The sequence below is a fragment of the Rhinolophus hipposideros genome, assembly GCF_964194185.1.
Source record: "Rhinolophus hipposideros genome assembly, chromosome: 20".
Taxonomy (NCBI): domain Eukaryota; kingdom Metazoa; phylum Chordata; class Mammalia; order Chiroptera; family Rhinolophidae; genus Rhinolophus; species Rhinolophus hipposideros.
In genome coordinates this window covers 17,543,270-17,599,170 of record NC_138066.1, presented here as the reverse complement: position 1 = coordinate 17,599,170, position 55,901 = coordinate 17,543,270, and the positions used below count along the sequence as shown (strand labels likewise).

At 49.1% G+C, this 55,901-nt stretch overlaps 4 protein-coding genes across 6 annotated transcripts; 1 reads left to right on the top strand and 3 right to left on the bottom strand.

The window, feature by feature from the left end:
• Positions 1-1,167: 1,167 nt before the first annotated feature.
• SEBOX (SEBOX homeobox) lies at positions 1,168-1,852 on the bottom strand (the record flags this gene model as incomplete). The annotated part of the gene is given in 3 exon segments (XM_081030176.1): positions 1,168-1,534; positions 1,682-1,699; positions 1,701-1,852. Coding segments are annotated over 3 exon segments (537 nt in total), but the record flags the coding sequence as incomplete, so codon positions are not given.
• Positions 1,853-3,345: 1,493 nt separating this feature from the next.
• Positions 3,346-7,905, bottom strand: VTN (vitronectin; the record flags this gene model as incomplete). Its single annotated transcript, XM_081030175.1, is given in 10 exon segments — positions 3,346-3,362; positions 3,365-3,457; positions 3,690-4,040; positions 4,419-4,571; positions 4,740-4,896; positions 5,146-5,285; positions 5,365-5,673; positions 5,750-5,869; positions 5,963-6,079; positions 7,821-7,905. Coding segments are annotated over 10 exon segments (1,542 nt in total).
• Positions 6,418-28,319, top strand: SARM1 (sterile alpha and TIR motif containing 1). 2 transcript variants are annotated; one of them, XM_081027414.1, is made up of 9 exons: positions 6,418-8,402; positions 14,793-15,411; positions 17,390-17,602; positions 17,884-17,975; positions 18,084-18,319; positions 20,457-20,559; positions 20,635-20,824; positions 25,310-25,431; positions 25,510-28,319. In XM_081027414.1, the coding sequence occupies exons 1-9, from the start codon at positions 7,978-7,980 to the stop codon at positions 25,637-25,639; spliced, it is 2,130 nt and encodes a 709-aa protein (XP_080883540.1). In that variant the 5' UTR covers positions 6,418-7,977; the 3' UTR covers positions 25,640-28,319. The 2 variants fall into 2 exon arrangements, with proteins under 2 accessions (XP_080883540.1, XP_080883541.1); XM_081027415.1 differs by lacking the exon at positions 6,418-8,402 and adding an exon at positions 13,067-13,147.
• A 366-nt stretch (positions 28,320-28,685) lies between these two features.
• On the bottom strand, positions 28,686-35,970 carry SLC46A1 (solute carrier family 46 member 1). 2 transcript variants are annotated; one of them, XM_081027412.1, is made up of 5 exons: positions 35,658-35,970; positions 34,424-35,276; positions 32,429-32,512; positions 30,873-31,029; positions 28,686-30,320 (listed from the first exon to the last, which is right to left on the bottom strand). In XM_081027412.1, exons 1-5 carry the CDS (start codon positions 35,880-35,882, stop codon positions 30,281-30,283), a joined length of 1,359 nt encoding a protein of 452 aa, XP_080883538.1. In that variant the 5' UTR covers positions 35,883-35,970; the 3' UTR covers positions 28,686-30,280. The 2 variants fall into 2 exon arrangements, with proteins under 2 accessions (XP_080883538.1, XP_080883539.1); XM_081027413.1 differs by lacking the exon at positions 32,429-32,512 and having other exon boundaries at positions 28,689-30,320; positions 35,658-35,928.
• Positions 35,971-55,901: the final 19,931 nt, after the last annotated feature.

The following is a 55,901-nucleotide window of genomic DNA, read 5'->3' as shown; positions in this document are numbered from 1 at the left end:
ACGTACATTATGGCTCTCATTCCCAAAACAGAGGAGACAAGTATCATGCCCATTTTAAGGCTCACAGACTTTGAGAGTTGCAAGGTTACATAGCAAAGCCAAGATTTGAATCTGATTGCAAACTCCATGTTTTTCTCTCTGAAGCAGAGCAGCTCCAGAAGTAGAGGCAGCTGGAGTGTCCTAGAACCAGTGAGACCAGGAGTAGGGGTTGCCAGCAAAGGTTTTCATCTCCCCAGGTTCTGTCAGCCATTATCCCTCTTACCTAAGCCCAGCAGAAGCTGGATAATACCTCCCACCCAGAATCTGGGACTTGGCCCATTTAGGGATTAGGTGATGGAGATAAATTTCAAAAGCAAACGGCCCTCATCCCCATTCATTTGCTCCAAACAATAATCCGGATTAAGGTACAAAGCTTGGGTTTTATTTGGATATTAGTTGGTATTACAGATGACGCCGCTACCAAAACCCAGTGCTGCCACGAGCATACTCCCACTGCATCCGTAATCTGTCAGGTTGTCTCCTGCATGAGAGGCAGCCAATCTGATCTTTATGAAAATTAAATCAATGTAAGCTCCAGCTCCTATTTCTACTTTATTACTTTAACAATCACTTCCTCTTCAGAGCCATGGTTCTGATTAATTTGATGAATTTGTTTAGGTTGTGGGAGGTTGGTCAGGAGAGGAGACCCTGCACTGTTAAAGGGTTGGTCCCCAGCAGTCTAGAATTAGGATCAGCACTCTCATCTCCTAGCTCACTTAGCAGTCAGTTAGCTACTGGCCTGAAAGTGAGGGGCAGCTGCCCGGGAAGAGGTGTCGTCAACTGGGGTGAGAAGAATTGGGGACCAGGCCTGGCAAGAGAGGTAGAAAACATAGCTCCCACCTCATCCCTCTGAAGGTACCTCCTGCCAAGGCAATGGGCATATGCCCCAGGAGACTCAGAGTGCTGGGAAGCAGGAGCCAGGTCCCAGTCACTCTACGGGACCCACACCTAGGCTGGCCTGGAGGACGGTGGGAGGGAGGGAACCCTGAGCTAAACTTCCTTTCCGTAAGAACACCCTTGTGTAAAAGGAGACATGGATCCAGTCTCATGTATTCACTTCTCATGTGTCCTAAGGGGCAGGTGGGCAATTGGAGCCAGAGGCAGAGGCTTGCAAGTTCTGGACCTAGATTAGGAGTGGTCCAGGTTGGTGACAATGGCTGAGGCATAGGTAAGGTCAGACAAGCTGCCTAGTGAAGTCTGGGGAGTAGCACTCTCTGAAGAAAGGTGAACCCCTGAAGCCTCAGCTGATCCCCATGGGGCTACTGCTTTAGCCCCCACCCAGCCCTGGACCCAAGCAGGAGCCAGACCGGAGGCGTGTCGACACTCTGAGGTGTGCTGTTGGTGGGTGGAAGCTGGCTCGGTGTGTGGGGATCCTGGGATTGCTGGAGGGTATCTGGGGAGCTCAGGCCTGCGGCTTAGGTCTCCTTGCTTCCTGTTCTTGATTCTCTTGGTCCGCCAGTTCTGGAACCACACCTGGTAAGGGAAGGAGTCCTCTCTAGCACCCCTTCCCCCTTCCCCCCACGTACCGGGAAAGCAGAACCTGGAGGCAGGATACCCAGAAAGAAGGAGCTGTGTGTCAAACCCAGAAGCTGGCTGTGTGAGTGTACCCCTACCCTGAGGGGCGGTCACAGCTTACCTGTACTTGGCCTCAGGAAGACGGTATCTGGGCCAGGTGCTCATGGGTGCCAATGTCAGGGTAGGGCCGTGCCGCAAACACCCACTCCAACACTAGCAGCTGCCCTCTGCTGAAGGTTGTCCGTTTTCTCCGGTGAGGGCCCAACCCACCGGCATGGCCTGCAGGCCGAGGTGGAAGTCAAGCTAGGACTCACTTCAAGAGCCTCTACCCCAACCCTGTAGCCCCTATTCTCTGCCCAGATTTCCCCCACCAGATCACCTGTTGGATATGCAAACACAGGGCAAACCATAGAGCTAGCAGAGTAAGGAGCCAGAGGCCAAGCCAATGGAGGTTTTATCCTGCTCAGGGCTGGCCCCGCCTCCAGGAGGGGAGAGGTTTAGTGCCCAGGTCCAGTGAGGTGGAGAAGTGGGAGGAAAGGCGGGTGGCCAGAGGCAGTGTTGGGGCTAGGTGGGGAACGGGTAGAGCAAAAGTTTTGAGGCCTCTGCTCCCCCTGGGCCTCAGAAAGGAAGCTGGTCCCAGGCCATCTCCTTGAAATGCAAACTGGCAGTCAGCGTCAGAAATCCTGTGCTTCATGAGAATCCTCTCAGGACTCCATCCAGGAAGTCAAGAGTTCCCCCCTCCAGTGCTCTCAGCGCTCCAGCTGCCCCTTCTGGAGCACTCAACACTAGTTCGGGCTGCCTGCAGGGGAGAGTGGGTGGAGTCCTGTCCCACAACTGAGGACTGGGCTGTTGAGGCTGGAAAGGAGGAGGAAGATGGGAGACAGCAGGTGAGCGGGAGCCACCCGCCCTCAGCAGGGCTGGGGAGCAGCTGTCACCACCAGATCTCCCTCAGGTCTGCTTTAGAGCCTTGCCTGCATCTAACCCTTTCTCCCTGGCCCCAAGAGCCCAGGGGGGCTTCCTAGAGTCCAGGAACCTGGAACCAGAGGACGTTCCGCAGGTACAATTGAAGGGTTTTAAGAAAGATGTTTGTTTTTATAGTGTACTCGTGCTTGGAAGTCTTCTGGGCCACTACGTGAAGTAAGTGCATTTAAATTAATCCTTTGAGTTTCTGCTCTTCCCTAGCTCTCCTAACTTCAATGACCTGCATCCCAGACCCAAGACAGACCTCAAAAAAGGCTCGTCCTAGGGGTGGGTTTGGGGGAGCACAGTGACCAGTTTCCCTAGGGACTCAAGTGTCTGAGCTCACAACATTTCAGGCTCAAGATGGGCAGAAAAGCTAAAGCAGAGCCTATCCCCGCTGCCCCTTCATTCTCCACGGCTAGTCAACTCCAAGAGGCAAAGCAAACCCAGGGCTGGGAGGAAAAGCTCGGTGACTCCTGTCATCATCAGAGGCGTTCAAGCCCCTGTTTAGCAGCTGGCGGTTTGTTGAGAGCTGCTTAGCTCAGGAGGAGCTCAGGAGGCTTTCCCTGCCCACAGCTTTTACCGTTCACAGAAAGGGCCTGAGCTCAGCATGGGCCAGACTCAGGGAGGCTCTTCTCTGTCCCCTCCCCAAGCCATCATGACAGCCCCGCTTCTCCTGCTGTACCCAGGCAGATCCTTGCCTCCTGCCTATCCACCCCAGTCAGGACGGTAGTCTAAAACTCAGGGCCAACGCATCTTTATTGAGCTGGGAGGAGGAGGTTGGAGGAGGGAGCAGCAGAGGGCCCAGCTGTGTGGGCTCAAACTCCTCTCTTACTGGTGACCAGGGCTGGGCAGCCCAACCAGTACTGGGCGATGTCACGTGGGTAGGGAGGGCTCACACTGTCCACTCGCCGTGTGCGAAGGTTAACGCGGTAGTAGTTGTCTGGAAGAGAGGTTGGGAGAGAGTGTGAGACCCAGCCTGGCCTTGCACACTCCTGCCCGAGAAAGAAGACCAGGTGTCTCCTGGAAGGGCAACTGAACATCGCAGTGCAGCCAAGCAGTCCTGGCCTGGCTTTCTGGAGTCACTGTCCAAGGGCTGTGTTTAGCTCATGGGAACCAGTGACCACAGGGAGGACCCCCGCTAGACCAGCTACAGAGGTGGCAGGGGCTCCCACCTCCTGAGAAGAAGTAGACACTCTGGATGGGCTCGCAGGTGGCAGGCACAAGCCAGTCGGTATCGTAGTTATTATCATACTGGTAGTCTCCCAGGCCACTCTCATCGCTGGAGAACAAGGACAGCCAGAGTGAACGTGATCTCCGCTGGCTGTTCTGGCTGCGGCTCCCGCCACGCCCACGCCGTGAGCTGTAGCGTTTCCGGCTGCTGCGGCGCCTTGACTTCACGTTCTTGGCCCAGGAGGACCGGGGAGCGTAGCCTGAGATGTAGATCCGGCCAGCCATGGCTGCGTCCACCTGATCGGGCACGCCAGGCCAGTCCTGACTGATGAGCTGGGGCTGCCCGGCACCCCCTGTGGCAGGGAAGGGGTTAATGGGGAGCCGTGAGGCCTGGGCCTTCAGAGTTCATCAGGTGCCCAAGGCTGCGCAGCAAGCTGGTGGCAGAGCGCAGCGCCCGGCCTCCCTCCACCACGTCCCTCCCCATTTGCCTCAGCACAGCCCCTCCTGCTGGCTGTGCCTTTGGCTGTGCTAGGCAAAGTCCAAGGTGTGGGGTCCAGGTGGAGATAAGCTCCCTCCAAGAGTCAACAGAAGCAAAGTCTGGCCTGAGCAAACAGCTTTTGATGGATAGCTGTACCACCGCAAACCCCTCTGGCCAGCCCAGCCCTCCCCCTGCCCCCGGGACCCCAGCCCTCTTGAGCGGGAAACAAGACGGCACTGCCCTCCCTCCATACCAGAGGATCTGCCCCAAAACAGAAGCTCAAAGATGTCTTCCCAGCTGTTCCGCTGCAGCAGGGCAAAGTGTTCAAACACAGCTGACAGGGAACTGCCTTCACACTCCTCCTGACTGGGCTGCTGCTGGAACTCGTATTCCCAGTATTGTTTCCCTGGGGAGGGGTGGACGTGAGCAAGGCTGGAAAGCCCAAAGGCTGTTGAAGTTAGGAGCTTCTGGCACAGGGGTGGGCATCATTGGAGGCCTGTCCCCAGTGCAGTGTGGAAGAACACAGACTGCTCCACTGCCTGCTCATTCTCCCCACTGCCCCACCCCTGAGTACCCTTGAAGAAGTAGACCCGCTCCCGGCCACTGTAGCTGTGAGCTGGGAGGGCCACGGCTGCGTCCACATTGTCAGGAATGCCCGTGAAGCCATCAGAGATGTCGCGAGGGTAATCGGGCTCCAGGACACCATCCTCAAAGCGCCAGTACTGACTACCCTAAGGGTAGGGAAGGAGAGAGTTGAGGAGATGGCTGGCTGGGCAGAGGCAGAGTCCCCCTTCCACCACCACCTCCCCCGCCCCCCGGCAGCAGTCCCAGTTCCAGGCTCGTCACCCTGGAACCTTGGGCTTCCCTGTCCTCACAGAGCTCCAGCTAGGGACCACAGGCCGAGATCCAGCCTTCTTGCCCACCCTGGTCCTGGGCACAACAGCCCTCAACCCCTTTGACCCTGACCCACAGCCTGGCACCTTGAAGAGGTAGGTCTTCCCCTGACAGTTGATGCGGGTGAAAGCAGCATCAATGGGCCCCTCGATGCCCCAAACGTCTCGGATGAGCTTGGGGTACCCAGGCTTCACTGCCTTTTCATCCAGCTCATAGCAGTACTGTCCTAGAGTGGAGGAGGCGGTGTGAGGGAGGGAATGCTTCTGGGGAAGAACCCCAGCCCCAAGAACTGCCCCTGGAGTCACCTCGGAAGGCAAAAAGGGAACCGTTCTTGAGGTCAGTGAAGGCATCAAAGGGCTTCCCACTGCACAGCTCCTCTGCTGAGAACTCGGAGGTCCCGTGAGCAGAGCTCGCAGGCCCCACTGCAGGCTCTGAGGGCCCCTGCCCTTTTTCTGGGTTCAGAACAGCTGCCTGCTCAGGAGTCCTTTCAGTCTGAGCCTGCAGGTCAGACCTGAGGGTAGAGCTCTCTGGTTGTGCATAGACACTGGTCTCCTCATGGTAGTCGAAGACCCCATATTCATCTTCTGGATGAGTGAACACATCCCCGCGAGTCACTGCAAGCAAAGTGGGTGGTGGTGAGTCTCCAGCTGCAGAGGGGATCCCAGGCCCACCCAGCCATTCTGAACGCACCTTGGGGCTTGCACTCAGCCATGTAGTCGGCACAACAGCTCTGGTAGTAAGAGCAGAGCTCATCACACTGACACTTCCTGTCGGCGTTGAAACCCTCAGTGCAGCGGTCCTTGCATGATTCTGTGGGGAGGGGTTGTCAGTCGGCACAGCCAAGCCCAGGCCAACCTTACCCACCCTACATTGGCCCCGATGGCCACCAACACCCTCCTGCACCTTGGTCGGCCAGAACAACCCATGCCAGCAGGGCCAGCATCAGAAGGGGCCTTGGAGATGACATGGCAGGGCCTCTAACGATGAGCCTGGCGAACTGGGTTCTATGCTCTCTGATGCCTGAGGAAGGGAGGGAGAGGTGGGGACAGGGAGACAGGGAACCAGAGAAGAGGAGCTGCCTTTTCTGCTTCTCTGTTTGTTCAGCCTCCAGGCCAGCCCCCAGTGCCCTGACCCCAGAGGCTGCTGTAGCAAAGGGTCATATTCCTGGAACTCGGCCTGGGAAAGCTGCGAACAGGATCCTTGCCAAGCTCAGGGTCATCTCTGGACGGCAGAAAGAAGCTCTACTCTGTCACTTACGAGCTGTGTGATCTTGGGCAAACCGCTTTACCTTCCTTTGTTTTCTTTTTGATAAAATGAGACTAATAACACTTGCCTCCTGGGGTGTTGGGAGATTATATGATCGAAGGCAGACAAAATGCCCAGTGCCTGGAGTAGCCCCAACTTCATTCTCCATAAATGTATTGATCCATGATCTGTTTGATCAGGCACTTCCCTAGCTGAGTGGTTCACCCACGCATTGTATATTTAGGGCAGTGAAAAAGGGGTAGGAGGAATGCTGGTAAGCACTCTGGGGAAATCTTTGTTATGAACAAAGTTTTGTTTCTGGATTCATCTCTTGGGTGCATTGATTTCCCCAAGCTGGTCTTCACAACACAGTAAATTGGGTGTATGTTAACCCTTTGAACTAGATTTGATTCCTAAGTCTTCCATTAATTCACTGCTCTTGAGCAGGCCTCTGCTTGTCCCCATCCTCAATCTTCCCATCGGTAAAGAGTGGTCTAGTTCCCCACACTTTTAGACTCTCGCGAGAAGTAGGATCCCTCTACCCAGAAAATGCCCACTAGCACAGAACGCCTGTTTTTGTGCCCACTTTCAGGGGTCCGCAGACCTCCTGAAGTCCTGCCACCATCTGGACTAAGTGATTTTCAGAACTTCCAGCTGACTTTTTCTGTTCTATAATCAGAGGGAACTGTGACTTTGACCAATCTCTTCTCCGTGGGCCTCAGTCGGTTCGGCTGTTAAATGGGAACACTAATTCCTACCTCATAGGCAGGTTGTAGGCTTAATTGAGAAATAGGCATAAAGGGCCTCGAGAGTTGTACAGAATCGTTATTGTGTTTACCCGGAAATAAGACCTAGCTGGACCATCAGCTCTAATGTGTCTTTTGGAGCAAAACTTAATATAAGACCCAGTCTTATAAGATTTTTGCTCCAAAAGACGCATTAGGGCTTCTGTTCAGGGGATGTCAGCCTGAAAAATCATGCTAGGGCTTATTTTCCTGTTAGGTCTTATTTTCGGGGAAACACGGTAGTAGGGGGAGGGAGTACACCCAACAGCGTTGCCCTCACATACCAGTGTTAAGGGGGAAACCCAGGCAACTCTGACTCTCCGCGGGGCTACAGGGGCATCCGGCGGAGGGGGCGGAGGAGGCGCCTTGCGGGAGAGGCCTGGCCAGGGAATGGGCGTGGCTGGGGACGACTTTGGGGTGGGGCTACGCAGGCGGGGAGGGAGGAGACCCGCGAGAACAAGAGGCTGGGCGTGAAGGGCGGGGCTGCTGCAGAGCATCTCCGCGAGCCACGCAGGAGCTGGAGCCCCGCTTTGTTCTGGTTGCTGCCTCCTAGACCCTCCGGCGACTGGGTCCATTGTTTGCCTCCCCGCTCTCTCCTCCTGCCCATCCCCTCTGTCTGGGCCTGCGTCCCTTTCCCCAGCCACTTCGTCCCAGATCCTGCCCTCGCCCCACCTCCAAAATTCTGGCCAGCGCCCTTGCCTGGTAACCTTAGCTCCGTCCCTCCCTCCTACCTCTTCCCCCTGGTCCCCTCTCGGTTGCCCCTTTTCCCAAGGTCCGGGTTGCTCCGCCCGGCGCCATCCGCTCCAGTCCAGGCATGTTCTCGGCAGCCCCGCGCCCTTGGCCCTAACGCTGTTCCTCTTTGCCTACGAGCTGTGCCGCTTCTTCTCCATGTTGGGCCCACGGCCAGAAGCCGAGCGGCTAGCGGTGCCGGGGCCGGGGCCGGACATGGAGGGCGGCGCGAGCTTATGGTGGACCACGGGCGGCCACAAGGCCTACCAGGTGTCGCCTGGGGCGAGCACCGAGGTGCGGAGTGCCCTGGACAGCGCCCTGCCCGAGCTGCAGCAGGCGCTGTCGGGGCTGAAGCAGGCCGGCAGCGCGCGGGCCGTGGGCACCTGCCTGGATGAGATCTTCCAGCTGGTAGAGGACGCCTGGCTGTTGCCGACCGTGGGCCGCGAGGTAGCCCAGGATCTGTGCGACGCCATCCGCCTGGACGGCGGCCTCGACCTGCTGCTGCGGCTGCTGCAGGAGACGGAGCTGGAGACGCGAGTGCAGGCCGCGCGTCTGATGGAGCAGGTCCTGGTGGCTGAAAACCGGTGAGGGTGCTGGGCGGGAGGGGGCGAGCGCCTCGCGGTAAGGGGCAGCAAGGGCTGTCGGTGCCTGGGTGTCCCGTGTGCCTCTGTACTGTCTTTCCTGCCTCACCTCACCAAATCCCTGCACTACACCTCTGGGGGAGATCAGCCCACTTTTCAAATGAGGAATCTGATGCTTAGGAAAGTTTAGTGACTTGCCCAACATCACACAGTGAACTAATGGTACAGCCAGGATTCATTCCCAGGGCTAGTGGGGTGGGGAATGAGACCGGGAGAGGGGGAATGGCATAGGAATCTCCCCCGGTTCTGAGGATGGAGATGGGATCCTATTGTCAATGGCCCCCTAAACACACATCCCTCCTTCCCCCAGGCGTGGAGGCCTTTCTCTTGTACCTTGTCTCTCCTATATTATCTCCCTCCCACTGAGAGAGGGAGAGAACACAATGCTCAGAAAATGGGGAGGGGGTGCTTCCCTTTCCTCTCTCCCCAGGCTGAAATGAGCTGACCTAAGTGTTACTTGCCCCCCTCATGCCATCCCAAGTCCACCTCCCACCTCCTCCTTCTTCATTTTGGTCCATGTGACAGGCCAGACATGATCTCATTCTGCAGGTGCTGATGGGGAACAGAAAGTTTTCTACTGGGATGAGTTGGTGAGGGGAGAGGAAAGTGAGTTGCAGAGATAGGCAGGGCCAGGCAGAGTATGTACTCTTCACCCCTTCCCCACATAGTGTCAAGATACAATAGGTGGGTCCCACTGAGGCCTGACCATCACTCTTTCGCCTGCCTCTTGGGATCTCCCCTAGAATATGAAGCCCCCTGGGCATTCACTTTCTCTCTCCTCTGATGCCAAAGCAAATGAGGCTACACATCTCACGCTGAATTCTCAGGTTTAGAAAGGTTTTGGAAGGGTCACTTACAGTGCATGCAGCTTTCACGAGAGTGATGGTCATAGGTTAGGGATGCTTTCCTTGCCATTTTCAAAAAGTAAAAATAACTTTGTGGATAGTGAAATGATACAACTCTCAAAAGTGCATGCATGCAGCAGTTTGAATTGTGAGACTAAGTTAGGGTTCTGCTTGTTCAGCACATCATTCATCTCCCATCTAACAGATGCCCTGATGGGAATGAGTCATAAATTTGGAAGGCTAGCAAACGGAGTGGGTGCTCACTGGATGTGTGAGCCCATGTTGGCGGGTGTACCCTGTAGGCCTGGTATATGGGATGGGGCAGCTATAACTAGAACTACTAGGGAGCAGGTGCAGCCAACCCTCTAGGAAAAAGAGGGCTTCAAGATGCAAATAGCGCTGATATTTTTCAAGACTGGAAGTAATTCTCACGCGGTTCAGAATTACTGAGGGAGGTGTCACACTAACCAGTGTCCCTGGTCCTAAGAAACAACGTACTGGTTCCGGCATCGTTTCAGGACCAAGGACAGAGCCCAGCGGGCGTGGTCGCGATAGAAATCCTTTCAAAGAAAGGCTGAATCCCTTCTCCTCTGAGACTGCACTGGGAGAAGGCTTAGAAGGGAAAGAGGAAGGATCACACAGAGAATTTGTGTTTATGAGATCATTTCCTTCCTCCACCAACCAACCTCCTTTTAAAGAAGGTTCTTGCATCAGTGTGTCCACTTTTGCCATTCACTTTCCTGCAGTCTCTCTTCCTAGGGTGTTGCCACACTCACTGCCTAGGAGCCTATGTGACAGTTTCCATCACCCCCCGAAATACCAGAAGAACCCCTACAAGATGTTTGAGCTTGGTCTCACACCCCCAGTGAGGGCCCTATATGACTGACAGCCCTGTAAATTCACAGCCCAGCCCATTAGGGGACTGTAATGAGGGTAAATGGTTTAACTCAGAGAGGCTAAATGGCTTTCCCAAGATACACAGTGAATAAGTGGAGGAGACAGTTAAAAAAACAACAGACACACACACACAAAAAGAAAACACCCAGAAAACTATTGCCCATAAATTCAAAAAGTGCACAGGTACAAAACAGACACTTAAAAATTCTTCTTTCCACCTAGACACCCCACCCTTGAAATGAACTAGTGACACAAGTTTCTTATACATCCTTCCGAAGAGAGTCTATGCAATTACAAGTATTTGCATATACGAGTTCTGACTATTAAGTTCATGGACTTACCACCATGTGCTTACATTGGCAGCACTGTACAAACAGCTCGGTAAGGTTTCATAACCTTGGTATATCAGTGTCTCACAGCTGTGTTCATGTCGATGTGTGGTGGTGTCTTGCTTAGTGGCGTTCATTATAGTTTTTGTGTGCCTTTGATAGAGTGTCTGAGCTTGAATTAGAGCAATGAACAAACATTAAATTTCTGTTAAACTTGGCAAGAGTGTAAGTGAAATCAGGGACATGTTATTCCAAGTTTATGGGGATAATGCCATGAAGAAAATGGCAGTGTACAAATGGATTAAACGTTTTTCTGAGGGGAGAGAACTTGTCACTGATGAAGAGAGGTCAGGGCCACCAGTAACGAGCAGAACTGAAGAAAACATTGCAAAAAATCATCGAATTGTGCATCAAAATTGTTGGCTGACTACGAGAAGCATAGCAGACCAAGTAAACATCGATAAACAAGAAAATCTTGGCATGAGAAAGGTCTGTGCAAAGATGGTCTTGAAGGAGCTCTTGCACCAGCTCACACAGCACTGTCTGTGAGGGAGTTTTTAGCCAGTAAACAAATCACTGTATTGGAACACTCTTTCTACCCACCTGATCTGGCCCCCAATTACCTCTTTCCTTATCCAAAAATAAAGAAAATATTGAAAGGAAGACATTTGGATGACATTCAGGACATCAAGGGTAATATGATGACAGCTCTGATGGCCATTCCAGAAAGAGTTCCAAAATTGCTTTGAAGGGTGGACTAGGCGCTGGCATCGGTGCATACCTTCCCAAGGGGAGTACTTTGAAGGTGACTGTAGTGATATTCAGCAGTGAGGTATGTAGCACTTTTTCTAGGATGAGTTCGCGAACTTAATTGTCAGACTGTGTATATGTACTCGTATATATACTTGTTTGTATATGTACAATTTTCCCCACCTTTGGAGCTGGCATTTGAACCCAGATGCACAGCTTCACAGACTGCAGAAAAATTGGGAGCTGAGGGAATAGTTCTCACAACAAACACACAGTTCACGTTCTACAAAGGTGCCAGGCACATAGGGACAGGCGAGGACTGGGGATCAAGAGACTCAGAATAAAGTCCCCTCTGCACTGATGTTGCTGAGCCAGGTTTTCCCTTCACTCGTTCTCAGGAAGTGAGGGTGTTGGGTTAGATGATTGATTAAGCACATCCTAGTTCTAATACTCTCAGAGTTTATATATAGTCAGATTGTTCTGGAAGCACAAAGTACAGATGAAGGATCTTGAGCTCTGAAGACAGACAGATGTGAGTTCAAATCCCAGCTATGCCTCTCACCAGTGTGTAATCCTGGGCATGTCGTGTAAGCGCTCTGAGCTTTGACTTTCTCATTGGGAAAAGGAACAACCGCAGTGCTGGCTGCCTGAGTGGATGACTAGGACCGCAGGGAAGCTCAGTCACCATCTCAGCAAAGCTGTGCTGGCCTTATGCCATGTTCTGGGCTCAGCTGGGCCCTGCAGTGGACACAACATTATAAGCACTGTGGTCATTGCGGTGCCTCAGGGACAAGGACTCCATGGCTGGCTGGGTCTCTAAGTCTTTGGGGGCAGCATCACCTTTGGAAGACATCATTTGTGGAGGTCCCCTCTGCCTGGAGCGTGGCAACTCTCTGGCCTGCTCTCTTGGCCTCCAGGCTTTCCGTCTTGGAGCTGTCCTGCCCACACAGCCGGAGTGAGTTTCCTAAGGTCCATGTGTGACCAGATCACTCCCCTTCCTTAAGTTTTTCAATGACTCCCTGTAGCTATGAAGATGAAGTACGAATGCCTTGAGATGGTTCCAAAGGCTTCCAGGACTCTCCTCAGTCTCTCCTTGAACTCCCCACCTCAGCCGCTTGAGGTTGCTTCACTTCACTGTGACTGAGGTGAAGGCAGGTCCCCAACTACCTCAGCTCTCATATGCACCTCTACGTCTTTTCGTACATCTGTTTCTAAAAAGCAGTCTCCCCTTCTCTTGACTAATGTCCCCACCAGCTTTCTGACTTAATTCCCTAGGCAATCATTCAATATATTTAATATGTACCTTTCTGTCTGTGTTCTGGTAAACTCTTTGTTCTTGTTTTGTGTGGATGTATGTGTTTTTTGTTTTGTTTTTTTAAGATTTTATTGGGAAAGGGAAACAGGACTTTATTGGGGAACAGTGTGTACTTCCAGGCCTTTTTTCCAAGTCAAGTTGTTGTCCTTTCAATCTCTTAGTTGTGGAGGGTGCTGTTCAGCTTCAAGTTGTTTTCCTTTCAGTCTTAGTTGTGGAGGGCGCAGCTCAGCTCCAGGTCCAGTTGCCGTTGCTAGTTGCAGGGGGTGCGGCCCACCATCCCTTGTGGGAGTCACCGGCAACTTTCTGGTTGAGAGGACGAGCTCCAACCAACTGAGCCATCCGGGAGCTCAGGGGCAGCTCAGCTCAAGTTGCCATGTTCAATTTTAGTTGCAGGGGGCACTGCCCACCATCCCTTGTGGGAGTCGAGGAATCGAACTGGCAACCTTGTGGTTGAGAGCCCACTGGCCCATGTGGGAATCGAACCGGCAGTCTTCGGAGTTAGGAGCATGGAGTTCCAATCGCCTGAGCCACCGGGCCGGCCCTTGTGTGCATGTACGTTTAATTTGCACAAACGGTGCTGTGTTATATAATACATTCTAGTTTTTAGTTTTCCTCACTCAGTGTTGTGTTGAGATCTTTCATGTTGCTGTTTTATCGTCTGCTCGATCACTTGTAACTGCTCCATAGTCCTCCAGAGTGGGCGTGTGCCCATGTTACCTCTCCACTCTCCCAGGCTTGACACAGGGACTCCTCCCAACACCCTCCATCACAAATCACATTGCAGTGAATGGCTTTGGCCATGTCCTCTTGTGGATCTCTGTGACATATCTCTCTTTGGGATATAAACCCAAGAGCCCTAATGTCTGTCTCCTAGGATGTGTGTCACCTTCATTTCATCCACTCATGCCAGCCTGCTCTCCAAATTGACTATCCCAGGCTGCACCCACAGAGCCCCCACCCCCAAGAGCCTCACACCTCACCAACCCTTAGTGCTGCCCAGCTTCTGCTTTTTGCCTATGAAATAGGTGGAAAGTCATCGCTGTTTCAATTTTCACTTGTCTGATTGCCAGCGAGTTAGAGCCCCTCTTTGTTTGTTAGCATTTTGGATTTCCTCCCTTATAAATTGCCTGCTTATGTCCTTTACGCATTCTCTGTTGGATTCACTGCCTTTTTCTTGTGGATTTGAATATTTATTTATATATTCTATATATGAATCTCTTATTGTTTTTAGACATTGTAAATATCTCTGGTCTTCTTTCTATTCCTCAAACATGCCAAGCTCATCAGCCCTCAGGGCTTTGTCTTTGCTGTTCTCTCTGCCTGTTATACTCTTTTTCCAAATACTTGCAGGCAGGGCTCTCTGGACATTTAATTTTCAGATGTCACTTCCTTAGACATATGCCTGCATTCAGGCACTCTCTATTACATCACCTGATTTTTTTTGTCATTATGGCCATACCACTGTTACCCTGTTCAGTCATTGTATGCTTGCTTACTACTTGTCTCTGTATTAACTGACTCGAAGTTTCCGTCACTCTTAGCAACTGTTTAACTTCAGCCCCTAGCGCAGTGCCTGGCACACAGTAGATTTTCAATCAACGTCTGTTGAATGAATAAATAAATATACTTCGGTCACACAGCATGGAGTGAAGAGAAGTTTCAAGGCAAGGCTGTGGTGTGCTTCAAGTGACATTTCAAATGATAAGAAGTTAACATTTATTGAATCTTTTCTATGTGCTAGGCACTGTGGCAAGCACTTTACATGAATTATCACATTAGTTCTCCTAGTAACTCTATGGAGTACGTATTCTTTTTATCTTATTTATGAGATGAGGAAACTAAGGTAGGTCTCCAAGGTCCCACAGCTAGAAAATGGGAAAGAATTTGAAACCAGGACCTAGGAGATGTGCTCCAGAGCTTAGGGTTTTTAACCACCACACATACTGCTTCTCTAGGGAAGGGTGTAGGGGAGGAAATGGATGTGACCAGGATGGAGCACGGTTATAATCAGAGAAATCTAGTCTTCCCAGGCAAGAGGCAAGGGGGAAAGCAGGGAGGATAATGCTCTCCCTCGCGTCTTATATGACACTAGTGAGACCCAGAAAGTATAAGTGACCAGGCCATGGTCCCCACGGGGCAAGCCAAGCACCCCAGGCCAGGGCAACTCTACCGTCCCCCTCCCACTTTCTCTGGGCAGGGACCGGGTGGCGCGCATCGGACTGGGCGTCATCTTGAACCTGGCAAAGGAGCGTGAGCCGGTGGAGCTGGCGCGAAGCGTAGCCGGCATCTTGGAGCACATGTTCAAGCACTCGGAGGAGACGTGCCAGCGCCTGGTGGCAGAGGGCGGACTGGACGCGGTGCTGTACTGGTGCCGCCTCACGGACCGGGTGCTGCTCCGTCACTGTGCGCTGGCGCTGGCCAACTGCGCGCTGCACGGGGGCCAGGCGGCGCAGCGGCGCATGGTGGAGAAGCGCGCTGCCGAGTGGCTCTTCCCGCTCGCCTTCTCCAAAGAGGACGAGCTGCTGCGGCTGCACGCCTGCCTCGCCGTGGCGGTGCTGGCCACCAACAAGGAGGTGGAGCGGGAGGTGGAGCGCTCCGGCACGCTGGCGCTCGTGGAGCCGCTCGTGGCCTCGCTGGACCCCGGTCACTTCGCCCGCTGCCTGGTGGACGCCAGCGACACCAGCCAGGGCCGCGGTCCAGATGACCTACAGCGCCTCGTGCCGCTGCTCGACTCGTCGCGCTTGGAGGCGCAGTGCATCGGGGCTTTCTATCTGTGTGCTGAAGTTGCCATCAAGAGCCTGCAGGGCAAGACCAAGGTGGGTGCCGGTGTGGAGTAGGGTGGAGGTGAGGGGTTAGAGAGCATCTGGGAAGGTTTCCCAGAGGAAGTGACGTTCAGGGGGATTTGAAGTACACTTAAGAGTTAGGTGATGCCAGTCATTCTAATCTTGAAAGCATGACCAAGGTTTTTAAGCAGGGACACTTGTGTTTTATAAAGATTACCCTCGTGCTGAGTGGAGATGGGATTGGCAAGGATGAAGCTGGAGACAAGGCGGACAGATGGGAGGCCTTGACTGGGGAGTGGTGGGGGGAGGAGGGCAGTTGGGATGGTGGAGGTTGGGACTAGGGCATAGAGAGGCAGAGAGAAGTAGACAAGATTGCAGAGTTGCTGAAGAGCTAGAATTCGGACTTGGTAGGTGGCTGGGTGAAGGAGACGGAGGAGCTGAGGAGGACTCCTGACTGACCGGACATCAGCAACCCAGGAGATGCCTATGATACCGAAATAAGGTGAACTGGGCGTGAGATAGGTTGGCGGGGTGGGTATGAGGGGAAGAAAGGGAGTTCACTGGGACAGCTTGACTTTGAGGTACACGAGAGATGATCAGTTGGGGAACGCCAGTGGGCCACTTTGTCATTTGGGTCTGGAGTCCAGGAACGAGATGGAGTGTAGACAAAGGCTTGGAGCAGGATATCAGCGTGTCAGCCAGATCATTCCCACCTGAGTCCCCAGAGATCCCCGTGCCTAGGGACTGATCTGAAGCCTTCGTCCTCTGCTTTAACTTGCTGTATGACCTCGGGGATCTGAATTTCCCTTTTTGGGCCTCTATATGCCTCATTTTAATCCTCTGGAATTTTGAAGGAGTGGACCACAGCAGCAATTTTTACCCTGGATATGGGGCTAGTAATAGTTAAATTATCAAAAGTTTGCATTTTTTGTTTTTAAATATTAGAGAATCAAGATTATCCCTATAATGTCACCCTCCCTACTTTGCATTCCTCTGGGAGTTGGTGACAGGTATGCACAGGGAGTGGTGCACCACGTGGGCCACAGCTGTCATCTGGGGCTGCTCAGAGGAGTGTGTCTCACAAATGATTGTCACCCATCGAGTGTGTCCTCACAGATCAAGAAGAGACTGCGGTGCTAGGGGGTCTCTAAAGCCTCTTCCAGGGTCCAATGTTCTACGAGTTTCTTATTCTCCTCTCTATGCCCCAGAGTTGGGCTATGGGAGGACTGGCTTTATAAAACAGCTCTCTGCTTTTGGAGAAGGGACTTAAGAGGAAGTAGGGAAGTAATGGGTCTGGCAGCAGCCATGACCACCAGCTCTAGTGCACATTTCCCAGCAAGGCCAAGTGAGTGCAGCTCAGGAAAGACATAGTGAGCCCCCACTCTTTGCCTTGCAGTGTATGGGACTTCCGGGGTGGCTAAGACATGACTTCAGCTTATCCAGTGGAAGCTGCATTATCAACTAAGGGCAGTGGCATTCAGAGTGTGGTACAAGGTCTAATTGGAGGTGGGGGCCAAGCTGTGGGGGAATCAAAGCAGGGCCATGGAGTAGGTGCTAATCGATTTGGATTCCATTGGATGGATAGGATTCCCCAAAACGGGCTGGAAGAACTAAGGGTCTGGGAACACCATGGGACGAAGCCCAGAGGTGGGAGAGCCTTCGTGGGTGGGTGTCAGACAAGAGTGGCTTGGTGAAATGGGAGGTGAACTGGGAGTGGTGGGCAGGGTCTACACTGTCCCGGGCCAGGCGGCCATACTGAGAACTCAGACTTTATCCCAGGAAGGTGGAAACTGTAGAGGAGAGCCATGAGGAGGACCTTCCTGGTCAGGAGCTTTGAGAGAGCTTCAGGAGAGGGAATCCAGAAGACTCGGTGATTTACTGGACGAAGGCAGGGCTAGGGCAGATGGTGGGACTTTCAGCCGTGAGAAGAGGCGAGGGGAGGAAGTGGCACATTTGGGGGCGGCTGGCGAGCTGATGGATCCAAGACACCTTCTCCCCACTCCTATCCTAGGTGTTCAGCGACATCGGTGCCGTCCAGAGCTTGAAACGCCTGGTTTCCTACTCCACCAATGGCACCACGTCGTCGCTGGCCAAGCACACGTTGCGCCTGCTGCGCGAGGATGTGCCGCGGCGCATCTTGCCCTGCGTGCCCAGCTGGAAGGAGGCCGAGGTCCAAATGTGGCTGCAGCAGATTGGCTTCTCTCAGTACTGCAGGCGTTTCTGTGTAAGACGCGCAGAGCAGCCTCCCTGGGTCGGGAGCCCGCCCATCCCCGACGGCGCACTGCCGCTAGGGGCGCCCTGCACAGAGGCGGCTGTGATCGGTCCCGCACAGCGCGCCCGCGGCGCCAGGGTGGGCTTTTGGGCGTGGAGTGCCTGTCCTCAGCCACTTTTGTGGTCACTCAGCTCTAACCTGGGCCGCATCCGCCTCCCCCACTGCCGGCTCCAGGTCCCTCCCCTTGCATCTTGTGCTTGGAGTCCAGGGCTGACCTTTTACCCCTCCCCCAGGAGCGGCAGGTAGATGGCGACCTGCTTCTGCGGCTCACGGACGAGGAACTGCAGACCGACCTAGGCATGAAATCGGGCATCACCCGCAAGAGGTACGGAGCCTCCTGCCCGCCCGCACCACGCCGGGTCTGACTAAACCCCCTCGGCCACTAGCCAGTCCCAAATCAGGACCTCAGCGTCCTCTCCTCCCTGCGATGCAGATTCTTTAGGGAGCTCACGGAGCTCAAGACTTTCGCCAACTACGCGACGTGCGACCGCAGCAACCTGGCTGACTGGCTGGGCAGCCTGGACCCGCGCTTCCGCCAGTACACGTATGGCCTGGTCAGCTGCGGCCTGGACCGCTCGCTGCTGCACCGCGTGTCAGAGCAGCAGCTCCTGGAGGACTGCGGCGTCCGCCTGGGCGTGCATCGCACCCGCATCCTTACTGCCGCCAGAGGTCAGCCTCCACGTGGGCCCCTGCCCCGGCCCCAGGCCCAGCTCCGGAAGGGCTAGGGGACACACCTTGTGGTGGGGCCTCAGAGCCTCACTGCAGATTGATGGAGCACGCGCTGTGCCAGACTAGGCTCTGAGGAGGCAAAGATGAGTATGTTGCATTTTGCCCTCAAGAAGCTCCCATTCTGAGGGGGGTAGGAGGGTGGGAGTAAGACAGGTATGTGAACAGGCCGGCGATCACAGCAGGAGGCATGGCCAGGACTCCGTGGGGAGCTCAGAGGAAGCACTCCCTACCCTGTCTTGCCAGGTCTAGGGTTTGGAAAGGAGACGATGCTTATTCAGGTCTTGAAAGATGTATGGGGCGGGGGGAGAAGGAGGGGATAGGGGCTGGTGGCAGCAGGAAGAGCAGCCAGGGAGAGGGAGCAACATACGCAAGTATGGAGGTGAGACAAAGGATGGATTGTTCATACAGGGGCTGTGTGGGTGGGAAGGCAAGGGGCTTATTTAACAGCTTACAAAGTATGGCTTCTAGAGGTGCTTTAGGGAGGTCACAAAGACAAAGTGGATTCTAGGGCTCTAGCAACACTTTTTATTTATTAATTTATTTTAATTTACTATTTAGCTAATATGTATGGTCAATTACTATATGGCAGGTCCTATATTAAGTTTTTGACAGATATCGGTGGCCGGTTAGCTCAGTTCCTTAGAGCGTGGTGCTGATAACACTAATGTTGTCAGTTCAATCCCCATATGGGCCACTGTGAGTTGCACCCTCAAAAAAGAAAAAAAAAGTGTTTGACAGATATTATCTCACTAATCTCTACATTCATTTGATGCAGTGGGCGTTAGCTTTTTTAAATCATCTCAAAGGGCGGCCGGTTCAGTGGTTAGAGCACAGTGTTCATAACACCAAGGTAAAACTTCTTAAAGAATGTAAAAGAGGTATAGTTTAACTTTTAAAGTGCCGTTTGAAGAGTTTGGAAAAATGCTTACCCCTGTGTAACTACCACCATAATCAAAGATAAAGAACATTTCCATCAAGGGTGTTCATTTTAAAGATGCTGAAACTAAGATTTAAAGCATTTAAATACATTTCCGAGGGTTATAAAAGCCATTAAATAACAGAACTGGAGTTTGAACCTGTCTTTCTGCTTGATCAACAGACAGTTGTTGTCTGTGAGTGTTCAATCTGAATGTTCTGCGAGGATAGACTCTTTTGACTCCTCCATTCATTCAGCCAGCATATACTAAGCTCCTGTCAGGGACAAGGGCCTGGGATTTGGCACCATGCTTTTGTTTCCACCGCATCGGGTCAGCTTTTTATCATTTTTACATTGCAGGTCCCAAGAAAAGCCCAAGATTTCATTTTTTAAAAACAGGAGGGTCCTATGGCAAAAATCGCTTAACAAATCCCTTTGACAGAAAATAGGGAGCAATACATGATTTTAAGTAGGGACAATGACATGCTCTGACTTGAATTTTAGAAAGATCCCTCTGGCAGCTGTGCGCACAGATTAGACTGGGCAAGTGTGGATTTGGGGAGACCACTGGGGAAGCTGGGGTTGAGGACCTGGACATAGGGCATCCCTGGGGCTGGAGTCTAGGTGTTTAGTAGGAGGACTGTACAGAGCATGTTGTCTGGTGCTGAGCAGTGAACATCAGCTCCAGGAGGGCAGGGTTTGCTTATGCTCACTGTTGTATCCCCAGCACTAAGAATCGTGCCTGGCACCCAGTACGAGCTTAGTTAATACTGTTGAATGAATGAATGGGGCAGTTGAGGCTGACACGCAGGTTTCTGGCTTCGGTGGGAAACTAGGAAGAAGGGGGCCAGGGGAGGATTTGGCACGTGTTGGAGGGCCTGCAGGCTTCCGGCCATGCAACTCGGGGTCTCCGGGAGTGGGCGGGGCCAGAGGTGCATTTCACTGTCACTGAAACGCAATGCCTGCCTCCAGAGAGAGACTCACCAAGAGTTAGCAGCCTTCCTTCCTGTAGGCCCCATCTCTCTACCTCAGTGACCCTTTTTGGAGCAAGCCGCCCTGCCCGGGCTGGGCTGAGAAGGCTGGGCCGGCAAGGGATGATGTACTTCATGGTGATTGATGGGGAGGGGCCAGCATCACCAAGCTGTCTCTTGTCCCCCTCAGAAATGCTACACTCCCCGCTGCCTTGCACTGGCAGCAAGCCGAGTGGGGACATTCCGGATGTCTTCATCAGTTACCGAAGGAACTCGGGCTCCCAGCTGGCCAGGTGAGGAGGAGCGGGCAGGCCGGCAGCCTGGGGCCTTGCAGCGAGGCCAGGGCAGTGACACAGACCTCTTCACAGCCTCCTGAAGGTGCATCTGCAGTTGCATGGCTTCAGTGTCTTCATTGATGTGGAGAAGCTGGAAGCGGGCAAGTTTGAGGACAAGCTCATCCAAAGTGTCATGGCTGCCCGAAACTTTGTGCTGGTGCTGTCAGCCGGGGCACTGGACAAATGCATGCAAGACCACGAATGCAAGGATTGGGTGCACAAGGTAGGGCTGGCCTCTGGTCCCACTTTGGCCTATGGCACAAGGGACAGGGTTTCCTCCTATTCCTTCTCATCTGCACACCCCAGCAATCTCCATGGCCCAGCTGGGAGTCAGGAGTCACAGCTCTGACTGTAGCAGGAGTTGAACAAGTCACTTAGGCTCTCAGAGCCAGTTTTCTCATCTATAAAATAAGGATAGTTTGCCTGTCCTATTCACCTTGTAGGATTGTTGTGAGGGTCAGAGAGTAGGAAAATGCTTTGACAAATAACCTCTGTGAGGGAAGAGGGGCAGGAGAGCAGTGTGACACACACAATGGAATCATTACGAGAACGCAGCTATGAATATGAAGCCTGGCTCTGGTCTTGGGCAAGTTACTTCATCCGAATGAGCTTCATATTTATTACTGTAAAGTGGGATAATTATAGTACCAAACTCTTTTGTATATTGTTATTCAGGATTAAAAGAGCGAAAATTTGTGAAGTGCTTAACAGAATGCCCAGCTCTACAGTAATTGTTCTATAACGGTAGCAATTACTATTATTAATATACATAACTATTATGAGTACTACCACTGTTGAACTCACCATTGTATCTTCAGTGCCTGACATATTGTAGAAAGTTACTGAATACTTGTAGAATGGATCAATGGATGGAGAGTATCACATTCACAGGTTATTCATCATTAATCAGTGAGTAGGAATTGGGGCCGGGGCTGAGGAATGCAGTAGTTATCTGAGATGGGGCCCTATCCTAAAGCAGCTAAGGAGACAAGAACATGCCCAGAGTGATTAGATAGTCGGTGTCAGTGCTAAGCTGGGCAGGTGAACCTCTTATTTGCCATAGGAGTATGGAGAAGGGGGAAAAAAATTAAGGACTGGAACAATCAGGGAAGGCTTCATGGAGGAGGCAGAACTTGATAAGAGTCTTAAGAATTTAGGTAAATGGAAGAGAAGGCATCCCAGGCAGTGGAACGGCGTGAGCAAAGAACAAAAGTAGGGATGAGAAAGATGCCAAAAACCTACATGCATCACTGGTATTGCCTTCTCCATCTCAGATCAAAAAACTGAGGCCCAAAGTAGAATAATTTTTCCCATGGCCACACTGGTGTGGAAATCAGAAAAGCTGGGCTTTGAACTCCATCTCTCTGACTCCAAAACCCATGCTCTTTCCCGGGATCTGTGTTCCATGGCGCAGATCTGAGGGGGGGTAGGGGAGATGATGGGGTAGGGCTGGAGTCAGCTGACACCAAAGTGATGGTCTGCATCTCTTCCCGGGTCCATGTTTAGTGATGTCACGTTGGTAGCCTGAAGTCAGCCACGGTAGAAGTATTTACACTAAGGAAATCGGTAAACACTACAAACCAGAGTTTTATTTGGTTGTTTTTTTCCCCCTGGAGAGCTAGTTAAACATTGACTACTGGCTGGGTAAGAACTATGGAAGCAGCTTGTGGAGTGTGTAAAGGGAGAGAAAAGACCTGTGCTTAAAGCAATGGGAAAAGGGATCCCATGAGGGCAGTGATGCCATGCCAGTGGGTTTTACGAGGAAGGCTCTGACACGAGAGTGCAGTCCAGATTGACAGTGGGGAAGAAGGTCAGCCCCAGAGGCTGTGTTCTAGGGGCTGAGTGCTGGCCTTGGTTTGGGGACGGCGGCCAGGCCAAATAGACACCCTGGAGAATCATGGCTGAAGGCCTAGAGCAGGTGGCTGGTGGCCTTGGGAAAGAAAAAAAGAAGTGTCTGTGAGCTCCATGAGAGCTCAGTCCTTGCCTTATTTACATGGTATCCCTGATGTTTAAAACCATGTATGGTATAAAGTAGGCTCTTGAAGAGCGTATAGAATTATTGAATCAATCATGAAACAGATGAGTGAGTCTGATGAAGCTGAGTTGACTGGGAAAACCATGTTTCCACTAGGTTTACCAGGTCAAAAGATTGGACTCTAATCAAGTTTTCATTCTTCACCAGCTGGGTGATCTAATAAGCCATTTTCCTCTCTTGGCCAGCCTCTGAGTCTGTGCAGTGAGCAGTGTGTTGTCTTTGATTCTGTGTAATTCTGGATGAAGCAAAAGACTAAAGGTTCCCCAATAAATTGCTGCAGGGTCACAATTCATCCAGATTCTCAGCAGCAAGGCAGAGGGCTTGGTTGAAACGACCCTGGACTTAGAATCTGAAGGTTTGCGTGAAGGCCCGGCCCCTTCTCAGCTGGGCATGTGTGTGACTACGGAGCAAGTCTCTTTCCCTCTTTGGCCTCCTTCTTCTCATGAGAGGTTCCCCAGAAGCCAATCAAGATAGCAGTTATGCAGGTTCTTTCCTCAGGAGGGCTCTTCTCTACAAGGGTCTTGGCACCCATCATTACCTTTGCCTTGGACCAGTCCCAAAGGTTCCATCATCCCTTCTTGGTTGGTTTTAGTGCTTAATTGCCTCTGGTTTCAAAACTCCTTTCCCCAAAGCCGCATTTAGTGTGTAGTCAATATGGAAAACCACAAGTGAACTGCACTCAACAAAAATCCAATCCCTGTGGTTCCCCCTCAAAAGGAAAGAACATTCAATAAGCACTTTCCGGAGCACCCATTTATAGTTGGTATCCTCAGAACAACCTTGTGAGGTAGGTTTATGATCTCCACTTTACAGAAGGAAGCACTAACACCTATTATTAACTAAGCATGCATTACATGCTAGGGACTGTTCTAACCACTTGTCATGAGATATCACTGTTATTCCTCCCAACAATCCTACAAGATAGGAACTATCACTAACCCTATTTTACATATGAGAAAACAGGCTTTGAGAGACTTGGTTTTGCCTCAGGTCACAAAGCCTCTGTCAGAGATTTGATGTGAACCCAGATCTGATGACTCCAGAGTCAGTCCCTAACTGTTACGCTGTGTTGTCCCATTCATTCATCCATCCGTCAAGTATTTAGCAAGGGCTGCCTATGGGCATGGCTTTGTGAAAGATACTGAAATACAAGATGAGTGAAAAACCAGACATGATCCCTGCGCTTATGTCTGGTGGGGAAGACAGATAATAAGTTACTTAATAATTCATTTAAATTTGCAACTGCAGCATGGACTGCAAAGTCCATAAGGGCCTACAATAGGGGATCTGACCTGGTCAGGGAAGAGGGGGAAGACTTCCTGGGGAAAGTGTTGATTGGGTACAAATCAGAAAAATAAATAGGTATTAGCTAGGTGAAGCGTCAGGGAAGGGGCAGAGACAGAGGAAACAGCATGTGCAAAAGCCTTGTGCAGCAGAAGAGGATGGTAAACCTAAGGGGCTGCAAGGTCTTTGTGGCTGAGAGGACAGTGCAAGCATGGAGTTTGAGACGTGAGTTGTGGCCAATCACTTAGGACCTTCAGAATCAAGTTCAAACTCCTTAACATGGTTAAGAGCCATGTAAATTCTTGAAGAGATTTAAGTAGAGGGGTGGCAGGATCAGATTTGCATTTTACAAACAGTAGCTGGACGAAGGGGGCAAGAGTGGATGAGAAGAGACCTGGTGGGGGATGAAAATAAGGGGGGCTGGAACAGGGAGGTGGTGGGGTGGAGGTAGAGAAAAATGGGTGGATCTTAGAAAAAGTAAGGAGTACACTTGGCAGGGCTCATAATGGATCAATTTAGATGCAGGGGGTGTGATATTTTTCTTCTGACACCAAATGGTGTGGGTTTTTTTTCCCACACCAACAACCAATTTACCACCACCAACTGGGTGTCCTGCAGTTCAATTCTGCTCCAACTACCCAGAGCAAGTGTCAGACTCCACGGGTTGAAAGGCTCGGCACCACAAGTCTGCCCTCACTTCAGATGCCAGTTGAAAGTTCTGGGTTCCCAGGCTAGCCACACCTCTGTCTGACTTGGCTACAAATCCAGGAGTTCCCAGGATCCCTCTCCTCAGGTTCAATAATTTGCTCAAATGATGTGCAGAACTCAGGAAAGCATTTTAACTACTCCTGGTTTATTATAAAGGATACAACTCAGGAACATCCAAACGTAAGAGATGCCCAGGGCAAGGTTTGGGGTGTGGGGGTGCAGACAGGAGGGCACAGAGCTCCCATGCCCTCTCCAGGCCACTCTCCCAGCACCTAGCTGGGTTCACTAATGCTCCCCCTCCTTAGGCATTGGTCATGGCTGACTGCCCTCAGTCTCCAGCCCCTTGCCCCTCCCTGGGTGTGTGTGGGGGACAGGGAGCTCAAAGTTCCAACCTTCTAATCCTAGCTTGGTCTTTTTGGCAAGCAGCCTCCATCCCCAAGCTATCTAGGCATCCCTATCCCCAGTCCTCTGCGGATTCCAAGGGTGTTAAGAGCTCGTACCAAGAACCTAGGATAAAGACCAAATATTTATTTTTCATTACACCACAAGGGGTGAGGGAGAAGTCAAGGTGGATTTCAGGACAAGCACCCACCCTGGGCTCAGCCTCAGGCTGTGACTGGCCCTCCCCTGTCCCTGGATGGGGCCCCGGGTCTCTTCCTCCTCCCTCCCTTCTTTCTCCAGGAGATTGTGACTGCTTTGAGCTGCGGCAAGAACATTGTACCTGTCATTGATGGCTTCAAGTGGCCGGAGCCCCAGGCCCTGCCCGAGGACATGCAGGCTGTGCTCACCTTCAATGGCATCAAGTGAGGAGGAGGGCTGGGCACCCCCGCCAGCAGCTCCCTCTGCCCTGCGCTCTGACCCACCAGCCTCTGTACCCACAGGTGGTCCCACGAGTACCAGGAGGCCACCATTGAGAAGATCCTCCGCTTCCTGCAGGGATGCCCCTCGCGGGACTCATCTGCGAGCTCTGACACCAGTTTGGAGGGTGCTGCACCCATGGGTCCTACTTAACCAGTGCCGAGTTCCCAAGCTCTGCTGTGAGCCCCATTTCCATCGTCTCCCCCTGTAACGGTGACCCTATGTCTTCTAGTTTGACATTTAAACCTCTGGTGTAATTTGATTTGACAGTGTTTTCGCTTGGGACTTGTTCAAAGTTTTTCTTTGCTTTCCTCCCCTCCCACCAAACTTTAATGACTGTTTGCCAGGCATTTACTATGTAGACCAATTTCAATGGTTCTATTTACTTCAGGCCCACTGTGTGCCCGGTGACTAGGGAGAGATTTCCACAATCTGTATGGGATCCAATCCTGTCCCTTCGCAGACAGCCTGGGAAGCGTTTTTTTCCTGGAGTAGCCTGGCCGACTTCTCCTTCCCTTTGTTCTGCCTTTCCTTGCGTGCCTATGAAACCTTTGGCGGTATTAAGAACAGGAAGGCAGTCTTTGTGCCAAGGAGTCCACTGTCTTCCCTTAATGCTGGCATTTTGGAGTAAACCTGCTTTTCTTTCCACCAACCTCACCTCTCGAGCAAGAAGCTGGACCTTTTGCAAGGTAACACCCTGAAGGAGCAGCTCCTCACACTGGTTTCCCAGGGCTGAGATAGCCTGGGTCCTTCTCAGGAAATGGCTCTCCCTCTCCCACACCCTCATGGGCCCCTCAAACCCAGCTTCCTCAGTATCCGGAAAGGGAAGGGAAGCCAGGTATTGCAGGTGGGAAGGGTTAGACTGCCCCCAAGCCCTGCCACCAGGTTCTCTGTCTTAGCTGTGGGAGATTCACTGCTCCATTCTAGAGATAACTGAAGATCTAGGGTTTATTGCACACTACCCTTTCTCTTGCCCTGACATTAGCCAGCTTGACGAGGGGACAGGCAGGCAGCCTCTAAGAGGGATTAGGGCAATGCCCCGCCTCTCAGCCAAGCAAGGGCCTGGACCAGCCAGGGTTGAGAGTCCAGTGGTGACTCTCTACCTAAACTGTGCCTGGCCCCTGAGCTCACCACTTCCTGCCACCCTGTGGCCTTGCCCTGTAACCACTCAGTGCCCTTAGCCAGCCTGGCCTGGTCCCAAGTGCCCTCCCAGCCTTCTGAGGCACAGCTTATTTTGCCACATCTGAGGTCAGGGTTAGGCTAAGCCGGCTCTCATTCTGGCTGGTTTGCAGCTGCGGCCAGTTTTGAAGCACTCACAGCTGCATGGAAGCCCCCTGCTTGGGCTCGGGCCTGGGCAGGGGAGGCCATGTCTCAAAGGGCAGCTAGCCACCCTACCCATGCCTTGGTTCTGTGCCTCAGGCTCCTGCCTGGCCTGGCCCAGCTGGCTTCCCCACCCAAGGCTGCCCCTGTGGCAGCAGCAATAGCCTGGGCAGAACCTGCAGTTCCATGGGAAGAGGCAAGGTCCTGGAGAAGGGCAAGGGGTGCATTCGAATCACCTGGGAATTTTATGGAAATTCCACTCAGGAGACCTGGGGTGGGGCCTGAGTTTCTGCATTTCTGATTCCCAGGGGAGGTGATGCTGGTGGTCAAGGAATGACACTTTAAGTAGCAAGTGCCGTGTTTCCCCAAAAATAAGACCTACGGGACCATCAGCTCTAATGCATCTTTTGGAGCAAAAATTAATATAAGACCCGGTCTTTATAATAATAGTATAATATATGATGTATGATAGGATGATATAATATACCAGATTTTGTTAAGACTGAGTTTAATATCATATAGTAATATCAGGTCTTATTTTCCGGGAAGCACAGTGTCTGAAACACAAGTCCCTCCTAGAGCTTTGCCATTTCCCTGGCCCCCCACTGCATAGTCTATGTAATCATAGAACAACCCTACCTGGTATTATCTCCATTTTACGGAGGAACTGAATGCTGTGCCGTTTCCCAAGTGAGCGGCAGCCCAGGATCCCGACCTGGCCTCCTGGTGCTCGGTCCACTGCTGATGGACTGCTCTCCTGAGCGGCATCCTGGAAGGTGTGGCCAGGGCCGGGCTGCTGCTCCACAGCTGGCTTCTCTCTCGCCCAAAGAATCTAGAAGTGGGGCATAGGTTTTTGATCCACGGGCTACACAGAACTAAGTGAACAGGAACACTCCTCTTTTCCTTCCTTGCAATAAACCCAGACGCCAGCTAATGGGGTCAGCTGGAACCCAGCCTGCCCCTCCCCTCCTGAGAGCAGTGGGTTCACACCTCAAGGCTGGCTCAGCTGCCAGCACCTCCTGCGGGTGCTGGCCAGGTCACTCTTAGCTCCTAAGCCACATCGTCAGGAAGTCAAAGGTCTCACTCCAGGCTTGGGACTTCCTCCTGCCACTCACCTCCCTGACAGAGATCCTGTTTAGCTGGACCTGGCCCCAACTTTGGCTTCGACTACAGTTGATCCTCCTTCCTTCATGCCACCGAGTGCCCACCAGGGCCAGGTCCTGGATACGATGGTGACTGAGGCAGACTGGACGCTGCCTTTACAAAGCAGAAACAGTAACAATACAGTGTGACAAATACGCTCCAGGGGAAGCTTTGTGTCTTTTTTGGTCCCAGTCCCATTCCCTCCTGAGGTCCCGCACGGACAGTATTCGGAGAGGTTTCCCTGGCTGTTTTCTAATGTTTGGTACACCCTCCACCGCTGCCCTGTCTCCTGGGGAATCAGAGCCCCGCCCCGTCCTCCCAGAGCTGCTGAAGTGATGCCCCCCCCAGCCAGGCCAGTGTGTTCAGGAAACTGCCTCCCCTGCTGTGACAAACACTGCCCAGATCACAGCCAGGGCAGGCACCTTGGCCCTTACCTTCTACCTCGGCTTTGGCCCACAGGGGTGGTCCTGAAACAAAGGACTGAGAAATAGCCATTCCCCGCAAGCCAGCTGTAATGCAGGTCTGCAGGGCCAGGGTTTTCTGCTTGGCTGGGCTGTAGCCCTGCCAGGTCTGGGCTGAGTCAGCTAGGTCCCTACTCCACCTCATCCCACCCCTCCCCAGGGACCAAGAACTGCTCAGGGGCACAAAAAAGGTCAAGTCCAGCTCCAACTCGTCTAGCCTTCCCCCGGGCCCATGAAGAGACACATCTCATTTTAGAACATAACGGTGGAAAGGATCTCAGAATATTATTTGATCCAGTGTTTCCTAACTTTGTCCAGCCATGATCAGACAATTTGGGGCACTGCTGATGTAGCCCTTCAGAGGGGCGTGCTCAAGGTCACTGCAGCGTCTGGAGTAGACCCAGCCCTGGGGCTGGCCCAGAGCCTCTTCCCTCCCCTGCTCCCACCTCATGCAGTGAGTCAGTGGAGGGCCCTCTCCTTGATGTTCTCCCAATGACGGACGGGATTGAGATGGGAATCTGGAAACAGGCCCAGGCTGCAGAGGCCACAGCTAACCCTCGTTCCCATGGCACCCCCACCCCCCATTGTACTTGCATGATTTCCAGCCAGAAAACTGGCTGGCAGGGCTGGTGAGAGAATGAGGGTAGAAATGGCAGTAGGGGGCCAAGCCCTGTGACCAATTCTGGTTTGAAGAGGTAAGTACCACCTGATTTGGGTTTGGGGGCTTATGGCTCTCATCAAAGCCAGTGCCTTAACATTGAATCCAATTCTGCCTTTCAACTTCAGGTCCTGGCTTTCCTTACAACCTAGGAAAGGCCTCCTTATTCTCCGGGAAGCTGGAGCCCCTGCAGCCTATGGGGCGTCAGGCCCATCTCCGGGTTCCCGTCGCCTTACAGATGCACGAGGGATGGTCTCAGCACATGGCACGGCTGAACTACCTGGTGATGGGAGGTGTTGAAGGGCTAAGTGATAAAAACGGATTCTGCTTGGGCTGTTGTAGCCAGGAAGACCAGTACACACGTAGGTGCCTTTAGGAAGCGAATCTCTGACCCTCAGTAACGAGCAGCGAAGGCTCTGCTCCGAGCCTCAGCCTGGCTTGATGCAAGTGTGGTGGCCGCCCTTCACCTTCCAGCAGCTAGAAGAGTGGGCAGCCAGACGAGGTCCGGGCCGGCCATGTCCAGGACCAATGTCAGGGCAGCTCAGGGGCTTCTGCCCAGCCCCGCGGCTGCCTGTCTGACCTATGGTGGGCAGACTGGGAGCAGGAATATAAAGGGCCCCACAGCGCAATACTCTGGGAGCCAGAAGGGTCATTTCAGTGTGCTCATACTGCTTTATTGTGAGTGGCACTGCTAACCCCAGGGGGCTGATTCCACCTAGTCAGGAGCACTGTCCCCCCACGCCCACAGCCCTTCCTCCCCTCCAAGTGTTCATCATTAAGGAGTGACAGGTGGCTGCACGCCAGGAACTGCACACTGTGAGCTGTGCAGTTTGGGTTGGAAGCAGAGATGCCAGCCCTCACGCTTCAGCTGGTCCCTGAGGGGTCACCTCCATCAGAACCTCTCCTCTCCCCTGGAGGGTTCTATGTGATTGGTGGCATAAAGGGTAAACAGACCCCTGTTCCAAATGGCTCCCCCACTGCCTGCCCTGGAGTCAGACTGTCTGGTTACAATGATACATCCTCGAGTCACAGGCTGACACGGCTCTGGATGAGGTGGGGGCCCCCTTATCCAAGATGAATACTGCCTCTGAGGGGAGCTGCTGGTGCTGCTGTGGGTGGGGTCCCAGACGAATACTTCCAGTTGATTAGTGCTCACTTCGCTCCTCTTGCCTTCTGTCCTCTGGTCCAGGCAGATGAGGGGCTCTGGGGAAACTACAGGAATTCAGAGCGAGGATTATCCTTTTCCAGCACCCTGTGAGAGACCAGAGAGAGCATTCAGGTTTGACATGGGGGACCCTCAGTTCCTGCGGAAGTAACACAGGCTTTATTGGGTGGGCTGGTACAGGTATCACCCTCCCCAAGCTAAAGACGGAAGACAATGTCCAGAGAAGAGGGCTCTGGCAAGTGACCCTTAAGGCTATGGGGGCAGAAGTCAGTGAGGCAGGCTAACCTGTGGCCCAGCCACAAGTAGCCGAGGAAGCTCTCTGCGCTTCCTTTTAGCACATCTCTGTCTCCATAGTTCCATCTGTAAAATGCGAATGGAGGCGGGCAACGGAGAGAGAACATAGCCTTGCCAAGGAGCAACGTCAGCCCGACCCTTTCCCTACTGCCCGTCTGCCCTGCCCTTGGGAAATGGCTCCCAGAGGGTTAGGCAGTCATCTGCCAGGGAAGAATCAGGCTGGGACTGAGACACCCACAGGGGAAGGGTTCCAGGAACAAAGCAGCCATTTCTCGTTGGGAAAAGGAGGAAGAGGAAACCTTTGGGATAAAGGACATATGAGCACAGGTCGGAGTCGTGTGTTACCCAATCAGAATGGCTGGGATGAAGAGGAGGCCAGCTCCCAGGAGGAAGGGGAACCCCTTCATGAAGTTCAGCGTGGCTGGGTAGAGCGAGTTGAAGACACCTGAGGCCGTCATCATGGCTAAGCCATTCACACAGGCCACAGCAGAAAAGAGAGCACCTGTGAAGAAATAAATATCACCCTGTGGAGTCTGAAAGGCCTAGGTTCAAACCTCGGCCCCTCTACCTCGTAGCTGTGTAACCTGGGGCAAGTCCTTAATCTGAGCCTCGCCTTCCTGACCTATACATCCCACGTCGTGTGTTGTGACAAGGACTCAATGAAGTCATGGGTACAAAGCACCTGGCACACGGGGGCTATGAAATAAATGGCTGTTCTTAAATCCATGTATTAAAAGCACACGTGGTATCGTCTAACAAAAGCCTGAGAACAACGATCTTTGGTTTATCCCCTTTGGAATCATCTCCTGTTTGAGATGAGTTAATTCCCAGTTCCGACGCTTATTAGCGGTGTGGTCACTGAACAAATCGCTTATCCTTCTGGGTTTCCATGCCCCTTCTGTTAAATAAGGATAACACCCATTTCACAGATTGTTAGCGACATGAAATTCACATGTAAAGCCATTGTCACAGGGTCTGGCCCCCTGGAGGAAGCCAGTTAGTAAGGGCGGTTCTTTTCTCTTGTTCCCCCTGGCACCTCTGGGCACAGTGAAGGTGCTAGAAAAAAAAGCATATTGAGTGAATGAATGAAAGCACCTGGGTTCTGAGGACAACAGGACCTATAAGGGGCTATAAATGTCATCAATAGATCCTCCTTCCAGAGCAGATGGGGAAAAGAGGATGAGCCAGATGTTTCCAGATTGGGAGTCTAAAGATCCAGAGGCCTGAGAAGCTATTCTTTATGGAAATTTCAGCAGAACCCAAATTTTACAAAACGAGCAACAACCCAACAGAAGTTGAGATTAAACTCTGTCAGACTGTCAAAGTTGGAAAGGCCTGTAGATGTCATCAAGAGCAAACCACTGTTCAGATGAAGAAACAGGCCCAGAGAAGGAAAGGGACCTGCCCAAGATCACACAGCCGGTGGGTAACAGAGCCAGGATTAAAACCCAGATCCAAAAAAAAAAAAAAAAAAAACCCAGATCCCAGGACCTGCTGCTCTTAGAGACCTGGGTTTTCATCCTAGCTCTATCACTTACTGAGTGACCTTGGCTGAGTCGGTTTAACCCTCTCGGCCTCTGCTTTCTCATCTGTCACCCGGGGACAATGAAACCTACATCACAAGGTTGTTCGCTCCCCCTGAGCTTGCCTGCTCTCACCCCTGTGAAGCAGGGAACTTTGGCATCATCGCAGCCATTTTACAGATGGAAAAGCTGGGGTCTGGGGAGGACAAATCCTCTGCTTGGTTTACCCCAAAGAACAAAACTGTGCCCTGCTGACTGACAACTCTGTTGTCTGAAAATCCATCCAAGGCACTGACGGTGGTCCTCTGCCACCCTGGGCAATCTGTCCATGCAACACTGGGCACGAGGAACCAGATGCTGGTTGACCCTGCCACTCACCCTGCTCTGACTTGCTCACCAGCCGGGAAAGCTTGGCCCGGATAATGGGTGTGATGACTAATGACAGGAAGAGGAGTCCATATCCTGTGGAGAAACAAACAATCATCAGGAAAATGGAGTCAGGGAGAGGGGTGCCCGAGAGAGGCAGCAGAGCTCCTACACATACCCTACGTGGGACTCAAGTTAGACACAGGAAGGACTTCCTTGATGGTGAAGGAGACAACGACGGAGGAATAGAGACTCCCTTCTCTAGCCTTAGCCTACTTGCTACCTCTTTTATGAATGAACGCTGATTACCACCAACTGCGTTCTTGTCAGACTTCCTGTGGTTCCAGCAGGCATCATCCATGTTGTTGGGAGATGGCAGGGCACAGAAAAAAAGCATGGGCTTTAGAGGCAGCCCAGAGTTCAAAACCTGACGCCATCGCTTACTGTGTGGCCTTGGGCCTGGCTCCTACCTGTAAGAGGATAACAAGGCCTTCACCACAAGATGCGGCTGGGATGTAGTAGGCTAAATAATGGGCCCCCCATAATATCAGGACCTAATCCTTGGAAAGTGTAAATGCTGCCTTATTTGGAAAATGGGTCTTTGCAGATGTGATCAAGTTAAGGATCTTGAGATGGGGAGATTATCCTGGATTATCAGGTTGGGCCCTAAATGCAATCACATGACTCCTTTGTGAGTGGGAAGCAAAGAGAGGTTTGACACAGAACAGAGGAGGCACATATAAGAGGAAGCAATGTGACCGCAGAGGAAGAGATCAGTGATACAACCAGAGCCGAGGAATGCCAGCAGCACCCCAGAAGCCAGAAGAAACGGGGGACAGATTCCCGCCTAGAACCTCTGAAGGAAGCGTAGCCTTACTGACACTTTGATTTTGGCTCAGTGATACGGATTCTTGACTTCTTGCCTCCAGAACTGTGAAAGAATAAATTTCTGTTGTTTTCAGCTACCAAATTTGTGGCAGTTGGTTACAGCAGCCCTCGGAAATGAATATATCAGGTAACACCCATGAAGAGCACAGCATAGTAAGCACATGTTAAATGTGAGTTCCTTTTCGCTTTGTGTTTAGTTACTCACAGGCTTACACCGTGTCCTTCACAGCCATTTGTCTCCCTTGTGTGACTATTGCCTCCTCAGCAAAACCGCAAACCCCTAGGAGATAGTGGATCCTCCAAAGTGGGTATACGATGAGGCACCCCATGGCCCCTTTAGGTGTCAGGCCCCCAAATCCCACCCTCCTGAGGCTCCGCAGAGCAATGCCAGTGTCTTCATCATCTCTGTACCCCTGTGGGCTTTGAGCCCAGCACCGAGTCCATGAGAAATGCTATGGGGGTGGGGGGGAGAGGGAGTGGTACCTGGTCCCTTTCAGCCTCACTGTCCAGGCAAGCAGCCAACTTAATAAGCTTGTGATTACTGAATGGCTGACTTTGTACACAACACAGTTTAGGGCTTAGTCAATATAAATCTGTCCCTTTAAAAAAGTTAACTTCCTCATTCCCAGCTGCCCCACCAAAAAGAAGAACTAACCTAAGCAGGAATTTAATATCTGTGGTGTGAGAAGACTGGCTTTTCTAAAAACCCAAAGAAGCTGACCAAGGATATTTGAGGTAGGTCCTGTGACCCAGAGAAGTGAGTATTAAGCATTAATAGGACGGACTTTGTCCATGCTATTACACCATGAATATAGGCTGTGGGAGGCCAAGGAGTGAAGCAATTAGTGTATGAGCCGTTCTTTTGTCTGTTGTCCTATCTTACTAACAATATTTATGATTGATAACGTGGATTAATTACTTTAGCTACTGAAGGTCTATATTTTTATGAGGTTTTTTTTAATGAGGTTTCGTAAGTGCCTGTCTTCCAATGCAGGTGGGAAGCACAACAATGTGTCCAAAGACAGAGGCATGAGCCATATTTGGGGGGCAGCAAGTGGCTGGTCCCAATTTTCACCCAGTGCCTCTGGGACAAACTGTCCCTGAGCCCACACACATTACCTGTGAACATAAGGGGTGTGATGGTAGCGAACGCAAAGACCACCATCCCCAAGATGTTAAAGGCCAAGCCAATCTCGGCCACCCAGGCGTCAGCCAGGCAGGACTGCAGAAGCCGCAGGCCCAGCAGGCTGCTGAGGTACTGGAGGTGGCCAGCCGCAGAACCGTAGCCAATCAGCTTGGAGTCCCAGCAGAGGGGTTCGCTCAGCTCATAGATGGTCAGGATGTCCTGGGCCCCAAAGTGCACAGTGATCACCACAAAGATGACCAGTGAGTACAGGGCTAAATGCTTCCTGGACTTCTCCGGGGCTGGAGCCATGTAGAGCTGGACAATGGATCGGTGGTGACGGAGCGTGAAGAGCCGGGCAGGTGTTGGCTCCTTCATGGTCTCACCAAAGCAGAACGCAGCGTAGAGAGTCATGGTTATCAGCAAGGCCAAGGCCAGCCACAAGGGGTTGGCATAACCCTGGGCCTGGAGCCAGTGGCCCCCAAGGAGGCTCGCCAGCATCCCTGCCACTCCAATGCATGCTTCCAGCAGGGCCATTCGGATGGTTCGGCTGTTGTTGGAGCTGACATCTGCCACGGAGGCAAAGCTAGCAGCCAGGAGGCCACTAAAGTCGCCGAGGAAGGCACATAGGATGCGGCCCAGCACGAAGTAGCCCACGTGTAGCTGCAGCTGCACCACAAGGATGGACACCAGGGCCTGGAGCAACAGGCCCAGAGAGGCCAGCACCAGCAGCGGGCGGCGGCCCACACAGTCACTCCAAGCCCCCAGCAGGGTGGATGAGAAGAGTCCCACCAGGAAGCCGCCCAAGTTCATGTAGAGGGTCCAGTGGGAAGTAAGGGTCTCCACTTCCTGTGGGGGCACAGTCTTACCAGGGTGCTCTTCCTCACTCTGGGTTGCCCCCCTCCCCCCCAAGCCATTACCATCCTGGGAGCTCCAGGACGAGGACTTTCTTGGGAGCCCTAAACCTCAGAAAATTTTAGTACAACTCTCAAAAACTGGCCCTGGCAGGAGACGTATGGGAAACGGACCTCGGTCCCTTTCCTTTCCATTTACCTCCTTTTGTTAACTCCCGAGGCTGGAGGAACTAGTCGCATCCCCTGTGCGGCACTTCCCGGCCATGCCCACCACCCAACATCCACAACCCCCGGCGGCCCCCTCAGCTACCCCCACGCTCTAGCCTAGGGCCCGCTCCCAGCCACGCTCCTCGTTTCTCCCCGCCGCCGCCGCTACCTGCATGGTGGGGTTCACGCTGTGGTTGCTGCAGCTACCGCGGTCGCGGGTGCCATTGTAGCCGAGGTCGGTACTGAAGCGGTGCCATAGGTACTGCGTGGTGAGCGGGCCCTGCAGGACCAAGGAGAAGTTGGCAAGGAAGACGAGCGGCTCCACGGGGCCGCGGCACAGCACAGCCCGCGTGTGGACGCGGGGCTCGCCCAGGGGGCTCGCGCGCCCCTCCATGCGCTCGCACGTCCCGGCCGGCGCGAGGCGGGTGGCGGGGCTTTCTGCGCCTGCGCCCTGCGGCCGACCTATCTTTTTAAAAGATTGACGGGGCGGGGCTAGAGCTTCTAGCTCCTTTACTTTGGTCCCGCCCGGTCTGAGCTAGCGAGGGGCTGCGCGGCCTAGCTCGCAGGATGACTTCTCCTGCAAACTGTGCACGCATATTGCCCTGCAGCCCTCCTTCCCAGGCCCAGAAACACTCAAAATAATAAGAATATCAGTACTTAACATTACTGATCGTTCATCGTGTGCTGGGCACTGTACTAACTTCTGCGCGCGTTTATCTCGCAACAAGCCTGTGAGCCAGCCACTATTGATCCCAATCTAGAGTTGAGAGAACAAGGACTTCGGGCCCTCCAGGCCCAGCTGGAAAAACACATGACTTCTGATGCCTGTGCCCATGTTCGGTGTTGTAACTCCGTGGTAACCGTGCAGCCTAGAGTTTTATTTACTGCCTCGGTTCCATTACATAGGCTCTGCTGCTATTTTGGACATACCACTTACCTCCCTGTGTATCATTTTTCATCTTTAAAATGGGGGTGCTAATAGGACCTATCTCACAGAGTTGCTGTGGAAGAACGGTGTCTAGTGCATTGTAAGTGCTATTATTTTTACTAATAGGCTGTCACTTGCTCCACTCCTGCCCTAGGATATTTTCCTGGGAAACTAGTCTTGTTTCTGGAGCTGGGGCCTGGCTCTGCAGTGCCCTTGGAAGGGCAGAGGAGGAGAAGGGCACAGTGGAGGGCCTTGGAGGCTGTTAGGTGTGGCCCTATGCTCCTGGGTGCTACTACTATAGCAATTAGGCCAGAAGGCAGTCACACCTCCTTCCTGGGCCTGTTTTGTTGCCTATAAAAGGGAACAGCATTACCTGCCTTTCTCCCTTCTTTACTCATTCAGTGAATTTATTGAGTACCCCTATGTGTCATGGACCAGGATGGGGAACCTCTGGGAACACAGGAGTGACAAAAACAATGCCTTTACCAGGCCCTGTAGTTTCTATAGTAGGGAGAGACATCAAAGAATCCTAATCCATGTAAGATTTCGACTGTGGCAAGTGGTTTAAACAGAGCAGTTATGGGAGTCCAGGTGCGCTAATTCAGGGGCCTGGCCTGGCCTGGTCTGGGAGGAGCTGAACCAGGAAAGGGCGCCTTCCCTGGCAATAGGGTAGCTGAATGGATTTCTGGAGGGAGGCCCTGTGCCATGACCCACAGATCTGATTCTTGGGGTGGTGGGGGCTCCACGTCTGGCCACTGTGGCTATGTTTGGGCTTGTTGCTAGCTTTTTGACAATCCCCCATCTTCCCTGAGCCAGAAAGAGTTCCAGGCTCAGAATAAGTAGATGCTGGCTATTTACTGGGAGATTGAATGAGGGCCACATTCCCGCACGACACCACCACCTTGTGGTCTTCCTAGAGATAGGAAATTCCACATGACATATAAGAGACCCTGGGTTGGCTCCTGCCCTTCCCCACCACCTATACGAAAGCTTGGCCAGGTTAGGTCAGCTACAGTGAGGGAGGTGTACCCAGCTGAAATCTTAGAAGTATTTCCTAGATGAAGAACTGAGAGACAAGGCCAAGGTTGGTCAGCTGGGAAGGGGTGTGGCTCACTCAGAGCTGGAGCCTGCGGTGTCCACTAGACTAGGTGGCTTCTCCTAACTCCTTTAAAACATAACTATGACCAGGTCGCTGCTCTGCTCAAAACCATCCAATGATTTCCATTTCATTCAATGAAAGCCAAGTCATCGTAAGGGCCCCCAAACCATGCGCCCTCTCTACCCTTTCCCCGGCTCCATCCTTCCTGCTCCCTTTGCTCTAGCCACCCTGGCCTCCTTGCTCCCCCTCCCACTTGTCCAACAGTCTCTCCTGCCTCAGGGTCTTTGCAGAAATGCTGTTCCTTCTGACTGGAATGCTCTTCTCCCACCTGACTGGCTCTCTCACTTCCCGAAATATCACCTGATCCTTCTGTGTATATTATAGCAACTCCCCTCCCCCATCTCCTGGCACTCCCTAACGCCTTACCTCAGTTTATGTTTTTCCATGGTATTTATCACCATCAGCATTATTATAACTTTCTTGTTTGTTTGTTATCTGTCTCTCTTTACTAGAAGTGATGGCAGAGGCCTTGTTTTCTTCACTGCTGTATCCCCAGCACCTAGAATAATGCCTGGCACATGGCAGATGCTCAGAAGGTGGTAGTTGAATGACCAAATGAACCCATTAAGGAAAAGGGATTCTCCAGTTGGCGCCCCAGAGCACCTGGAGAGCATTGCCTGTATGGAGCTACCCTGTGGGGTCCACAGTCCAAGAATCTATACCTAGAAGGAAGCAGAGAGATCACATCTTTACCTACCCACCCTTATAAAAGATGGGAAATTGAGATCCAGAGAGAGAGGTGACTTATCCCAGGGAGCTAAAAATTCCTGCCCTTTCAAATCCTTAAAGGAAAGAAGTGATTGCAAAAGAAAAGATCTGTAGATTTAATTCCAGCAGAATTAAAAACAACAGACAAAATATTTCTTTAAAATATGACAATGAGTTAATATTTTAAGTATATTTGATAACAACTTAAGATCTCTCCCCATCCATCAAACAACTGGATAAAAACTAAGTATTAAGGAGTGGCCAGTTAGTTCTGTTGGTTAGAGTTTGGGGCTAATAACACCAAGATTGCTGGTTTGATCCCTGCATGGGCCACTGTGAGCTGCGCCCTCTTTAAAAAATAAAAATAAACATTGAGATGTCGTAATACAGAACTGAGTATGAGACACGTGAGCTCTTCTCCCACTTCTGAATAATGAAGGAAATGCTGTGCCTTTTGCTTTTGTTCTTGTGGCTAACACATTAGCAGAGATTTAGTTTTAAATAAGACTGCCCAAAGCTGGTAAGGCTTGTGTCAAACAAACACTGCTGAGGAGAGTGTCAAGGCACCCTTTCAGGAAATAGTTTGGTAGCATTGCCTCAAAACCCTTAAATTCTCTTATTCTTTTGAGTCTCTATCCTAAAGAAATAATCTGAAGTACAGGAAAAAAACCATATGTGCCAAGATAGTCTCCATAACATTACTGACAACAGTAAAAAAAAAAAAGAAAAATATTGTAGATAACCTACTTGTCCAACAGAAGGGAGATGGTTGAATAAATTATAATAGATCCATTCATAATATAGAAAACTGCTTACATTATCATTTTTATGTGAAAAAAAACCAGAGGACTTTTTTTAAAAAATTAAACTTTACTGGGGTGACAATTGTTAGAAAAGTTAGATAGGTTTCAGGTGTACAATTCTGTAATACATCATCTGTATATCACACTGTGTGTTCACCACTGGACTTTTTGTTCATATGGTATCGTTATAGGTATAGAAAAGAATTGCACTGAATAAAGAAAGTCTGGAAGACACTGCACCAAAAAAATTAAGAGGTACTAGCTGGGTGGGGGAGTAAGGTAAAATTTGTTTTTCTTTTAAATATATTTTCAACTCTTCTATTATAAACATGTGTATTTATCATGGAAAATATAGAAATGTTTTAAATCTGATGATGTTCTTCTACTTCACACCTATTCTGACTCAATTGTCAAAGATTAACTTCATGTCCCTTAGTATTTTGGAGACATCGGTAGGAGCTGACTTTCTTGAACCGGGTGCTATGTGAGGGCATTACGTACATTATCTTATTCAGTTATTACCACAACCTTATAAGGCAGGTACTATTAACATTTTTTATAACTTTTTAAAAATTTTTTATTGGTGAACAGTGTGTTTTTTCCGGACCCATCAGCTCCAAGTCAAGTTGTTGTCCTTCAATCTAGTTGTGGAGGGCGCAGCTCACTGGCCCATGTGGGAATCGAACCAACGACCTTGGTGTTATGAGCACTGCGCTCTAACCACTGAGCAAACTGGCTCCCGCACTATTAACATTTTTATAGATGACATATCCATGGCTTGAAGAGATGCAGGAAAATGGTCCTTCCCACTCTGAGTATAGGTTTTCTTCTCCTTCTCCCTGTTCCAGTGCTCCCTGAATCCCAAGCCTTCATATATGTTAGTCCTTTTGCCAGGAATACCTTTCTCACCTTGCTTAGCCTATTCAACTTCTATTCATCCTTCAAGACTCACCTCTGCGTCACAATTCTAGGCAAAATTAGTCATTGTGTCATATGTTTCCACATACTGTGTTGGTATATTTATCCCTGGTTTTATATGTAACCTGGTTATACATATGTGTTCACAGGTTTGTCTCCTGCCAACACTTGTCCATGCCCTGCCTCCAGACTTGAGGGCAGAGACAACGGCTTGCCATGCAATGAGATGAAATATTAAGATTTGATGGCATGCACCAACTCCAGTCAATTGATTGCAGCTGCCTGGCTTGCTGCCCTGAGATGGGCTGTTTCTCTGGGTTGAATCCCAGGGAGTCCTGGATTCATTGGTTATGTCTGCCATGGGTCAGGAATGAAAAGTATTGGCACTAATGACAGTGTTGTCCAACTCTGGAATATGTGCTCAGTAAGTTTTGCTGAGAAGCTCTGGAGCAGTGCTTAGACGCTATAATGGTTTCTTCACTCCCAGTTGGGTAATGCCTGTAGAAGACTGTACAAACCGTGAGAGAGATGATTGCAACATGAATTCCTCATCCAAAACGACAATCTTGTCAGAGTGTACACACAAAGCCTGTGCTTTCTTTCCACAAGTGGCCAACCAGAGCTTCTAAATTGCTGACCGTGTTTTGGAATAGTAAGAGGAAGGGAGGAGAGAGCGTGAGTTTTGAATTGTTTTAAGGTGTTGCTTCTCACATGCCAACTCTAAAAGTGTAAACAGCATTCAGGTCACAACGAAGGGTGTTCATAGCACTGAAGTGGAAACTATAATCATATCCATTCACTGTGACACTTTAGCCAAGTCCCTTTCTGGCCTCAGTTTTCTCATCTGTGAAATAATTTCTGACCTCTGTCAGAAACAACATCTGTTTCCTAGACTGTGAAAAATGAGGTAATGTTATCTACCCATGAGGTGGTTTTTAGGATCCAGTGAGAAAATGTGTGTGGCTGTGTCCAGGTGCCAGAGGCGGTGGTTGCTGATGAACTGAGCTTGAAGGTCGGGAGGGATTTCACCAGAAAGAAATGCGGCTGTCTCAGGTGAGGGTCAGACACATCTAAGATGAGCCTGAGAGCGGAATACTGTCCAGAATCCAGAGAAGAGCAGGATGGAGGTGCAACTCCCCAACCACGCACCCCACAGACGAGATTCACCAAACCACTTCCTGTCTTGGGACTCCTACTCTTACTCTCAGTTTAAATGCTTTGTTTTTTGTTTTATTTTGTTTCTGATTTGTTTATTTTGTTTTTTAGATTCCACATATCAGCAAAATCACATTGCATCTGTCTTTCTCTGTCTGACACTCCACTCAGCACACTGAGAGTCCATCCATACAGCTGCAGACAGCGAGAACCCATTCCCTTTCATGACCCAGCAATATTCCATTGTAGGAGTATGTATGTACTACCTACTATTTATTCACTCCATCAACAGACACCCAGGCTGCCGCCACATCTTGGCCATTATAAACAATGCTGCAAAGAACATATGGGTGCACACATCCCCTCGAAATAGCTTGGGTTTCTTCAGATAAATACCCAGAAGTGGGATCACTGGCCCTTCTTTGTCTCTTGTTATAGCCTTTGTTTTAACGTCTATTTTGTCTGGTGTAAGTATGGCCACTCAGGCTTTTGTTTTTTCCCCCATGAAATATCTTTTTCCATCTCTTTACTTTCCATCTCTGTATGTGATTCAATCTGAAATGATTCTCTTGTAGGCAACATATGTAAGGGTTTTGTTTTCTTATCCATTCAGCCCTCTTATGTCTTTTGATTGGAGCATTTAATCTATTTATATCGAAAGTAATTGTTGATAGATATGTAGTTATTGCCATCTTATTATTCATATTTTTTATTTTTTTCTTCTTAAAGAAGTTCCTCTAACATTCCTTGTAATACTGGTTTAGTGGTGATGAACTCCTTTAGCTTTTTCTTATCTGGGAAGCTATTTATCCGTCCTTCAATTTTAAATGATAGACTTGCTGGGTAGAGTAACCTTCGTAATAGATTCTTGCTTTTCATCACTTTGAATACTTCTTGCCAATCCCTTCTGGCCTGCAAAGTTTGTTGAGAAATCAGCTATAGCCCCGGAGCTCACTGAACCAATGAGATTCAGATTTGACTGTAAGTGTAGGGCGGGCTCAATGCATTAAATATGGCGACCACCAGCCGGCTACATGGGAGGAAGAATCCACACAGGGAAAAAGGCGACTGTCTTCCACCCCTGGCCTCAAAGCCACACACACCTTAGTCTGCTCCTTGTATGTCTCTGACACCTCTCAAGTTACCGTCCCTCCACTGGAGCCCAAGGTGAGTGCCTGCGAGAGAGTGAGTCTGTATGTGGGCCGTTTAAGAGGGTGTCTGGGTTTCCTGCAGCCTTCCATCCCACCTGTATGGTCGTAATCCCCACTGCTTTTCACAGCCAGATGTTGTGGTGGCTCCTCTTCCTGGCATCAGTACTGGAGTGGGGCTAGGGTCCTGCAGAGGCGGAACCTCTGCAGCCGAAGTTTTTCTCCCTATTTTCAACCACCACACGGAGGTTTGGGACCAGCCTGGTTCGTGTCTCCACCCGTCCTACCAGTCTTGATGTGGCTTCTTCTTTATATCCTTAGTTATAAAACTTCTGTTTAGCCAGACTTCAGATGGTTCTCCAGGTTGATTGTTCTATAATTTAGTTATAATTTTAATGTGTTCACAGAAGGAAGCAGACATGGTGTTTATCTACTCCGCCATCTTGGATCTCTCTTCTCAATGCTTTGTTCTTGATAGAGTTTTCTCATCTCTCCATCCTCCATCTGTTCATTTAGCATCTACTGCTTGCCAGGCCCACTCCTAGGAGCTGGGATTACGGTACAGACAAGAGTTTACACAATTCTTTTCCCCAATGAGTTCCCAGGCCAGTGGGAGGCAGCACCACAAATCCAAAATTACAATAATAAAAGTATACAGTAGCATAAATCAGTTCAGAGAGTGTCCTCAAAAGAAAATCAAAGAAGGACTCACAGTAGAGGAGCTGAATTTTGAAGCATGAGATGATGAAAGGGGTTCCCAGGAGAACAGAGGGAGGAAATGGAGAAGGGCTTTCTGTACCATGGGAAAGGCTGGTCCAGGTAATTATCCTGTGACTAGCACAGTTAAATAGCACTCTATTGTGTGTGTTAAAATGTGTTAATTTGTTAAACGTAAATGTTTAAAATATACTATAAAAACCTGTTTTGGCAAGTGTTCATTTTTAATTTACCCGAATCAAACAAGGGAAGTAGCCCAGGGATCTTGACATCTGGAGAAGACCCTGCAGAAGCTTCTCATGGCTGACAGTTTCAGGGTGACAGTGAGAGTAACGTCTAGGGGTTTGCAGGAAGGACGTCTTTTAGTCAGGCCCTCCCTCCAGTTCCAGGCTCAGAACCCCAGCTCTGATGGTCTGGAACACCTGGTTTTTCTAAGTGCACCAGAGAACTAAACTCAAACGACATTGGGGTACGAATCAGACGGTCTGTTCACAGACTGTAATGGCTATGTAATTGCTCGTCTATGACTGTCATTCCCAAGGTCAGGGAAATGGACAATGGAATTCCTGATCAGAAAGGTGCTGCGTGAGCCAGGAATCCGAGCCCAAGAAAAGAAGATGGTTTGGGGGTATTGTCTCCATGCACAATAGAGACCAGCACTAAAAACTGCTCTCTAGGGATTGAAGTGCTTGTGGCACTGTCAGCCAGACTCACTTGCCCCTTCCTTGGTAATGCTCATATGCCCTATTTTCCTATGCTGACCATGTAAATATGTTCTTCTTATAGATGTATCAATAGTGCTGATTAATTGGCTTCCGTTTAGGGAACTGCTCTGTGCTAGCCATTTTACAAATATGATCTCTTATCCTCATTACAACTCAGTGGGCGAAGTATTGTTCTCCCTGTTTTACAGATAAGGAAATGGGAGAGGATGTGTGACTTGCCCAAAGACACACAGCTACCAAGTAGCAGAACTGACATTGCAGTTGGTGTCTGTCTGGCTGCCAAGCCTCCACACATTCTATTCTCTGTAGTTCACAGACATGTGCCCAGGGGGGTGGGGGGGTCTGGATGTGACCCCCAGGTGTGATGTGTTTTGTCTGATTTCACATGGTGTTTTAAAAAAATTAGTTGGCTCACATAGCACATTTTAAATTTTGAATTAGTTGCCAACATTTACATGAAAATCCAGATTTTGGGATTCTCTTGAAATTGTGGCTACATTCACACAAGCCTATATGCCTGACTGAAGCTAGAAGGGATTGTGCCATTTTGAGGTGGTTTATGTGTTCTCTAGTTCACCACTCCCCCACCACTCACCTTCTCTCCTATAAAAAGCACCTGACCCTATCGGCTGTCAAGCTTACAGCCCCTTTACCGGGCTGTGCTGTTGCCTGGTAATTGGATCCCAAATTTTCCACAGGGTCTGTACTGAGGCTTTGTGAACACAAAGTGGGTGTTATGCCTGTGACACTATGCCAAGCTGCTCTTCCAAGGGTCTGAAAAACATTTTGTTTCCTCCCCTATCAGGCTGATTGAATCAGCTACAAGGCCATCTTAGTGTCTAATCTGGTTTTGCTATACCTCATAGTAATGGGGAAAGAGTGTGAGCCAGAGGAGCTCAGGAGGAAGGGCAGGGCTGGAAGCCATCCACATATGTGTGATAGAGCCGTGAGAGTGGACAGGCAAGTGACAAGGAGCCTGGGCAGGGATCAGTGAGGAGCACCACCGATTCAGATGGACAGAGAAGTGGAGTGGGCAGGAGAGGGAGGAGGAAGAGAAGCAGGAGAGAAGGCTGAAGGGAAGAGAATAGAATGGCAGGCGAGAGTGGTGGCTTCCTGGACACTAAAGAGAGGTCTAGGTAAGTGTTGGCAGTCAAGGTCAGCGCTGGGGACTCCAGAAGTTTTAGCAAGTGAGATAAGGGAAGGAGAAGATAAAAATCGGATCACAATGGGTTACATGAGGATCAACTGGACTGAAGAATGAAGTAGAGTTGCCCCTTGATAAGCTCATCCTTAGGGAATGTAACAAGCAAGATACAGCATGTTATGGGGTGAGATTGGCTCCTCTCTCAAAGGTGGGACTAGGGATAGGCAGGCCTAATCTTGGTGGAATGACCAGTGGAATCTCAGAGAAGCATATCTGAGTCTGAAACTCAGTCAGGGGAATGAGAAAGCCAAAGGTGTAATTCTAGCCAACCCTAGCTGCTGAAGTGGACGACAGCGGCAGATGCGTCCTGGCATTCTCCATGGAGTTAACCTGTCAAGGCAGCCAGCTCCCCAGGATGATTGGAGCACTGACACTTTCATACTTATACTCCTAGGTCACCTGTCACAGTTAGCTAAGCTAGGACACCTTCACAGCCCTGACAAACCAATACTTAAGCGGTCCCATGGTACCTTCCCCACTTTTAGCCCTTCTGTGCTGTTATTTTGACGTTTGGTTGCCATGGGCCCTTATTTTATAAGACTGAGAGAGAAAAGGGAAAACACTGGCTGACCCCAGTGCTATATGCTTCGGATAACAATGGAATGTCACCAGGCACCTAAAAGCCATGGATTTGGATCACAGGTGAGTGTTCATTCCCCTAAGCGAGGGTGACAGATGCTCAACAGTGAAGGGAAAGGGCAAATTTAAAGAACTCTTGTGAAATGATGGGACTGTGTATCCAAGGCTGTGTCTAAAACATGAAGAAATGAGATGTCTCTAAAAAGACGGATTAATGGTCAAAATATCCACCTGGAGCACAGGATAAATTACCTTAGACCTCGGGTATGAACTAGAACAGAGATGATGAATACCAATGTAAGATTCTTGTAGGAATCCTAACTCTTTCCCCCCAGCTTTACTGAGATAATTGACATGTAACATTGTGTAAGTTTAAGGCCTACAATATAATGATTTACTATACATATCTGTATATTGTAAAATGATTACCACAATAAGGTTACTTAACGCATCCATCACCGCATATAGTTACTTTTTTTCCGTGTGTGTGTGTGGTGAGAACTTTTAAGATCTACTCTTAGGAACTTTCAAGTATATGAATACAGTACAGTTAACTATTGTCACCATGCTGTACATTACATCCCCAGAACTTACTCATCTTATAACTGGAAGTTTGTTGCCTTTGACCAATATCTCCCCATTTCCTCCGCTCCCCAGCCCCTGATGACCACCATTCTACTCTCTGTTTCTATGAGTTTGGTTTTTTAAGATTCCACATGTATGAGGTCTGACAACCAGGTTCGCTAACTCATCCTAGAAAAAGCGCTACATACCTCATTGCTGAATATCACTATGGTCACCTTCGAAGTCCTCCCCTTGGGAAGCTATGCACCGATGCCAGCACCTAGTCCACCCTTCAAAGCAATTTTGGAACTCTTTCTGGAATGGCCATCAGAGCTGTCATCATATTACCCTCGATGTCCTGAATGTCATCCAAATGTCTTCCTTTCAATATTTCCTTTATTTTGGGGTAAAGAAAGAAGTCATTGGGGGCCTGATCAGGTGAGTAGGGAGGGTGTTCCAATACAGTTATTTGTTTATTGGCTAAAAACGCCCTCACAGACAGTGCCATGTGAGCTGAAGCATTGTCGTGATGCAAGAGCCATGAATTGTTGACAAAAAGCTCAGGTCGTTTTCATCTAACTTTTTCATGCAGCCTTTTCAGCACTTCCAAATAGTAAACTTGGTTAACTATCCAGTTGGTACAAATTCATAATGAATAATCCCTCTGATATAAAAAAAAGATTAGCATCATTGTTTTGACTCTTGACTTGGACCGACAGAACTTTTTTGGTCGTAGAGAATTGGCTGACTTCCATTGTTCACTTTGACGCTTTGTTTCAAGGTCTTATTGGTACACCCACGTTTCATCACCAGTGATAAGACAGCCCAAAACATTGTCTTGCCTCTCCAAAAGGTCTTGGCAAACTTCAACTCTCCTTTGCTTTTGTTCATCAGTGAGCTTCTTTGGGACCATTTTGCACACACCTTTCTCATGCCAAGATTTTCAGTTAAGATTTTCCTAACTGTTTCTCTATCGATATTTACTTGGTCTGCTATGCTTCTCACAGTCAGTCGATGATTTTGACGCACAATTCAATGAATTTTTGCAATGTTTCATCAGTTCTGCCCGTTACTGGCCACCCTGACCTCTCTTCATCAGTGATGCATTCTCTCCCCTCAGAAAAACGTTTAATCCATTTGTACACTGCCATTTTCTTCATGGCATTATCCCCATAAACTTGGACTAACATGTCTCTGATTTCACTTCCACTCTTGCCATGTTTTACAAGAAATTTAATGTTTGTTCATTGAGGAGTCTTGTATTTGAATTAGACTTCAAACAAGTCTATGTAATACATTTTAAGAGTGTGTTATAGCTCTTAAATCTTTTTTGTTCTAGAACAGTCTTTCCATTCCCCATCATCCCCCATGTCAGCTTTTTTTTTTCATCCCATTGACTTGTTGAAAAATCAGTGTTTTAATGTTTCCCTCCAAAATCAGGTATATATTGAAAAATACTGAGTCGTAAAGAAATACCCATAGACCTTTATGTGATAAATAGGATTTTATAGCATTTATGAGCCCTAGGGATGGGGTCCATCACGTGACATGTAAATCATTTCTCAACTTTCATATCTTTCATTTCCACAGTATGATAGAAATAAGATACTGCCTATAGTGGGAAAATGTGTCAACTGAAAAAAGTGACCCAAAATAGGATGGGGGAACTGTGCAGAAAATGGTGATCGAACGGAAAGATGAAATTTGGTAATTGGCCATGGTGAGAGGCGTTAACATGAGAAATCACTTCACAGGAAACGTGGATACATCAGTAGACAGTCCTTGCCAGAAGGTAGCTCACGGTCATGATAAATAGCTTTACAGTGTCCCCGCACACCCACACCCATACCTTCATTCCCTTTGTCCTCTGGTTACTGCTGATGACCCTTCCAGCCTCCAGGGCCCTTGATAACTGAGCAGAGGTGCCTGTTGTAATCTGGTCCCTCTGAGAACATCTATTGAGAATTTTTGAAGTTTGATTCCCTACTAGGAGTTAACACATTAGTATTTGGAATCATGAGGCAGTCTCTTGTGGATCTCGTTGCTGTGTGTCAGCCTCTGTAAACCAGACACAGTCTGGCTGTTCGGACAAAATGGCATTTGGTGATCCAAGGTTCTGTTACTATGGACAGGATAGCTCTTTTGGAAGACCAGCTGTCGCCCTCACCACTAAATGTCTTACCTGGTAGATGAGGCCTTCTGTGACCTCTTCTTTTCCTCTCCTCCCCCTTATTCTACCACTCCAATAACCCTCCCATTGATTCCTTCCCTGTCCCCCTGCCACTTCACCAGCCCAGACCCCTGCCCTTCTCAAACTATTCCAACTAACTCCTAACTAATCTCATATATTCTAGTCTTGCTCTGCTTCCAAATCTTTTTCCACAGTGATCTTTTAAAAATACAAATCTCATCTTATTGCTTCATACTTAAAAATCTTCAACGGTTCCCTTAACCTGACATCTGAGGCTCTTTCGGATCTGGTACCAGTTCCCTTACACTCAGCCCTCACTCCATGTGAGACACTATGCCCCCGCCCCATGTAGCCCTGGCACCTGCTATTATTGCCCTTGCCTAAAAGGCCCCTCTCCCATTTCCACCCCACCTGCCTGTTTGCTAAAGTAACTCCTTCCTACACATCCTGCTAGACTCACCTGCGATACCCTCTCCTCCAGGAAGCCCACTCCTCATCTGGAGCACCCACTGTCACAGAGCCCTGTACTTCCCCCATCAGGGTACTAGACTGCTAGTTCTCTAAAAGAGAATATGCCTTGACTTATCTAACAGTGTCTGATAGGCCAGGAATAATTGTCAGATGACTAAGAAAGCGGTATTTTAAGATAGCATGCCTTCTCATTCCAAGCTCAACAACTCTGCTCCTTCAATTACCTCTGGATTTCCAGATTCTTCCCCATAGTGTCCTTTCTGAGCATTCTGCAGGACGCCACGTGAGCATCACCTGGCTTGTCCAAATTTTATGCCCCATTAATAAAGCCATAACTGGGGGAGGAGAAGTGCTCTCATTGCCTTGCTGGCTCCTGCTGTGTTGTTCCCGGAATCCCCAAGCTCTCACCTCACATTCTGCTCCTGCCAGGGTCCATTTCCACCATCTGGCCTACACACAGGTGGTTTTGGACCCCTTTTTAGGCCCAGGCAAGTATCCCTTGCGTGTGATGTCACCTTGTTAGATTCAGTCCGTCTGTGTCATTTAGCATTCTCTATTTGCAAGGAAAAGAAACAAATTCTGGTTGTCTTTTAAAAAAGAATTTGCAGACTCTGGAAGGGTAACTCATAATACAAAGAATGCTGAACAGCCAGGTCATGATGAGGACAACAAACAGGACCGTTAGGGAATCCCAGCAGCAGGAACCACCAGATACACTTTACAGTATATTGGTGTCTGGAGGAATCAGCTGTATCCCTATTCTATCACTCTCAAGACTCTGGTGCCCAGGCAACAGAGGCTGGCTGGCCTGGCTGGGTCACATGCTCACCCCTTGGCAAGGAGGGAGACACAGTGATTCTCCCCAGACTGCACCCAGATGCTGTTATCAGAAGGTGAGTTATCTCCATGCTGCTGTCCTTTTGTTGTAACTTGGACAAATTCTAGAGATAAAGGAAGCCAGGATGGGAAAGAGTCAGTACAGCGTGCAAACGGTAACCTCAGGCTCCAGCAGGGTCTCCCGAAGGCTCTCTTCCGAGCAGCACAGCACTGTGGCAGGTGGTCCTGAAGGCAGCCAGGCAGCCAGTGAGGCACTATGGCACCAATCCGTTCAAAGGAGACCCCACCAAGGGCCAGGCTAGGACTTATGGAGTGTGCATGGGCTTACTGCTCACCATCCTGCAGGGAACACCAGGGAACAGGCTTCGGCCGACAGGCAGCAAGACAATTCCAATCTCCATGGCCTGGGAGGGTTTCCTGCTTTCTGGTGACTGGGAGCCTTAGCTTCCTCTTTCTTCCTTCTCTCCTTGGGTGCTGTTCCTAATGGAATTTCTTTCTAGACCTTGCCCAAGCTGTTCTTGCTTGCCCCCGGGTGGCCATGCCTGGTGTGACAGTACTCTCCAGTGTCAAAGAAAAAGTTCCCAGCCTGCAGATAGGGACCTCGCTCTGCATCCTTAAAAGTGAGCATAGCAGGTTAAGCAAGCATATTTTCCAAACAAAGTATTTTTAAGACAGACTTTTTTTCAATGGGTTGAGCTGTGTAATGTAATAACAAGTCTTGTAAAGGTATGAACGAGCAATTATATCCTGCAAGCCACGATTCAAGTCATTTACATTGAAAAGAGGAGAAGTCTCCTAGAATGCGGCAAATGTCAGACCACAGTGTCAGTGACCTTCTGAAAGACTGTCTTGGCTCTGTGGGGCTTTATGCTGGGTAGAAAGGCAAACACTATTGCAATGTCAGCCTGGCAACACAACACATGCCCTTCTACCAGGAACTTCCGTCTCAGCACACACCCCCCATTTCCTAGTCTCCCTTAATCACACAAGACCTCTCATCGCCTTCAGACTTGACTGCTAACATTTCTTCTTCAGATCCCATAGACTTTGATCCATCACCTGCCATTTGCAGCCCCCAAGAATTAGGCATTCCCAGAACACAGGCTATGTACCTCATTCTCAAAGAAAAGAAAAGGAGGAGGAGGAGGGGAAGTCACTGTCTGAAACACTTAACACTTAATATTGAAACACTTAATATTGACTCATTGAAGCCTGTGGAGACCCACATGGACAGATGGGGCAGGTCCAGAGACCCCACATCTGGCAAGAGGCAGGGACACCATTAACAACGAGTGGGGGTTTCGGGGCTATGGAAGGCTTCCTGACAAAACGGCTGCACCCACTGAACTGGTCTTCTGCCGGAAATCCTACCATGAGAGAGTCATTCCTCTTAGACTTTAAAGCTTTTGGGTTGGGAATTCTCATTGAAAATGGTCATTTATTAAGGATTCATTGACCAGAATATTTTATCAATGAAGTCCTGTGTGTGTGTGTGTATGTGTGTGTGTGTGTGTAAGAATATTAACAACAAAACTCCTAAACGATTTTTCCTGTTCTCTGTCATTCAAACCCTTGCAATCCATAGAAAAAGGTTTCATTTTTAAATAAAACCTTTTAAGATGATTGTAGATTCACATACAGTTGTAAGAAATAAAACAGAACGATCCCATGTATCCTTCACCCAGTTCTCCCCAGTGGTAACATCTTGAAAAACTATATAGTACGACATCACAACCAGGGTATTGACATTGATATGATCAAGATACAGAGCATTTCCATCACTACAGGAATCCCTTGTATTGCTCTTTTATAACTATATCCATTTCCCTCTCATTCCCATTTTCTATCCTTAAGCCGAGAGCCAAAAATTTCTTCTCCATTTCTAATCACATACACTATATAACCTTTTGGGACTCGCCCCCCACCCCCATACTCAGCATAATTCTCTGGAGATTTATCCAAGTTGTTTTGTTTCTCAATAGTTTGCTCCTTTTTAATGCCAAATAGTACTGTACTGTATGGATATACCACAGTCTGTTTAACCATTCATCCATTGAAGGACATCTGAGTTAGTTCCAATTTGGAGCAATTACAAATAGGGCAGCTATGAACATTTATGTGCAGATTTTTGTGTGAATATAAGTTTTTATTTTTCTAGAATATATGCTCAAAAGCACAATTGCTGGGTTTTATGTTAATTGCATGTAGTTTTAAATAAACTTCCAAACTTTTCGAGAGTGACTATATCACTTCACATTCCCACTAGCAATGTGTAAAAATTTCTTTTCATCCTCACGAGCATTTGGTGTTGTCACTTTTTAAATTTTGACATTCTTTAAGTGTAGAGTAATATCTCATTACAATCTTAATTTGTATTTTCCTAATGACTAATGATGTTTAACATCTTTTTGTGCAATTATTTTTCTATCTGTATATTCTCTTTGATGAGATTTCTCTTCATATCTGTTGCTTACTTTCTAAATGGATTTTTTAAATGTTGACTTCTCAGAGTTATTTCTTCTTTCTAGGTATTAGTCCTTTGTTGGATATGTGGTTCACAAATATTTTTTTCTCAGTCTGTAATTAGTCTTTCATCCTCTTAACAGGGTCTTTCACAGATCAAAAGTTTTTCATTTTGATGAAGTCCAATTTAGCAGTTTTTCCTTTTATGGATTGTGCTTTTAGTGTTGAGTCAAAAATAACAGCCTAGTCCTAGATCCCAAAGATTTTCTCCCCTTTTTTTCCCTAAAAATTGCACAGTTTTACTATTTTGTCTCAGTCTGTGATCCATTTTGAGTTAATTTTTATACAAGATGTGAGGTGTTTTTTGTTTGTTTGGTTAGTTTTAGTTTTTTAAATTTATTTCTACTTTTTTTATTTGCTTATGGATATTCAATTACTCCAGGACCATTTGTGGAAAGGCTAGCCTTTCTCCACTGAATTACTTTTGTTCCTTTATAAACAACAACAACAAAACTAGTTGAGCATATTTGTATGGGTCTATTTCTGGATTCTCAATTCTGTTCCATCAATCTATGGATCTATCTCTCTGCCAATACCAAACCATCTTGGTTACTGTTACTATATTATAACTCTTGAAATCGGGTAGACTCCTTCTTGGTAATTTATTTTTCTTTTCAAAATTGTTTTTAGCTATTCTAGTTTATTTGCCTTTCCACATAAATTTGCCTTTCCACATAACCTTGTGTATATCTACAAAACTCTTGCTATAATTTTGATAGGGGTTGTATTAAATCTGTATGTTAATTTGAGGAGAATAGATATTTTTACTGTTACCTGAAGGCAATTTGTTTATTTGAGATTGCCATCATTGAAGTGGATGTCTCTTTGAAGCGGATGCTTTGGCAATCAAAGCTTAATTTTTGATAATATTACTGTTAGCCCTTTTCGTAGGTGGCTGATTTCCCTCCCAGGGTATCCCAAGAGACCTCTTTGGGATTGGGGTCTGCTTCCACTGGTGTGATATGCACAGGGTCCTTGGGGAAAGCCCCGAGGCCTGTGGAACATAATACTAGAGTTTTGGCATGTTGGTAAACATGGCACTGCAATGCTCAGGAAACTTCCATGGAACTTTGCATTTATCAAGGAGCTGGTTACCTACTTCCTCAGGGGTCTTAGGAGGCACTGGTACCAGCTGTTCAGGACACTCATATTTGCCCATTAATTTTTTAGCAACATCACACCAGGGGTTGAACCCATAATGTTCCATCAGGTCAAGCGAAAAAGAGCAATATTAGTGAGTAAAATGGTGACACTGAGACCGTAAGCCTTTGTTGCACTTTCCTTCTGGTGGTGCCATTGATTTCTGGTTGAAAGGCTATTTCACTTTTTCAGGTTAGGACATGTAGTGTGGGCACAACCCACCGACTCAGTGGTAACAGCAGAGGTTTCCCATCCTCCTCACACGCTGGAATCTTTTCTTAGAGCTTGTAGCCCAGAGCGTCTACTTGGGCAGTGACATCCAATCTATGTTCCTTAGCTTTCCTTAGCCTTGAGGCAGGAATGACCTTTACCCTCATGAATTATTCATTAAGGCCTTTATAATTAGTGGTCCATTCTTCTTATATAGACCACATGACCCTCATCACACTGCTCTTGGGAGTTTCTTGGATTATTATGGAAGCGATGATCTTTTGGGTTGGATACCGTAAGCAACACATGACAGAGGTAATATATGAAAGTAAGGCAGAGCAAGCAATGCTCCTTTCCTTTCCTGGATGGTGTTATCCACCTGAGTTAGGTGGTTAGTAAGGAAGTTGTAGGTAAAGGGCATTCCCCTCAGTTAATGGCAAAGGCAATCATGCAATCCTGTGACTGTGCCAATTGTTTTTGCTGGTCTCAGCCTATTAATAACCAATGTTATTGGCTGGATCAACCCTTGTGGTTCTTAATATGGAAGCAAGACGCACCTCAGTAATAACCATAAACTTTGAAAAAATAAAAGTTTATTATTTACAGGACCTGGAAATTACACAGCACTCCTGAAGTCACAGAGCAAGGTCACGGGTAAAGAAAACATGCACGTTTCTGGGGTTCTGCTTTTATTGGGGTCAGGGTCGGGGTTAGAGGTTTTGCAGGCTCACAGTTTGTGAATTTAAAACATAAGAGCAGGAATTTAAAGTGAGGGTAGAGAAAAAAGAGGAAAAAAAAACAAGTGGTGAGATTGTCAGTTATTGAAGTCAACTAAGTTCTTTAAAACAAAGGAGCCACAGTGAGGAGTGGCTGCATGGCTGTTTATCTAGTAGATAGCCTTCCTTGAACTGGATGCCTCTTTGAAGTGGGTGCCTCAGCAACCAAAGGTTAAATCAGGTAATTACATTCCAAAAATAACAACTGTCAGAGCTTACACTACGCTATTAAGATATGTTATTTTGATAATATAAAAATTAATATGTAAATTCCATTCAGTTCTAAGAAGGCAGGAAAAAATAAAAACAAAGCATTAAAAAAATAAAAAAATATATAATTACAAAATAACATGATACGCTGGCCGGCCCAGTGGCTCAAGTGGTTAGAGCTCCATGCTCCTAACTCCGAAGGCTGCCGGTTTGATTCCCACATGGGCCAGTGGGCTCTCAACCGCAGGGTTGCCAGTTCAATTTCTCGACTCCCACAAGGGATGGTGGGCAGTGCCCCCTGCAACTAAAGATTCAACAGGGCACCTTGAGCTGAGCTGCCACTGAGCTCCCAGATGACTGTTTATTGGAGCACGTCCTCTCAACCACAAGGTTGCCGGTTCGACTCCCGCAGGGGATGGTGGGCTGTGCCCCCGGCAACTAGCAACGGCAACTGGACCTGGAGCTGAGCTGCGCCCTCCACAGCTGAGACTGAGGGGACAACACTTGAAGCTGAATGGCACCCTCCACAACTAAGATTGAAAGGACAACAACTTGACTTGGAAAAAAAAAAAGTCCTGGAAGTGCACACTGTTCCTCAATGGAATCCTGTTCCCCTTCCCCAATAAAATCTTTGAAAAAATAAAAATTAAAAAAAAGGAATATTTCCAAGTATATAATAATCATAGTAAATATATATGAACTAAAATCAACAGATAAGATACAGATAAGATATACAACAGATAAAATAAAAGATAAGAGTATATGGTGCTGTCTGATGGCTCAACAACAAGGTTGCCGGTTCGATTCCAGCATGGGATGGTGGGCTGCACCCCCTGGATTGAAAACAGTGGCTGGACTTGGAGCTTAGCTGGGCCCTCCATAACTAGATTAAAGGACAAAAACTGGGAGCTGATGGGCCCTGGAGAAACACACTGTTCCCCAATATTCCTCAATAAAAAATAAAAAAAAGGAAAAAAACATTTTTAGATGTGCTTTAAGTATATATATGTATATGTATATGTATGTTTGATATATATATATATATATATCAAACAAAATAGATGTTAGTGCACAAGAGCCTTTCTGTGGGTAAAGGGAATTACTACATAATGATAAAAGCTTCAATTCATCAGGAAGATCCAACTATGATTTCATATGCACCTAATATAGTTTCAAAATATTTAGGGCAAAATTAACAGAACTATAAAGACAAATGGACAAATGAGGATAGCTGACAAAGATAAATCTCCATCATTATAGGAGATTTTAGCACACACCTCTCAGTTAAGTCATGATCAAGCAAACAAAAAAGTTCATAAAGATATGGAAAATAAATAAATAAATACATTCATAAAAAAAAAGATATGGAAAATGTGAGCAACACAATTAACAATCTTGGTTTAATGGACATTATGTTTACAACAATACACAAAAAATTCAAGAATAC

Excerpts from the sequence above, each read along its gene's own strand:
- SARM1 (XM_081027414.1), top strand. The coding sequence starts at position 7,978 with ATGTTGGGCCCACGGCCAGAAGCCGAGCGGCTAGCGGTGCCGGGGCCG. Across the intron at positions 15,412-17,389 it reads GCCTGCAGGGCAAGACCAAG|GTGTTCAGCGACATCGGTGC; the intron begins GTGGGTGCCGGT and ends CTCCTATCCTAG. Across the intron at positions 20,560-20,634 it reads TCGGGCTCCCAGCTGGCCAG|CCTCCTGAAGGTGCATCTGC; the intron begins GTGAGGAGGAGC and ends ACCTCTTCACAG.
- SLC46A1 (XM_081027412.1), bottom strand. The coding sequence starts at position 35,882 with ATGGAGGGGCGCGCGAGCCCCCTGGGCGAGCCCCGCGTCCACACGCGG. Across the intron at positions 32,513-34,423 it reads CACACCCCTTATGTTCACAG|GATATGGACTCCTCTTCCTG; the intron begins GTAATGTGTGTG and ends GTTTCTCCACAG. Across the intron at positions 30,321-30,872 it reads ATCCCAGCCATTCTGATTGG|GGTGCTGGAAAAGGATAATC; the intron begins GTAACACACGAC and ends GGTCTCTCACAG.